General features: G+C 35.6%; 6 protein-coding genes and 1 long non-coding RNA gene across 9 annotated transcripts; 3 read left to right on the top strand and 4 right to left on the bottom strand.

The window, feature by feature from the left end:
- Positions 1-472: 472 nt before the first annotated feature.
- Positions 473-4,152, top strand: LOC106392128. The gene is made up of 9 exons (XM_013832905.3): positions 473-898; positions 1,070-1,858; positions 1,938-2,144; positions 2,225-2,314; positions 2,392-2,499; positions 2,580-2,813; positions 2,901-3,251; positions 3,330-3,641; positions 3,716-4,152. Exons 2-9 carry the CDS (start codon positions 1,082-1,084, stop codon positions 4,001-4,003), a joined length of 2,367 nt encoding a protein of 788 aa, XP_013688359.1. The 5' UTR covers positions 473-898; positions 1,070-1,081; the 3' UTR covers positions 4,004-4,152.
- A 240-nt stretch (positions 4,153-4,392) lies between these two features.
- On the top strand, positions 4,393-8,670 carry LOC125592364. Of its 2 annotated transcripts, XM_048767368.1 has the most exons (7): positions 4,393-4,891; positions 4,983-6,609; positions 6,693-6,963; positions 7,069-7,318; positions 7,421-7,708; positions 7,784-7,889; positions 7,959-8,670. In XM_048767368.1, exons 1-7 carry the CDS (start codon positions 4,863-4,865, stop codon positions 8,568-8,570), a joined length of 3,183 nt encoding a protein of 1,060 aa, XP_048623325.1. In that variant the 5' UTR covers positions 4,393-4,862; the 3' UTR covers positions 8,571-8,670. The 2 variants fall into 2 exon arrangements, with proteins under 2 accessions (XP_048623325.1, XP_048623324.1); XM_048767367.1 differs by having other exon boundaries at positions 6,693-7,318.
- Positions 8,671-9,015: 345 nt separating this feature from the next.
- Positions 9,016-9,504, bottom strand: LOC125592728. The gene has a single exon (XM_048768110.1). It carries the CDS (start codon positions 9,502-9,504, stop codon positions 9,016-9,018), a length of 489 nt encoding a protein of 162 aa, XP_048624067.1.
- Positions 9,505-10,778: 1,274 nt separating this feature from the next.
- Positions 10,779-16,196, top strand: LOC125592363. Of its 2 annotated transcripts, none has more exons than XR_007328258.1 (3): positions 10,779-11,008; positions 11,102-11,601; positions 13,300-16,196. It is a non-coding gene; the product is annotated as an uncharacterized LOC125592363 (long non-coding RNA). The 2 variants fall into 2 exon arrangements; XR_007328259.1 differs by lacking the exon at positions 13,300-16,196 and having other exon boundaries at positions 11,102-11,251; positions 11,537-11,791.
- LOC106421341 (chaperone protein dnaJ 3-like) lies at positions 16,067-18,128 on the bottom strand. The gene is made up of 6 exons (XM_013862181.1): positions 17,852-18,128; positions 17,501-17,672; positions 17,276-17,414; positions 16,899-17,175; positions 16,621-16,819; positions 16,067-16,535 (listed from the first exon to the last, which is right to left on the bottom strand). The coding sequence occupies exons 1-6, from the start codon at positions 18,002-18,004 to the stop codon at positions 16,210-16,212; spliced, it is 1,266 nt and encodes a 421-aa protein (XP_013717635.1). The 5' UTR covers positions 18,005-18,128; the 3' UTR covers positions 16,067-16,209.
- A 5,114-nt stretch (positions 18,129-23,242) lies between these two features.
- Positions 23,243-26,051, bottom strand: LOC106421343 (J domain-containing protein spf31). The gene is made up of 9 exons (XM_013862182.3): positions 25,814-26,051; positions 25,404-25,494; positions 25,224-25,284; positions 25,011-25,088; positions 24,785-24,858; positions 24,169-24,282; positions 23,967-24,074; positions 23,661-23,699; positions 23,243-23,563 (listed from the first exon to the last, which is right to left on the bottom strand). The coding sequence occupies exons 1-9, from the start codon at positions 25,900-25,902 to the stop codon at positions 23,477-23,479; spliced, it is 741 nt and encodes a 246-aa protein (XP_013717636.1). The 5' UTR covers positions 25,903-26,051; the 3' UTR covers positions 23,243-23,476.
- Positions 26,052-34,951: 8,900 nt separating this feature from the next.
- LOC106421370 (protein FAF-like, chloroplastic) lies at positions 34,952-37,063 on the bottom strand. The gene is made up of 2 exons (XM_013862215.3): positions 36,823-37,063; positions 34,952-36,725 (listed from the first exon to the last, which is right to left on the bottom strand). The coding sequence occupies exon 2, from the start codon at positions 36,683-36,685 to the stop codon at positions 35,288-35,290; it is 1,398 nt and encodes a 465-aa protein (XP_013717669.1). The 5' UTR covers positions 36,686-36,725; positions 36,823-37,063; the 3' UTR covers positions 34,952-35,287.
- Between the last annotated feature and the right edge of the window lie 23,885 nt (positions 37,064-60,948).

Genomic DNA, 60,948 nt, shown 5'->3' with positions numbered 1-60,948 from the left:
CGCACTGGCTTTTTTCCCCTTGTGGTGAACTTCTTTCACCTCGTGTTGCACGAGAAGACCGACCCCTCTCCTCCTCCGAGCGACATCTTGTTTGTTCCCATCGAGAGCTGCGGTTTCTTGAAATTCCATCCTCAAATTTGTTATGATTGCGGTATGAAAATGATCTCTTGTTTCCACGTTCCGACATCCTTTCCCATTTTGTTTCTTACTCCTCATACATCTTTCCTTTCTCCTTTCCTTGATATCTACTTGAGTCCTTCTCATTCTCTTGATTGCCCCCGTCCCCATTAATCACCACTACTTTGTAACTCCTTGAGCGATCATCTTTTCTGACCGCAACCCCATCCCTGCTCTCCTTCTTCTTCTCCGGGCTCTTTGGATTCAAAGGGCAGTGCTCCAGATCATCACTGAGATTGAGGCAGAGAGAACAATACCCAAACAGCTTCTCAAACTTTAGAGTCACTCACTACAGGAAATAAGGGTTTTAATAGCAATGTAATATAGCGGAAAAGAAGTTTGTGCTATTGTATGTTTGTGGCTAGAAATATAATAGCGTTTCTTTAAGTAAAAAGCTATTATATCTGGAGCGGCAAAATGAAATTTGCAAGCGCGCATGTTTTTGGGATTTTGATCTTTAGATTATAGCACTGAGAAAGAATAATCGTTATGGTATCCTCGACCGCTTATTTTTTTATTAAAACCCGCGAATGATAAATTTTGTGGGAAATATATCTTTGACCAAAGCAAAGAATATTTAGTACTTTTTCATTAAAACAAAAGAATATCGTCTCTGCATTTTCTCTCCCAAAGTGTTCTTCGTGAGACCCCTTCGGAATCATCGATCTCTGTCTTCTTTGTCTTCATCGATCTCTGTCTTCTTTGTCTTCTTCGATCTCAGGTTTGTCTTCTTTGATCTCTGTCTTCTTTAACTTGCATGCATCATGATAATAATCGATTGCTTATTATCTCAATAGATATGTATCGATCGTCTTCCATTTTTACAATCTACAATCATGAAAATTAATCGATTGCTTATTATCTCAATAGATCTCAAAAATGATTTTTTTAGGAACAAATTAACATGGGGCCGAAGACACGAGGAGGAATGGTTAGAAGAAGCAGACGTTCCCAAGGTCTGGAAGCAGAAACAGAGTTCATTGAGATAACCAGAAAGAGTACGAAAATGCGTAAGTTAAATAAGGGAAAAGAAGTTGCTATTGAAGAAGAAAACATTGAGATAAGGCAAGAAAGTGCTGACGAAGTCCCGACAAAGGTTTCTGAAGATGTTAATGAGGCGGATGGTGATGGTGATGGTGATGATCCACATGTGGAAATTGAAGTTGAGAATGTCATTGCTGAAGAACAGTCTCAGTCTGAGAATGGAGTTACTGAAGAACCTTCTCAGCCGAGAGAAGCTGACATGGAAGCTGAAAATGGAGTTACTCAAGAACCTTCTCAGCCGAGAGAAGCTGACATGGAACCTGAGAATGGATTTACTCAAGAACCTTCTCAGTCGAGAGAAGCTGACATGGAACCTGAGAATGGAGTTACTCAAGAACCTTCTCAGCCGAGAGAAGCTGACATTGAAACTGAGAATGGCATTTCAGGAGCAGAAGCATCGCCATCTGATGGAAAACAAAAGAAGAAAAGAGGACCCACAAAGATGCGTAAAGTGGCCAAGGATCATCAAGAGAAGGTTTCTGTGTCATTCACTGAGCTTGGCGAACATGTAGGTCCTGGATCAGTGACACTTTCATCGTTCCTTGGACCCCTTGTACGCGAACATGTGACTGTACTTCTTGATGATTGGAGGAATCTTGATAAGCAGACAAAGGACACATTATGGGAGGAAATTCAGGTATATATATGCCCTTAAGTCTATTGTATAATGTCTTTGTAAGGATTATAATGTGTGGCATTTGCATACATTACTGCAGGCGAGGTTTGATTTGAAAGAAGAGTGGCAAAAAGATTCAGTCTTCAAACAGATGGGCTGTTTGTGGAGATCTGGAAAGTCAAGGCTTGTATCACAACTGCGAAATGCAAAAAGCTCCACAGAGAGAGCAGCACTGAAACCAAGCAACATTCGATCTGTTCAGGTTTGGAGCGCTTGGGTTAAGAGTAGGACTTCGTCTGTGTTCAAGGTGAAATATACAGAGCATTTGGTTTTTAAGTGTTTACTTCGGAGATTTGATTGATCAAATTTGATTTAATAATATTGTAGGCAAAGAGTGAAAAGTACAGAGCACTAAGGAGAGCTCAGATTCCTCACACCACTAGTCGTAGAGGAATGAATCGTCTAGCTTGTGAAATGGTAAGTAACAGTATGTAATTATATTATATCTGAAGATAGAACAAACTGATAAGTAAAACAATATATCACTCTTGTAGAAAAAAAAGAGTGAAGACCCTAAGAAGATTAGCCGGAGCAAGGTCTGGATAGCAGGACACACTCACTCTGATGGTAGACCTGTTAGACCTGAGTTTGCTGAAACCATTGTAAGGTTTCATTGTCTGATTAATTAAGTTACTCTTTTTGGTATTGAAAAGGACCATAACTTATATTGTGTTTGTCTCAGGAAAAAATAATTTCACTTGATAGTCAAATGGACTCCACATCCAGTGTTAATATAAAAGAAGATGCTGTTAGTCAAGTGTTGGGAGTAGACAAACCTGGACGAGTCAGAGGGTTGGGAAGAGGGATTACTGCTACGAAACTAGCATTCTTGTCAGCTAGAGACTCCAAACTTGCCGACTTGGAAAGCGAGATTAAAGACTTGAAGATTCTGGTCCGTGACTTAGCTGGAAATAAGGTGAATTTTCTTTAGTTTTAACTGGTTATATAATGTAGAATTTCCTTGATTGATATAAAATCAATGATTCATTTTATGTTTTTACAGAAAAACAATGATGATTGTGTTTCTCCATCTGAGGCTAGTTATGTATACAAAGAAGGAACTAGAGTTCAACTACTTGATTGGTGTGAGTCAAAAGATGTTGTTGTCGCTGAAGGAGAATTCTGCTCTGCTGAAGGTACATACAAGATTGGTCGTATTCCGATTGGTCCTAACGCCGCGGCGGTTGTTGTAAAGTCGGTATCAAACCCGAAGGCATCTGTTTGGAGGCCAACTACGGATGTGCGTAATCTTCAGGAAGCAGCGGGATGCAAAATTCCATGGCCAATTGATAAACTGATACTAGATAGTGCATCGAACAACCATCCAGTTTCCTCGGATGTGTTAAGATCAAAGGTCATTCCATTAGCACGTATACTTACGTTTGTATTATAAAATTCAACATGATACTAACCATATGCATTGTCAATATAGAATACTACCGTAGATGATCTTGAAAGGTGCAAGATCTACGATTGGGTTAAGGGCGTCGAGGTAATCGCTGAAGGTTTTATGGGTTCGACTGACCCATATGAGATGGTGAACAATGTTCCTTTGGGTCCGAATGCTGTAGTTATGAGAGTTGCTAAGGTGATTAATGGGAAAGCTTTTCTATGGAGGCCAACAAGTGACATGACAACAATGAGTGATGCTGTTAATGAAAAGATCGCATGGCCGCTCCATAATGTATCAGTAATTAAAGTTCCTGAAGATGAAGGGGAAGCTAGTGTCAGAAGGCCTTCATTGGTAAATTTACAAACTTCTCTCTTTTACAAACTTATTTAGATGTAGTTGGTGTGATGTATTTGTTGTGCTTGTAGAGTCCAAGTGGCAGCACTAGTTCCACCCGTTCAGGTGGTAAAAAGAAGTGCATCTTGTTGGACCACAACAACTCAGGACGGAAAGTCGCAGAAGGCAGAGTAAGTAGTACTGATCCATTGTGTTTAGTCCATCACGTCCCGTTAGGTCCCAATGCAAGTCGGGTCTGGGTTGAAGTGGCCTTGATTGAAGATGCATCTCTATGGAGACCAAACTCTTTTCTGGAAGACATATCAGATGCTGTGGGCAGCACAGTGGCTTGGCCAAATGATAAGATTCTGTATGTTTAAATGTACTCGATCGAGTATTCTCAAAGACATATTTATGGATCGGAGTATGCTTGTTTTGTTTTAAGACATATTTTGCTTGTTTGGTTGTAAGACATATTTTGTTTGGTTGTTAAGACATATTTCTAATAAGATTATGTAGGCTTGGCATATATATAAATTATAAAAATAAGTGGTCCTTTAAAATTTTTAAAAAATAAGTGTTTCAAAATAATTTATACAATTTAAGTGTTCCATTAAAATTTTTACAAATAAATTGTTCATAAAAATTTATACAATTTAGATTTTAGGGTTTATTTAGGGATTCAACCCTATTGTAACAAATTTATACCCTATCATCATATAGGGATTCAAATTTAGGGATTCAACCCTATTGTAACAAATTTATACAATTTAGATGAAACAAATTTAGATTTTAGGGTTTATTTAGGGATTCAACCCTATATAACACATAAGGATTCAACCCTATCATCATCTATTCTCCATATAGAGAAATCATTTTATACTTATTTCAAACATATAATATTTTTGTTAAAAAAAATTAATAATAAAATTTATTAAAATTTAAATTTTGTTTATAACATAATTTCCCATCATTTTCATGCATTTTTCGTAATTTAAAAATAAATTAATATAGAATTGTACATAAACCAATAAGAAGGAATGGTGGGGATAGATGACGTGCCTTCATAGAAGCCGTAGGATCTGATTTTTTAATCTTTCAATCTCCGTCTTTCCATCGGAGATCTGTTCATTCTCCTTCTGCGATTACTCAAATCTAGGTTTAGTTCCTTTTGCTGACGCCTCCTTTTCGAAAATCGAAGGTTTCAGTCGATTTCCCTCGAAGTTATATTGTTCTGATATGGAAAAAGCATGGGTTTGGCTTCCAAGGTAGTAATCTTTTCGACATTTTAATTCATGACGAATTCTTCTTCTGTTCCAAATTTTTTGTTCTGATTCTGTTCCTTATATATATATATAGGGCTAGCCTCGAATATTTCGAAGGAGCAACAGGCTTTGTTACTGCATCAGCGAGGAGGTTAGGAGATCCGACAGAAATATTATGTCCCTGTACTCACTGCAGAAACCTTTCCCATCAAGTTTTAGACAAAGTAACGGAGCATCTTGTGATTAGGGGTATGGATAAGAAGTATATGAGGAGTTCTTGTTGGAGTCTTCATGGTGAGAGAAGGTCTGATATGAATGATAGTGTCCCTCAATCAGAAACAGAGGCTTATGGTTTGCTAAGGACGGCTTATTTTGATAGTGGTGAACCTGATGAACCGCCTTCTGATGACACTGGAGGAGAGCCTGTACATGGTGAACCTGATGAAGACTCGGAGTTTAGGAAGAAGTTGAGAGATGCTGAAACTCCATTGTACTTGACATGTAGCAAGCACACCAAAGTTTCTGCGATCATGGCCCTTTACCGCATCAAAGTAAAGAGTGGAATGTCAGAGGCTTACTTTGATCAGCTACTGTCGGCATTACATGACATGCTACCAGAAGGTAATGTACTACCAAAGTCGACTGATTCGATTAAGAAGTTCTTGAAGATTTTTGGGTTTGGCTACGAAATGATTCATGCGTGCAAGAACGATTGTATTCTCTATAGGAAGCAATATGAGGAGTTGGAAACCTGCCCAAGATGTAGTGCTTCTAGATGGGAAATTGATAAGCACAGTAATGAAGAAAAGAAAGGAATTCCTGCAAAGGTCCTACGGTATTTTCCGATCAAAGACAGATTCAAGAGGATGTTTAGATCAGCAAGGATGGCTGAGGATTTGCGATGGCATGCCAACAATGCCACTGAAGATGGTATAATGCGACATCCTGTTGACTCGTTATCTTGGGCTCAAGTGAATAATAAGTGGCCAGAGTTTGCTAGTGAAGCAAGAAACCTTCGACTCGGCCTGTCAACAGATGGTATGAACCCTTTCTCTATCCAGAACACAAAGTATAGTACTTGGCCAGTGTTGTTAGTCAATTACAACTTGCCACCAACTCTGTGTATGAAGGCTGAGAACGTCATGTTGACTATGTTGATCCCTGGACCGACGGCTCCGAGCAACAACATTGATGTTTATCTAGAGCCACTGGTTGAAGACTTACAAGAATTGTGGAGTGAGGGGATTCAGGTATACGACTCATTCCTGAAAGAGAAGTTCACACTAAAAGCTATGTTGTTGTGGACTATAAGCGACTACCCGGCTCTAGGTAGTTTGGCAGGTTGTAAAGTTAAAGGGAAACAAGCATGCAATGTTTGTGGAAAGGATACACCAAATAGGTGGCTCAAGTTTAGTCGCAAGTATGTGTATTTGGGGAATAGGAAGCGACTAAGCCCTGGACATCACTACAGACGCAGGAAAGGATGGTTTGATAATACAGTGGAGAAGGGGACTGCAAACAGGATTCAAACCGGTGCAGAAATATTTGCAACACTAAAGAACTTCAGGAATGACTTTGGAAGATCTTTAGCAAAGAAAAAAAAAAGGAAGAGAAATGTTGTCTCAGAAGATGAGGTGGCTGAAGACGAAGAAAATGATGAAACGAGTGATCAATGGAGGTGGAAGAAACGATCAATATTCTTCGATTTACCGTACTGGAAGGTATTATAGCTATTGTTAGACTGAGATACGATTGTCACATTTTGTTTATCCATTAACTGATCATTCTGTTTTCAATGTGTTAGGATTTGCCGGTGCGTCACAACATCGACGTCATGCACGTGGAAAAGAACTTGTCTGATGCATTATTATCAACGCTGATGCAGAGTGCTAAGTCAAAAGATGGCCTCAAAGCGAGACAGGACTTAGAAGATATTGGAATCCGGAAAAACTTGCACACACAGGTACGGGGAAAGAGATTCTACTTGCCTCCAGCAACTTATTGGCTCAGTAAGGAAGAGAAAAAGATATTTTGTCAAAGGTTGTCTGCGTTTAGAGGCCCTGACGGCTACTGCGGTAATATTGCAAATGTTGTTTCAATTAACCCTCCTATGATTGGAAGTCTTAAATCCCATGATCATCATGTACTAATCCAAAATCTGTTACCTGCTGCGTTACGAGGGTTGCTTCCAAGAGGACCAAGAGTGGCAGTAACTCGAGTATGTAACTACTTCAACAGATTGTGTCAGCGTGCTATTGACGCGGAGAAGCTGATAACTTTGGAAAATGAGTTTGTGGAGACAATGTGCCAACTCGAGCGGTTCTTTCCTCCATCGCTCTTCGATATCATGTTCCACCTTCCTTTACACCTAGCAAGAGAGGCACGTTTGGGAGGTCCTGTGCACTTTCGTTGGATGTATCCGTTTGAGAGGTTTGTTTTCATTTTGTTCGCGTAATGTAAATTGTTTATATCCTGAACTGTTTTTCCGATCAACTGAGGTTTGTAACTATTGCTATATTGTTTGAGCTGTAGATACATGAAAACACTCAAGGCATATGTAAAGAATTTTGCTAGGCCAGAAGCATGTATGGCTGAGGGGTACTTAGCTGGAGAATGCATAGCCTTTTGTTTAGAGTTCCTAAAGAATTCTGTACCCGTTGAAGAAGTACTTAACCGTAATGAAGATATTCAGTCTGATGGAATGGTTCTTGAAGGTCGACCACTGCAAAAGGGAACAGAGCTTATTCTTTCAGAGAAAGATAGAGACATAGCACATCGATATGTTTTGATGAATATGGCTATTATGGATCCCTATGTTGAGTAAGTTCTACTGTCCCTCTCAAATTCAGATTTTTTTATCAGTCTGATAACTCTCTACTTTGTTATGAGAACCAGGAAGCACTTACAAGAACTGCAAGATAATGATGTTCGATTAGCAACAAATGAAACTTTGTTATGGAAGCATCACACCCAACAATTTGCTGAATGGGTGAAGAATAAGGTTTGTACAACTTCACTATCTGTTCACTTTTCTATTCACATAGCTCACACAGTTTTACATCCTTGTTAGATACCTTCTAACTCAAAGGAGCATTCTACGAAGCTGAGGTGGTTGGCCTTTGGACCAAGGTTTACTGCTCATACCAATAAAGGTTTTGTCATTAACGGGAACCGATTTCACATACAATCCGTTAAGCGAAAGACTCAGAATAGTGGAGTCACTTACGAAGCTTTCAGCATGTGTAGATCTTCTGCAAGAGATACAAGACATACAGCCGATATGGTCACATATTATGGAGTGATAACAGAGATCATTCTTCTCGATTACCACATGTTCAGCGTTCCTTTATTCAAGTGTAATTGGGCGAACAGAGGCTACGGTGTTAAGGAAGAAGATGGTTTCACCCTTGTCAATCTTCATGTCAACCAAACGCCATATTTACAAGATCCATACATTCTACCATCACAAGCAAAACAGGTATTTTACTCTAGAGAAGATGAAGAATCGCCTTGGTATGTTGTTATGAGAGCACCACCGAGAGGATATCATGAACTCGAGACAGAGGAAGACGTTGTCGGAGCACCATTACTCGCACAGGAATTTGATGATACAGAGCAATTGTCTGATGATGAAAGTTTTTGTGTTAGAGATGATTGTGATGGAATTATAGTTGCTGATTGATTTTTTTTGCATGGAAAATTTGTGAGAATTGAATATATTTTTTATTTTCGAATATTTTAATTTTCTTCGAATTTTAATTAGAATTAATTTTTATTTTACATTTTTTGATTCTCTATTATTTTAAAAATCAAAATATTAAATAAAATTTGTTATAAACAAAATGAAACAATTGCATATAAAAAAATGCAATGAAATGTTCAAATATTGCTATTGATAGAAGACGACAATAGTAATTACAAATCGCTATATTTAATTTTAAAAAATGCTATAGTTAAAAAGTTATAATATCATTTTGGCGACGCTATAATACAAATTTACAATTGCATAACAAGAACCGCTATTAATAATAAAATATCAATAGCACAACAAAAATCCGCTATGAAATGTACGAGACCTATTATCGCGGGCGATATTGGAGCGCTTTCTACAACGCTATGGTAGCGTCTTATAGCGCTTTAGCGGTGCCATCAAAACCCTTATTTCCTGTAGTGACTAGAGCCTCATCTTCCTCGTAATATTCTCCACCTTTGAAATCCACCGGTGTCTCAAAACACAACTCCTTGCATCCATCTACAATCACCCGCATTTTACCATAGTCAAGATCTACGTCTGTGGTTTCACCAATAGCATCACCAATACTCTGGAACGTAGGGGTTGACCAGAACTCTGTGGGAACACCCACAATCTTGATCCATAATGGAATCTCCGAAGGGAAATCTCTTGCCATCCTTGGTTGCCATCGAGCCAGTGCTATCATCCAGTAATCAAAATGATACAGTTGCATCTCCAATACCACCACAATGTCCTCCTCCGTGTCAAAGTGAAACTGGAACCTTCCTAGTCCCAGATCCGCTCCCACAACTCTCTCTTCCACCTTCCAGATTTTTGGTAACATCACAAGCAGAACCGTGACGTCTTGTTCCTCCGGGTTCATACATCTCCCGATCAGAGTCTTAGAGTAACTCTTGATCAGATCGGAATTGTCAAAGTGAGGTATTGAGATCTACAGCTGCTTGCGATTTCCTTCTCCATTCTTCCCGTCACCAGCCTTTCCCACAAGCGGAGCCTGAGTCATGATCACCAATACCAATAGCAAAAAAACAAGATACTTAAGCTCGTATGATAACAGAAAAGAAGCTGTGATACAAGAGAGTAAAGCCCGGTTCCTTATATAATGATACTCTAAGCTAAGTACATCGCGCCAAGATCCTAACCCTTTAAGAGAAAATCCTCCATGATTGATTCGAGAAATCTTTAACCAGAAGTCAGAGTATCGATTAAGACTTCCCAAAACGCCAAAGTAAATCGTATCCATAAATCAAATTTTCCTCTTATCACAAACCTATCGAATTGTAATATTTATACTTTCTATAACAGACAGCAGAGATCTCGTTTTGAGGATAACGAAACTCCTACCTCTTAACTCTTGTGTTTGATCCTTTGGATTCCGCATCCATTCTGAGGATCTTGATAATAACCATTTCTGATGGATCCCAATCGTATCTCCGTCCCAAACCAGTTTCCATAGAGTCTCTTTACAAACCGTTACAAAAGTTCTGTTTCGCAGATCTCCGCAGATCCTCCGAGATATTCCGACTCCATTTAATCTCCCTTTAATCTTTAAAATCCGCTGAGCACCCGGATCCCAATCGCGATCAATCATCGAAACCCTAATTTCGCATCTGTAACCAACATGAATATTAGATATATATTGTCATTATGATCGTAGATTTTGGTTTATATATGTTTCATTGGCGATTTTGTGTTATTTGGTGAAGTCATGCAAATAAAACTATGTTTCATTTTCTTTTACTTACTGATCTTCGAAAAAATATATATAATTTTTTTAAAAAACTTAAGTCAATTTATTAGAATCTGAAATTTTTACAATATTTTTTACAACATTAATTTTATATTCTTCAGGTAATAAAAAATAATAATACATTAGTCAAATAATTTGTATTATTGATTATGGGCCAAATTAAGAGTTGTTGAATAATTATAATGCTGATGTTTGAATAATTACAATATTTTTTACAACATTAATTTTATATTCTTCAGGTAATAAAAAATAATAATACATTAGTCAAATAATTTGTATTATTGATTATGGGCCAAATTAAGAGTTGTTGAATAATTATAATGCTGATGTTTTAATATCTTATCTTTTAGGCCCAATTTAATCAGTAAGAGTTACAGTTTCGAGATACACCTTTGTACATCGTTTCCCAGTTTTAAGGCCGATTTGTACATCTTTTCCCAATTTTTTTTTTATAGCTTCAAGAAATAAACTTTATCGATTCCTCTTGATTTTGTCGGTTAAGAACAAATCACAATGCTAAATGTTTATCTGTTTGTGGAAAACGAAATTACCTTGCACAGAGTTTCAATCAAATCAATGGAAGGTTGTATCTTTTCCTTCAATCATAATCGATAAGGTTAGTCTCTTTGGAAACAAATCTGGATCTCGAATATCCCTTCTTATTTGATTGGAGTGTGTTTGTTTTGATAACCTTTATTTTTTCCATCAGATCGGGAATATACATTCAAATCGTACATAGCTTTGTTAGAGTATGTAAATCGGCCGTGAGACAATGTCAATATCACTTTGCAAGAAAGGATAATCGAAAGCAAAATGGAAAAAAAAGGATTTCATTTCCTGCATATCTACGATGAGAAGGGTAATCTTGAAAACTAATTTCTTATGTTTCACTTTAATCTTTTAACATTTTATCTGTTCTGATTGCCAATAATCGTGAAAACCAATTGGTACTGAGTATATGTGATCATAATCGAGATTGTATTGGTAATATATTTCAGAGCGTTTCACATTAAACATAAAGATTGAAGATTCTGGAAACAATTTCATTGTTTAGATGCTTCTTTGGTATACTAACCATGTTAGCAAGAACTATATTGACTATTTTGTTTTGGCTATTAAAACCTATGTTACATGGAAACGGAAGCGGGTACGCGGAAGCGGAAGCGTAAGGAAGCGCGGAAACGAGATTTTTTGAAAAATTAGGAAGCGGTACGTATTGGAAGCGTATATCCATATGAATGTATATATATGTATATATATGTATATATATATATATATATATATATATATATTAAAATATAAGATTTTCTTTAAAAAAATTAGGACTAAAAATTATAAGTTATAAATTTAAATAAATTATTTATTCATTTGTAATAATTTTGTAATGATTTCATATTAAAACTATGAAAATAGACATAAATTAAGTTTAAAAGAAATTATTATATTAATTATTGTTAATGCTTCATAAATAATTGACACAATATATTTGAATATATGATATATGTTTAGTAAAAACCTCAATACATAAAGATAATTTATAGTATTAATTTTAATATTTATATATTTATATCCTCTCTATTCATTACTATTAAAATTTTGATTTTACAGAAATTAATAACTACGATTATATTTTTATTGATATTCAACCTTGTATTTTTTTAAAGAACGGAAGCGTGATTTCAAAACGGAATCATAAGCTTCCAACGTGTTTTAAAAAGAATATTTTGGAAGCGTTCTGGAAGCGAGATTCCGTAAGCTTCCACAAGGTTCCGATTCCGATTCCGGTTCCGAAGCGGGAAGCGGACGTCCGATGAAGCTTCCGTGCAACGTAGATTAAAACACAAACCAGAAAAGTATCTCAATACTGCAAATTGGTCATATGGAATGTAAAAAGTAGATAGAATTTCACATAAGCTTATGTTAAAAACACATCGAATATTGGAAAGCAAAATCAAAATCTGAAAGCACAAATTTTAAAACAAAAATGCGATAAAATGAAAGCCCATATCGTCCTCCTCGTCCCTTCGAATGCTTCTTGCAAGTCATTAGTAAGCATTTGCTGGAATCCTGCAAAGAATGATCAAATATCGATGAATACTGCATATTACTCAGGTTTAAAATTGATGAATATCTTCGAGTCACCTTCTTCGAGGAATGATTCAAATATCGGAACCACATCCTCATTAACTGTTGCATGAATCGTATAACCCTGCAGCACATATAAGTAAAACCATATAAATACCATACTATTTGAGTATCAAACGCATAATAATAATAATTCGTTTTTCAGATCATCATCTTGAAAACAACTTACATTTGAATCAACTAACACCATCTCAATACTCTCGATATTGCCTGCGGAGTATAGTCTCCATAGACGAATGATCTCGACCTTAATTTTCCACGTAGTTTTCGCAGGATTCAACTCGATAATGTTGTCAAAATTCCAGCCATCTTAACGTGGAGTCTACTCTACATTTTTTTTTTTAGGGATGGAGACTAAGACCATCTCCAATGTATTTCTCTATTTTTTCCTCTATAATAGAGGAACTCTATAATAGAGGTGAGTTTCTCTCCAATGTATTCCTCTATTTTTTCCTCTAAAAAGGAATATTCTTGAAAGATTCTTTTTTTTATTTTACATTTTACACCTCTAACTTGTAAATGTTGAAAATTAACCCATTCATTATACTTTTTGAAATTTTTTCATAATATTGCAAAAATATTTAAATTAAACATTTTATTACAAAAATACATTAGACAAAAAAAAAAAAACAAAGTACCATTATCTAACAATCATTATTACTAAATTTTTCCCATAAATGATCAATTAATGCATTACAAAGTGAGAAATGAGCTTCTTTATCTTTGATTTTTCTGAATCGACTTAGAAACTCTTGGAATCAGTTATCTTCATTATCTGGTATTTGGACTTCCGGAGGTGGAGCTTCTCTTCCAATTCCAATCGGTGCATCGAGATCACGCTCATCCTCAATAATCATATTATGTAAAATTATACATGTAGTCATTATATCATGTAGTACTTTTTTTTTCCAAAAACGTACCGGTCCTTTCACAATCGCAAAACGTGATTGTAAAACTCCGAATGCACGTTCTACATCTTTTCTACATGCTTCTTGTTGTGCTGCAAAATATTTTTTCTTTGGACCTACTGGCTCATGAATAGTTTGCACTATGGTTGACCATTTCGGATATATACCATCGGCCAAGTAATAACCCATATTAATATGTTGTATTGATTAATATTTAAATAAAAAGTCTTTGACTTTTAAATAAAATAATAATTTTTTATTTTATTTTAATTATAATTGACTTTTAAATAAATAATATTTTTTTATTTTAATTATAATTATAGTTATAAAAATTAATAATTAGTACGTAACCAAAAAGGTGTGATTTTATATGTAAGAATTGTATTTCTTCATACATAAGTATTTTAGTTACAATCATAAAATATTAGAGGACTATTTTGTAAATAAAAAAGTTTGCATCTATTATAGAGGAATGCTATTTTTTCCCCTAAATATAGAGGAAAAAATAGCAATCTCTATTTTAGGGGAAGAAATAGGGGTGGATTGGAGCTGATTTTACTCTATTATAGCATTTAGAGGCAAATATGGGAAAGAGTTGGAGATGCTCTAAGAGAAGTGTGGGTAAATATATATTTAATATCCTCTTAACATTAGGTTAGAATAGTTTAGGCTTGTAAATTAACAAAGAGCATAGTAATGGTAAATTGGCTTGTGTTAGATTTACGGCCTATCAAAATAAGAAAACTTTAATAGAAAATTAACTCTTTTGTACAAATAAACGCTTACTTATGAAGGCAAATAAATTCGCTAAATATTTTCTACCTCTAGAACGGACAATGGTTCTTTTTTTTGTTTCTCATATTAACATCTCATCCTTAATGTATGTTCCTTTTCTAACTCGAATTAATTTCGATGGAAGCCTTGGTGCAAATGTATTCTTGTATTAAATACAAAATTAACTTTTTTAACACATACATGATCACAACCCCTTCTGTATTTCCTTATCTAACTCATAATAAATTAAGATTCACACGAATTGACGGTTTGATTCATTGTATTAAATAGACAAATTAACTTGACGGTTTGATTCGATTAAAACACGATTAAAATTTCATAAGATTCACACGAACTGTATTCCATGACGGTTTGGTTCAATATAGATGAATACCACAGATAACCAACTGTTATCGAAACTAAAATTAACATTTCATATTGGAGGGACACTAAACTTAGACACCATTTGTTTAAAACTGAATATATTATTCATTGAGATTTGAATACTGAAAGAAGTCAAGCAAACCAAAACAAAACAAAATAAGATGTTTCCTCTGCCAACTTCCACATTATTAAACAAAATAAGATAATGAAAGGACTGTAACATTCTGTTCAGACGACTAACATGTATGATTAAGATCTTCTAAGAATGTGAATTGCAAAACTGAGAGAGCCCTAATACTGTAATTTTGTTTATAAACGGAGATGCAAGAGTAGACCATCAAAGATATTTAGTAATGGAAAGCGACTGTTGCTATGATGTATGTTAGTCGTTCAATACAGATATCGGTGTGTTAGTCATTCAATACAGAATTCTAAATGTCTTATGACCCTCAAAGACCATTTTAATGCGACTGATGCTATGATATTTAGTAATGGAAATATTTAGTAATTGAAATATGCCACCAACGTTATATTTTAAAACTATGGTTTATATAAGGGGCTCTAGAATTCTTTTAAATAAGATTTAGAAGGTATACACAACTGCCACATATGATGATTTTTTTTTTAATTAATACAAACTTAAGGTTCTAATTTTTTTAAAGATTCTCAATTAATATATAGAGGATATTAGATTTGAACGCTAACCTATGAATAGAGCTTGCTAGTGATTTTCTTCAAAATATTATTCTTAAATATGTATAAAAAATGAAACTAATTTTTACAGATGTCCATATTTTTAAATTGATATTTATGTAATTCACCGAATTCAGAGAAGAAGTTAAAAAAACAAAACTCGTATCAGTGAAATATAAACGAGAACGAAAACACAATTTTATAGAGGTACAAAATAAAATCATTTATGGAGAATGAATAGTAAACAAATCGAGAAGCGTAAATCTAATCCTCTTTCGTCATTTTATAATTGATGTTGTCTATCTGGTTTTAGTGATTTGTGTCAGACGCAAAACTTAATTTTTTTTTGTGCATATAATAAATTTTAAAAATAATTAAAATGAGGTATAATAAGTTGACTTTTCAACAAACCAACATTGTCAATAAAAATTGCTTGCAAAATGTTAAACTATTTAATGAACAAACATTGATATAAAAAATTCACTCCGCACGTACACCCCAAGATATCATCTAAATTTAGAACATAATTCAATTAACTTTTGTGAAATGTATAAATATTGAAACAGTCCAAAACCAATGTCTCCTTTCATACCAAGAAACTAAGGTTGCCATTGGTTTACCACGACAAACTCACTAACACTATTCGATTTTGATTGCTCATTCTTTATTCTACCAGACCATTGTTTTCTCAAAATCTTGATTGTGTTCTTTGTGCTAGCGTGTGTTGTGAGCAAGTTTTACGTTTGCGTTTGCTGAGTGGGTTACCAACATTGCGACAAGAAATTGAATTAGGACAAGTTTCTTCCAACATAATCGGGCAAAAAGTCTTTATAGCAAAGACCCAAAAATAATACATAATATTTAAAAAAAAAACGCAAATGATGAATATCACTACAAGTGCGCATGATTGATATCACTGCTGGGCACATTGCACACGCTGAGGACCGCCTGGGCCTTCTTCATCATCATCGTCATCATCATAAGCCTCTCTTTGAGCTTGAGCCTTCCTTCTCATCTCATCCTCAATGTTCACTTCGTGCAGGGTCGTCTCCTCGCACTCGTCTGTTTCCATGTCGCTCAGATCCGCCTTTGGCTTCGGCAAAACCGCTTCAATGGCCTTTGTCTGGTCAGGGCTCAGCGAGTCAGGGAAGTCGACCGTGAAGTGGATGTAAAGCTTGCCCTTCATGAACGGTCTCTGGTGCACAGGCATTCCCTCATCGGTTATCGCCCTGTATGAATCTATCAAAAACCAAACACACAACACGGTAAGAAGGAGAGAAGCAAAAAAACGATGAGAGGGATGATCATGATTGAAGTACGTTACCTGGCTTCACAACCTCCCCGGGACTGGATTTGATGAGAAGCTGCCTTTTGTCCAAATGGGTCAAGACAAACTGGAACCCACAGAGGGCTTCTGTAAGAGAGAGGGTATGCTCCACAAAGAGATCATCTCCCTTTCTCTTGAACTTTGGGTGCTCCTTCTGCTGAATGACGAACACGATATCACCAGTGACTGTATCAGGCTGTTTTCAAATCAACATAGAAAGTCAGCAGAGAATAATGTAATAATCAGAAGTAAGGACAAAGTGAGTAATCACTAACCGCTTCATCTGCTTGTCCACTGAATGTGATCTTCTGGCTATGCTGCATTCCCTTTTCCACAGCTACTTCAAGCACCTTCTTCTCAGATACAACCTTATCCCCTTTGCACTGTGGACACCTGTCACGGTCATTGATGGTCTCTCCTGTACCTTTGCAATCATGACAAGGATGCTGCATCTGCTGAATCATTCCAGGTCCAAGCTGTCTGATCGAAACCTTCATTCCAGATCCTTGACATCCACTACATGTTGATGAAGCTCCAGACTTTGAACCCTTTCTGCCATCATAAAGCAACTAATGTCAGTGAAGAACTCTTTTAAAGCACTTAAACAGAAGCATATCTTAAAAAAGTAGAACTAACTAACTAACTAACTAACCCGTTACACTTGGAGCACAAAGTATTCCTAGAAAGTGAGAGCTTCTTCGTTGTTCCGAGATAAAGGTCTTCTAGTGAAACCTTCAGAGGGTGAACCACATCTTCACCACGCCTCTGCCTCCTTCCACGGCTGCTGCCACCTAATCAAAAACGACAAAATTAAACCTTTATCATATCTATTCAAAGGCAAAATAGATTGTGAAATGAGAGAATCTAAGGGACTAACCTCCAAATGGGCTACCACCACCACCAAAGAAGGACGAGAAGATATCAAACGGATCATGCCCACCGCCTCCACCGCCCATTCCCTCCTTGAGTGCATCCTCTCCATACTGATCGTAGATCTCACGCTTCTCCGGATCACTTAAGACTTCATAAGCCTGAGCTATCTCTTTGAACTGCATACACATGTAACAAGTCAACCAATTGACCTAAAGATCGCAACTTTCAGATCGAATCGGACATCTTACGAAGAATCCAAGCTCTTACACGACATCTACCGGTCGGAGAATCCAAACCAAACTATAAAAGAACTAACTTTATTGAATTACACAGAAGGGGATCGAAGGATTCAGACCTTTTCGGGATCTCCACCTTTGTCGGGATGGTTTTTTATGGCGGCTTTCTTGTAAGCCTTTTTGAGATCTTCGGGTGATGCGGTCTTGGGGACGCCGAGGATCTCGTAGAACTTGGTGTTGTCGCTCTTACTCGAAGGTCCTCTTCTGAACATCTTTTCTCTGTTCTTTAAGAAAACCCTAAAGGAAAGCAGTGGGAGGAGAGGCTTTTAATAGAGTTTTGTTGTGTGGCTGCTGTTGTTCCAAGAAGACTAATTGAGTTTGCTTATTATGTTCAGGTCTTTGTAGGGGCAGTCGAACACACTAGAATTTTTTTATCTTTCTTTTTATTTAAGACTTTGTTTTGTTCTTTTTTATTCATTTCTTCTCGAGTGGGAAAAATGAGAATTTTTTTTAAAGAAAATTACCTAAATAATCAAAGGAAAAATTATAGAAAATAGATGAATTTGAAAATTACATGAAAATTACATGAACAAGTTCATGTACTCTATTAATAAATGCGATAGAAAATATTAAGGTATGATTTATATTTTATTAAATATAAATCCAAATACAATTAATCTTCACTAATTTAAAGAAAACAGATGAATTTGAAAATTACATCAACAAGTTCATGTACTCTATTAATAAATGAGATAGAAAATTTTAAGATAATTTTTATGTTATTAAATATATAGATACAAATACGATTAATTTACACTGGTTTAATATATTAAAAGGGAAAATCGCATAAAAAACCTTCAAAGTGACAATCACTTACACTTTAAACCCTGAGAGTATTTCACAAGCACTTTAATTTAAAGTGGCACTTGTATCAAAAGAAACCTTTAATCTGGCTTATTTGTACATCAAGTCAAAACCGTAACCGACACTGTTTAAAATCGATGACGTGTCGGTTTTCTTTTTTTCTTTTTATAATTTTTATAAAAAATATTTATTAGTAAAATAAATATAAAAAATAAAGAAAATATAAAAATTCATAAATAATTCAAAATAAATCATAAAAATCACACAAAATCATTCACGAGAATTATTTGGAGATAATGAATTTTTCTAATCTGAATTAGAGTAATCATAATCCAGAGACTGACTGCTATTTTGATTTTTTTTATTTGTTTTGTTTTGTGTGTGTGTTGGTTGTATTTGAGAAAGTTCAAGATTGTTAAAAGGAAGAATGAATACTAATGATAGCTTAAGGTTAGCCAGTTTATAGCACTCAATGCACCTATTCCTTAGTCGCTTTTATAAAACCATGTATAATTTTATTTTCTATTTTTGTGAATTTTTATGAATTTTTATGAATTTTTATATATTTTCTGTATTGTATACTTATTATATTAATAAAATGATATAAATATTTGTTGTGAATCTTTTGTTTTTGTAAAATTTTATGAGTTTTTATTATTTGTTTTGAATTTTTATGAATTGTTTTTATATTTTATATTTTATATTTTCTTTATTTTATATTTATTTTATGAATAGATAATTTAAAATATTTTGTGATTTTTTGTGAATTTTATTGACTTTTAGTGATTTATTTTGATTTTTAATGAATTTTTATATTTTCTGCATTTTATATTTATTTTATTAATAAAATAAATTAAATATTTTTTGGTGAATATTTTATTTTTTGTGATTTTTATGATTTGTTTTGAATTATTTATGAATTATTTATATTTTCTTTATTTATATATTTATTTTACCAATAATATATTTTTTAGAAAAATAAAAAAAGAAACTCGACATGTCATCGATTTTGAACAGTGCCGGTTACGGTTTTGACTTTATATACAAATAAGCCAGATTGAAGGTTTTTTTGATACAAGTGTCAATTTAGAAGTTTAAAGTGCTTGTGAAATACTCTTAGGGTTTAAAGTGTAAGTGGATCCATTTCGAAGATTTTTTATGCGATTTTTCCTATTTTAAAATATATGTCGGACATTTATCAACTTTGCATGGTTACTTATGGCATTTATGGAAAATTAGAAACACCCTTTTGTTTTTATTTTTTGAAAAATCACCATTTTGTTTAAGAAGATAAAATATAGAGTTTTTTTTTTGATTAGAAGATAAAATATATAGCTCCAAAATGATTGTAGAAAAAGCTAAGAAATACAATGACAAATCTAGTTTGAAGTCAATATGCGTCGTCGGATGTTGATGGTAATATACCGTATGTCAGGCAACATCGTGCACATTTTGGGAAAAGTCCTAGCTGGGAGTATTCTCAAAGTCAATATTGCTTCTTCTTGGATTGACCGATTCTAAAATAATGGAACACTGGATGATAATCCGCGCATAAGTGCGGAGTGAGTTTTTATACTAATATTTGTTCGGTTTTAATATTTTGTATCATTACAATATTTATCGAAATAAAATGTTGAAAACAAATGTTGGTCTCTTAAATATATCATATACCTAAGAGTTACGAGGTCCGTCGATTTTGGTTCAACTGGTTTGAATTTTTAAATTTTTGGTATTATGCTCTTAAGTTTGGATTTTAATATTTATCAGATTCGATTCAGTTTCTTCCGGATTCGGTCTAGATTGAACTACAACCAATATCCGAAATCGTCCAAAAATATATTTTTTAAACCTCAAAAATCGACAAAAATGTCAAAATATTTAAATTATTCATAAATCTAATTAAAACTATTAAAACTATATAAATTAACTTAAATGTATTTAAAAAATAAATAAAACAAACTATAAAAATATTTAAATAATATAAAATATTTAAATTACTTTGACATATAAAAAACATTAACATATTACACTAATTTTGGATATCTTCGAATCATAGTTCAGTTCAGATTATAATCAAACCCCAACGTACTAAGATCATAAGTTTTGTTCGAAAAAATTATAATAGTTGTATTGGGTTAGGAGAAACAAATATTAGACGAATGATCAAATCTCTCATTCTTTGAACAAACTCAAAAGGAGGTGATTGTAATCTTTTCATGATATTTCATTAAAAGCTTTTTTGAAATAAATATCAAAACTAAATTATTTAAAAAGTGTATTTTTGGGATTGCCAGGATCAAAACCAATACCTTTTGTTAATTTACAATCATGTTTTTAGTAAATAAATCAAAATAATCATTTTATTTATTTTATAAGGTATATCATTAAACGTTAGTGATATTGACATAAATATATATAGTATATTTTAATATATATTTATTATTGACACTTCCTACTCATATGATTTTATTAACATTTGTATATTTGCTGTAATAAAAATTTAAACTGTTAATCATAAAACTTTAATGCGACTGTTTCCAATACGAATTTCAAAATTAAAATATTAAAATCTCAATAAATTTTCACTGCAAATTTTGAAATTAATAAATTTAGATATTTATATAGTATATAATTTAATTTAAATGATATTAATATATATATATACATATATATATATATATATATATATAAAATATGAATATCTTTTAATGAGACTTTATAATCATTTTTATTTTACTTGAATAAAAAAAGTTAAACCACTGATTACAAAATTTTAATGTGGGACTTTTACCCTTTTTAGTAATATAGTCGTTTTAAAATTCTAAATATAACATATAAGAAAAAATCTAAAATTTTTATATTAAATGTTTAATGTGATTGTTTAATTTCTTTTAATAATAAAAAATTAAAAAAGATACAAAAATTGTTATCAAATATGTATAAATTCATAATAATTAATTATCATATATATGTTATTCATATTAAATAATTCCGTAGCTTTTATTTAAGGAAAGAAAGAATATTCCTTTGTGTGTATATAATCAATTTGTAGTTATTTTAATAAAAAATATAATATATAATTTTATGGACCAATTTATTTTTCTAACGATTCTGAAAATAATTCTGGTGATGACACGTGGCTATCAAAACATGTTGTAATGTTCCATGATTAATATATAAGGGATATTATTAATTAATATTAATGAAATTTTTTTAAAATAATACATGAAATATAAAATTAAAATTAATTAAAAATAAAAAGGTCTTGACATTAGTGAATTTTTTTCATATAAAGAAAATAAAATTGTATCCTTAAATAGGGGTGGACATAGATCGAATATCCGGGTATTTGGAGGCATTGGTGTCGATTCGATCTTTAGCCACCTGGATATTCAATGACTCGGATATCCGAATTTTTTTAGAATTTTAAAGAATATCCGATTTGATCCGTAAATAAATTAAAATTTTTAAAATAATTGAAAATTTTAATAATAACATTTTATTACAAAATAAAACATTATTTAACTTTTTAAATTCTAGTGCCTAATATAATAAATTTAGTTCATAAAAATGTTGTAAGACTTATATAAACTATAATATATATATAACGTATATATATAATTCTTTACATAAATATATATATGCATATAACATATCGAATTATATATTCGTTCCTAAAAATATTGGTATTTGTGATTTGCTTGTTTTTTGGATATTGTATTTTAATATTTGATTTGATTCGTAGAGTTACGGATATCCAGATTTTTTGATTCAAATCAAAACGGGTAATCAATCGAATCAAAACGGATAATGGATCAATTAAGCTTTTGATTCGTTATCTCTTTTGATAGAATCAAAAAAATCCAGAGTTTTATTAAAACCATGCATGTGAGTTTTATATTAAAAGATACGCAAAATACAAACACATTTATGAATATAGTGCGAGCCCGTTAGCATATTTATTTTAAAATCATTGTGATGTTGCCACGTGTCTATTTTAATATGAATGCATTTAATGCAATGTTTCTCCTTTAATATATAAGGGATCATGTATTACGTGGAATTATGACATAAGTTTCGATAAAGGCTTTTTTATATTAAAAGATACGCAAAATACATAGTGTGAACATATTTATGAATATAGTGCGAGCCCGTTAGCATATTTATTATCAAATCATTGTGATGTTGCCACGTGTCCATTTTAATGTGAATGCATTTAATACAATATTTCTCCTTTAATATATAAGAGATCATGTATTACTTGGAATTATGACATAAGTTTCTATAAGGCTTTTAACTCAGGAAAGTTCCTTTTTACCAGGCTCAATGAAGAGTCATTTTCATGCTACTCTTAAGTCTTAACACTTGGAGTAAGATAAGTATTAAGCACGTGTTATATGGGTTGAAGAACAAAAATCACTTCCGGAACAGGCAAGACGAAACAATCCTTGGGAGGCTTAACACAAGTAAACCAGTTTTAGTGGTACTTGGAGCGCACCTATGTACATAGCAGATATCTTTTCACACCACAAGGTGTGGGGTCTGTACCATTATGGTTGTGTGAAGGAAATCTATTGAGACAACTCTCTACTTTTCTTGGTCTTTTGTCGTGACCACCCTAATAGTTACAGCACCAAACACACTAATAATATAAAAAGATCAAAGTGTACTATATAAAGTCTAACACAATACATAAGTTAAAAGGTCATAAGCGTTTGAGAAGTGAGATAAATTTATATATCTCTTCCATGTTTCTGATGTATTTGGAAAGACAAAGAAGGTGATGTACAAACTGAAACACAGACATGAGCAGAACAAGTCTGGCTCATACTCGAGAAGACCAATCTATCAATGGCAACAACAGTAAAACGAGACAGGGATCAGCCTTTCTTGACCGGCCTTTGAACGTATGATTTGTTTGGATCCTCAGTCTTCAATTTTGGAGGACGAGTCTCTCCCTTTTTGGCCTGAAGGATGATATGATAACAGAGCTTAGATTGATATTTGACCAAAGGAAAAAATAAATAATTCACGAAAGTAGGAGTTTTTCCTAGCTAAGTTTACCTTCTTTCCTGCTTTCATGAAGTCTCTCCAGCTTGACACCTGCACATGCAAACCCAAACGTTGATAAAGACCACTGACATCAAGGACAAAAAAAAAGCAATTGCGCTAAACCTGACTATATCCTGTCATATATGTTCCATGGTGACATAGAAAATGAGAAATTGCATATTTTATCAACATATATGATGGAACAAGAACGTGCTAACAATACTTCATTGCCTAAAGGTGAGCTAAGTGATTCTACTTCTAACTAATGCATTCATAGGCAGGTTCGGAATCAAGATAATGGGTAACAGAAGCACAAACCCTGTTTTCTCTCGTTCCTTCCCACTGTTCTTCATGCTCACGCTTTTTCTTCCGTATCTCCTTTTGTTCTTCTTCATCCTTCTTCAGTCTTCCCTCTTCTTCTGATATCTAAATGTCAAAGAACAAAAAACGAATGAATGATCGTTTTGACTTCTCACGGATAAAATAATTAGGCAAAGCTAACTAGAAACTCTCTGCATACCCTCATAGCCATTTTTCTCCTACGCCATTCTTGGTCTGTTAATATCTCTCGGACCTTTAACTTAAGCTCCTTCTGAAACTCTTCAGATTGCTCATATAGTTGCTCATGCTTTCCCTGTGTAAATAAAATTGTGTTTCAATACAAGTTCAGAAGAATATGAACTGGAGAAGGAAAAAAAAAGACAAATAGGATTGACAGAAAAAGCACAAATATGAAACCGAAGCTATAAAGGATCTAGAACCAACGAGTTGTGATACATAGCAATCAGACGAAATAAAAGAAGAATAAAAACAGAGAGCGATTATTCATTAATATATCCTTTCATCTAACGCATATACATTTGACAAACATGAGCTACGTATTCTGTATCTTAGAATTCTTATTTCATCCGCAAATAATAGGCACAGCACAAGGTTTTCCGCTTAAGTGTAAGTAGCAAGGAGGTTTACACAACAACAATGTCAAGCCAGTTCATATCAGTAATGCAAACATTGTAAAAGTGTACCACTACGTTCAACTTTACTGTAGATTCAATCACATTGGAAAAATAGAAAAGGTAAAAACACTTCAGCTAAATAGGTTAGATCTAAACCCCAAAAATAAACAAATTCATTACCTCATCAACCAAGGACTTTATTTTAGAGGCGGTATCTTTCTTCAACTGTTTCTTTCTCTTCATCTTAAGCTCTTCTGCACAGTTGAGGGAAAAAAAAAGTTACTAAAAGGTAAGCTGCAGATTCCGGTAAAACTTTCAAATGATCTAACACAATATGTCTCCCGAAATTGGGGAGGGGGGTAACCCATGAAATAGGTAAAATCCAAGATAAGCAATAAAATCTCACGTTTGGCAGCATGGACTTGAGTGAGAATATAATCTCTTTCTTGGTCGTTTAGCAGTAGCTGTTGCGCCTTTGCCAATGCTGTTCAGTAAATCAAAACCCAAATAAACATGATCCCAAAAAAGAAAAGCAACTATTTTGAGGAGCCCCAAGCATCCCATCTTTACCGCAACACTCAGACGATAAATATGCAAAAAAATCTTAAAGACTATTAACCTCCAAAAGCCTCCTGTGCTTGAGGATGCTTGCATTTGTCAGGGTGAACCATCAAAGATATCTGGTAAAATGTACGAATTAGTTACAAAGCTTCCTATTGTGTTGGCGTAGTAACTAAAACCACTAGGAAGGAAAAACAAAAGTCTTTTGCAACTGGAAAGTGACACAACTGACGAATACCTTTCTGTACTGCCGTTTAACATCATCCGTGGAAGAATCGAAAGATAAGTTAAGATGCTCAAACGGGTTCAGCTTGAAGCATGAGAGAATCCTACAAAGTTTCAAACTTTTTTAAGACACGGTCATAAAAAAAAACACATGGCTGCAACACTACGAGCATAACCGCGAAGCTACGTGAATAACTATCACCACATCCTTCTTATAAAATTGAGCAAATTTTCACAAGATCCGGATCGAAATCACTGGAATTACAAATTCCGTAGGTTATGACTTATGAACAACATTGATAAGCTAATTAAGGAGATATATCTCAGAACGTAAACACCCTAACGCACTATGAATTGCATGATAACGCTTATACACGGCTCGGATCAGGAATAGGAGCTAAATTAGGCTTAGGAGAAAGGAACCTGACGACTTCGTTGTCCCTCTCAACCTCACCGACCTCCGCGAGGAACGATTTTAGAATCGCATCGTCGTCTACTTTTAGATCTCCCATCACTGATTGATTCTCTTCCCCCTCTCTCTCTCTCTCTTTCTCCCTTCAAGTACGGAAGAAGATGGCGATTTCTCTGGGCTGTATTCTCAATCCTCCTGGGAAAAAAGGTCGGGTATTCGGGTGGTTTGAACTGCGTGTCTAATTTGCGATCAATCGGGTCGGGTCATTTATTCGGGTTTAGGTAAGGGATAGAGATGATGTTGTGGGCTTTAAAGATTCGCTTTAGCTTAAGATCCTACAAAAGGAAAGGCTTTGGGCTTTCTCGTATAGCCTTCAACGTTGTTTTAAAATTAAACCGGTTATTATTTACATCAAAATTCAATATGCTTGTTGGTTCACAAATTATATCTATTCTATTAAAATAAAATTCACGTGTGATTTTTAAGTTGGACCATCCTTAATTTTTTTCACTAAATGTATTTTAATAAAACTAATAATATATAGAATTTTTGAATTACTTTAATCAAAATATCTTTTGATATATTTTCATTAAAAATATATATATATATATATATATATATTAAAATTTTCAAAAAATCTGTTTAAAAAGATTTTAACAAGATCTTAATTTAAAAAAATTATATGTAAATATTTTCACTAATTTCGTGATTAGTTTTGAAATATTAATATACACTAATATATCCAGTTATTGTTTAAAAATGAAAAATAAATATTCTATCCTATTTTTATCAATTATATAATCACAATCAATCATGTTAAATTAAAATTATTATGTTCATCTAAATATTTTAACAATATATTAATTTTCAATTTTTTTATGTAAATATATTCACTCATTTCGTAGTTAGCAATGAAATATTATTATGCATTAATATATATACAGTTTTTTTTGTCAACAAATTTACAGTTATTGTTTATAAAATTTAAATTAAAAATTCTATCATAATTTTACCTATTTTATAATCATAATCAATCATGTTAAAATAAAATTATTATATTGAACTACATGTGATAAAATTATATTAAATTGATAGATTTATAAATTTTATTTTCATAAATAAAATATTTATTTAAAAATATAATATGATGACAGACTACAATACATGTATAAAAATTAACATATCTTTGATTTTGTATATATAATACTATATTATGTAAAATGAATAAACGTAAAAATATTACTAAAATGAAATCTAGTTTTAAAGGGCGGGTAAAAATTTAACATAAATTAAATATAAAATAATTTTCAAATATGTTTTTCATGCACATATTAATTTTTTTAATAACTAAATGCAAATACAATAAGATAAATATATAATAAGAATCAACAAATACATGTGATGTATTTAGACAACTGATTATTTACAACATATAAACTATAAATTATTATATTTGAAATAGTTATATAAAAATTTAAATAGATGATTAAAATTAAACTGTATACCCCTAATGATCTAAAATAAATATTATATACATATAAAGTTTGAAATAACACTCGCGCGGTTGCACGGATCAAGATCTAGTATCTTAAATGATAAGAATGCTCTAACTAGAGGTTTTGAAACTATGTAAAAAATTTCAATTTCTATGTAAAATTGTCACATTCAAGCTAAAGATCTCTCTAGGTTTGAGTTCTAGAACTGACTTACACTTAGGATGATTACTCTAAAATTCAAAGTTGGTCGGCTCAATATACTTGAGACATGTTTTACCAGAACATTTTAACAAACATCCTCTAAGTGCATTGAACATAAATTTTATCCTCGAAAAACATTTTTTGGAAAATTAAAATATATATCGTGACAATACTTTTGACGCAATGAAAACAGTTTCATTAATATAATCTCTCTTATAACCAACCAAAAATCTTTCTCAATCTCTTTCTACTTAAATGCGCAAGATGTTCTCCATGTGGCCCCTAATTACACTATCCCACCAACCTTAGAACGTTGAAAGTTAACTTCCTCCACTGCTCTCCGATCAAACACATGTCTGTGTGAATTGTAGTAAACAATGCACACAAGTTCAGTCTCAAAAATTCCGCTCCTAGTAATACACACCTCCGACGTTGAGAAGATGATGAGCTCCCCACACAAACTGAATCCTCTCAAGTAAGTTTTCACATCATGGTCAAGATCTACTTCAAATTGCTCTGTCTAGATTGTCAACCCCTCCTCCGACCAGGAAGTGGGAAGTCCATAGAAAAAAAAACTTCCAAACTACCAAACATAGAGGTTTTTGATATGATCAGTTTTAACCATTATATGTAAACTGTAAGTGGACCACATTGCACAGTAGTACTTAGGAATTGAATCCACAAAGACCAAGATTACGCTTCGCGAGATTATAGTTAAGCTAAGACAGAAAGTTTGTTTGTAGTTTCCAATTGCAAGAATGTAGAAACAAAAATCAAATAATGATGTAAACTTTTGAATAAAAAGCGTTGGGTTTAGGAAATCTCAAGAAACACATATTAGATGATATGATTGTTTAATAGGAAATGTATTAAGAAACATTACATAACTCAAATATCTTAATTAGACTAGCATACTTCTGTAGTGCTAAACCATATGTATTAGAATCTTAAAGACTAACTTCCATTGAAATTCAGATTCTAACATGCAATAAGAATAATTAAACACTCCAGGTTCACAAAACTCTTTAACATTAGCTTCCATTGGTTACGAATATTTCACTCACTCTAGGTTCATTCACGCATATAATTAAACACTTTCGGTGCTCTAAACAAACTAAGATAAGAAACTAGGTGATCAATCTAATTTAAGCATTAAGAACAACCTAAATGAAGAAATCGATAGATAATTCCCTATTCTAACAAATCATAATCATCAATACATGAATTCCCTTAACATAACTAATGAACTAGTCAAAATGGAAGCAAAAACATAGAGAGATGATGGAAAATGCATAGTGGAATTATAAAAAAAAAAAATAAGGGTTCAGAAATCTTCTCCAAAGGTTGAGGACAAATTTGTCTCCCCAAAGCTCTAAAACTTCCAAATCTAATGAAAAAGAAAGCATAGTGTGTCTGAAAAATAAACAAGAGATATAGGTTTAACTTACTTTCTAATCGAATTTTATTTTAAATTAAACAAGACTAAAAATAAGGAAAACATTTTTTCTCTCTCGTATTGAATCGACACTGAGTAGTCTTCAGTAAAACGCTAACTTATCTTTAACCTTATGTGCTCAAACTGTTTAACATAACATGGTGAAGTCAGTGTAAATGAATAAACGAGTTCTTAGGCTTGTTTGCCAGCAATATGGAACAACAAATTTGTATTTGAAGTTGGCCAAACTCTCTCTGGCACATCTCCCAATGAAGTCTGCTTGGAAGATTCCCGGCATCGTTTCCGACCTCAACCCTCCGTCGTTCACCTCCAGTGAGCCTCCCCCTCCTCACCCTGACCCGCCTGACCCCCCTGACCCAGCCTCCCCTTTATCCCCAGCTCAGTTCCCTCCCCTCTCCTATGCTACAGTAACTGGATCTAAGTCTCGCTCTTCTCGTAAGAGTGGTCCCCAAATCCCTTCCCTTCCCTTTACTGCTGTTTGCACTCAGCAACAGACAAACTGTACTGCAGGAGTCTTTCCTGCTAGTAAATCACAACACCAAACTGAATCTGGAGACATTGTGTCTTCTGGATCTGAAACCACTACTGTTACTGAAACAGTTGAAGAACCTCAAGTTAATAATCCATCAAAAACCTTCACTACCCTCCAGCCTCAACACTCATCACCTATTCAAACTAACAAGGCATCCTCACAACCCTTACTCCCTAAACCAAAAAATTTGGAACCATTACCCACTCTCCCTCTTCCTAATATGCCTTCAACACACCCTCACTCTCAACCTACCGTTACCCCTCCCTAGCTGGTGGAGAAAATAAGAGCCTCTGAAGACAAATCACTCAAGCGCCTAGCACCCGTTTCTATCACTCCTGCGGGTCGACCAAGAGTGCGTATCCCAGATGAGATTTTCCAAATTGGTGTGGACCTGCACAAGGATTTCATCGTTTGTTACTACAATGGCAAAGCTCCATCATACAATCAAATTCAAAGCGTCTTTAACCATATGTGGGGCAAAGGAAAGAGACTTGAAATCCACAATAACCCTCTTACCCGTACTACTATTGTCAGGATTCCTTGTGACTATCTGAGGCAAAAGATCTTAGATAAGTGTGTCTGGTATGTAGGAGATACTATGCTTCACACTGCTCCTTGGTCAGAAGCACACTCAGCCTCCCCTCTTTCGTTGAAAGCTATTAAAATCTGGGCCCATCTCACTGGAGTCCCCTTAGACCTACGGCATCAAAAAGGATTGAGCTTAGTCGCTGGGCTTATTGGAGAACCAAAAGAAACTGACGAATTCACAAAAAACCTTGTGAGCCTCACTCTGTCCCATGTGAAAGTTGAAGTGGATTTAACAAAACCATTACCATCTATTGTGGAGTTTGAAAGAGATAGTGGTGAAGTTGTTGAGGTGTTAGTTCACTACCCTTGGGTCCCCCCGACTTGTAGTCATTGCAAAGAGTTAGGACATGTTATCAGAAACTGTCTCACCTACACACCCCCTCCCCCCCCTGATACAGCGGCTGCTCAGTCAAAAGCTCAGGGAAAGAAACCTCTTAACTCAGAATCCCAACCCCCTCAAAACCTTCGCAAGCAACCTTTCAAAAAGAAACCTCTACCCAACACTCCCACCCAAAAATATGTTCCTGTCCTAGGAAACAAATTCTCTGCCCTGCTTTCCAACCATCCATCTGATTCTCTTGCCTCCCCTTCTGCTCCTGCTGCAATGCAAGTAGACTTACATGTTCCTTCTGTCTCTGAAATCGGTACTAGCCTTTGCTTGTCTCCTGAAACGGTTCCTCGACCTTCCCTCAAAAGATGTCGTTCCTCCCCTACCCTTTCCCCTACCCTTTCCCCTCCTATTACCTCAAATCCAAACCCTTTTATTCCCTTAGCCTCCTCTTCAGTCCTCACCTTAAAAACCGTGGTTACTAATCTTTCAACCCCACCCCCTGTAAACCCTCCTCCATCCAAACTCCTTACTGATCCTCTCTCTTTACCTCCGCCTCACCCTCTTCCACCCTTCCCCCCTGATCCTCAAACCTCCTCACCCAAACACTTAAACCTTAACCTTTCTTCTTTTTGCTCTAACCGGGAAACCATCTCTCATGGTGGTGACCCTCCTACCAATATCTGATGAGTGTCAAACTTTTTTTTTGGAACGTCCGGGGTTTAAATGATCCGGATAAGCATCGGCCTTTTTCTTCTTGGCTTCTTACCCACAAGCCTCTTTTTGGTGCACTTTTAGAAACTCATATTAAGGAACTATCTTTGCCTCCCATTATGTCCAAAATCTGTAACACTTGGAATTATGTCTCCAACCATTCCTCTGATGAAGATGGAAGGATCGTTCTTATCTGGAAAGATCCGCTCAGACTGCAAGTTGTGAAGCAAAGTAGACAATCCATGACTTGTACGCTCACTCTCCCAAACAAAGAACCAGTTTATTTCACCTCAGTCTACGCGGCTAATACAAGTGAGGAAAGGGTGGATCTCTGGGTTGAGTTGATGCAACTTCACGCTTCTCTAAATCTTGACAGCAAGCAATGGATCATTGGGGGTGATTTTAACCAAATCACTCACCCTGCTGATCACTCTTCCCCAACTGTAAACACTCCTGACAACCTTATGTACCAGTTGCAAGACTGCTTCATTCAATGTGGGGTTTTTGACCTGAGATACAATGGACCCCCGCATACCTGGACCAACTATCAGCCTTCTTACCCGATTGGAAAAAAACTTGACCGTCTCCTTGTAAACTCCCCCACAATCTCCTCCCATCCTCAGGCTTTTGCCTCCTTCCTACCTCAGTTGTTCTCTGATCACTCGCCTTGCCTGCTAGACCTCGCTTTTACCCTACCTAAAGCTGGAACTAAACCCTTCAAATTCCAAAACTACCTCACCAAACATCCCAACTTTCTGGAGGTGGTTTCACGCGCATGGGTTGAGGCCGGAAACATTTGTTCGACTCTGACACAGCTTTGTTGGAAACTGAAAATCATAAAGAGTGACTTAAAAAATTTAAATAGAGAGAACTATTCTAAAATTCAAGAGAGAGTTGCTGACACTTACAGTTTGCTTCAATGTGCGCAGGTACTAGCTCTTCAATCCCCAACACCGCTTCTGTTCCAACAAGAACGTGATCTACATCAAAAGTGGTTGTTCCTAAGACAAATTGAAGAGAGTTACTTCAGGCAGAAATCCCGGATAAACTGGTTAAGTGAAGGTGATTTCAATACTACCTCCTGGTTACTGACCCGATGGAAATGAGTGAACTAGCGGTAGAGCACTTCAAAGAGATTCTAGGTCCGTCAAACTACTTGAGACCTGCTATCTGGTCCCCTCACTCCTGGTTTGCGGATCTCATTCAGTTCAGATGTTCCCTGCAACAATCCCAGCTAATGTTATCAGTACCAAGTGCTGATGCAATACGAGCAATGTTCTTCAAGCTAAACCCAAATAAAGCTCCTGGGCCTGACGGATTAACCTCTGGTTTCTACAAAGCAAGTTGGGAAACTATAGGGCGAGAGTTGGTGGCTGCAACACAACTTTTTTTCCATTCTGGGTTCCTTCCTACCACAACTAATGCCACCATTCTTTCCCTCATACCAAAGTTTCCGGGTGCTACAAAAGTTTCAGATTACAGGCCAATTGCTTGTCTAAACACAGTTTATAAGGTGATTTCAAGGATGTTGGTTGCGAGATTAAAGCCTATCCTGCAAGACCTAATTCTACCTTGCCAAACGGCGTTTGTGAAAGATCGCTTGCTAGTGGAAAATACTGTTTTAGCTGGGGAGTTAGTTCATGGCTATCATAAGAACAAAGGAATTCCGAGAATTACCATCAAAGTAGACATCGCCAAGGCTTTCGACACTCTCTCCTGGGAATTCCTCTTCACTTGTCTTGAAACTCTACACCTGCCTCCTCATTTCATCACCTTGCTCAGGGCTTGTGTCTGCAAAACAAGTTTCATGGTTGGTTACAATGGAACGGTCAACGGTTATTTTAAAGGCAAAAGAGGCCTGAGACAGGGAGACCCTCTTTCTCCCTATCTTTTTGTAATCGCCATGAACTGCCTCTCTTTTATGCTAAACTCTGCAGCTGCTCAGGAAAAAATCAAATACCATGTTAACTGTAAGAAGATGAAGCTGACGCACCTATCATTTGCTGATGATCTCCTCATTTTCATAGACGGCTCGATCGAATCTGTCCAACAGGTGCTGCATGTTCTTAAAGAGTTTGAGCAAAGGTTCGGGCTCGCAATAAGTATGCAGAAATCGAGCTTCTTTGCCTCAGGGCTCCCTGACCAAGTCATTGACACAATCCAAGCTTCTACTGGTATGATCTGCGGAGAGCTCCCGATTCGCTACCTAGGGGTGCCTTTGAATTCCAGAAAGTTAAACCTTGTCAGCTGTGAACCTCTGATCCATCAAATAAAAAAGAGACTTTCCTCATGGTCAGTCAAATCCTTATCTTTCGCTGGAAGACTACTGCTAATAAAAACAGTGATAGCAGGAATTACTACCTTTTGGTGCTCGGCTTTCATTCTTCCCAAAGCTTGCGTGAACCGGATAAACTCTTTATTTAGTGTGTTTCTTTGGAAAGGGGATATCACAAGCCACAACACCGCAAGGGTAGCTTGGGAGACTGTCGTGTTAACTAAGCAGCAAGGTGGTCTTGGTGTAAAGGACCTCCAAACATGGAACAAAGCATGTTGTTTGAAACTTGTGTGGCTTCTGTTTTTCAGGTCTGGCTCGATCTGGGTTGCATGGTTTATAGAGGTAATCCTTAAAGGCTCAATACACAACTATTGGACAACCAAACCGAAGGCTTCCTTCTCCTGGCTCGCAAACAAGTTGCTCAAGCTCAAAGATGTAGTCTTCCCGCTCATCAAGCTTCGACTAGAGAATGGTATGTCGGCACGGTTCTGGTTTGATAATTGGTCGCCTTTTGGAAGCATTGCTACCTATCTCAACTTGACTGGCTCAAGACTTGGTATCCCACTATCTGCAACGGTAGCTTCTCTCTATAGGAACGGTAACTGGTGTCTCCCACCTGCAAGATCAGAGCAACAAACCCAACTTCAGATTCACTTGACGACTGTCAATTTAACTTCAGATAAAGACTACTTCGAATGGGAAATTGATAGTAGGGTCACCACCACCTTCTCAACTGGTGATGTCTATACCTATCTTAGAGGAACAGTGAATGAGGTTGACTGGGCTACTGTGGTTTGGAACTCTTATGGGATCCCTCGTCACAACTTCCACACATGGCTAATGATTTTGGATAGGTGCCCGACGAGAGACCGCTTGCTTCGTTGGGGAATCTCAGTTTCACATCTCTACTTGCTGTGTAACAATGCTTCTGAGAGCCGTGATCACATCTATTTCGACTGTAACTTCTCCTTCGACTTATGGGCAATAAGCGCGAGGAGATGTGGGCTCACTCCAAACCGTTCCTGGTCAGACACCATCACGCAACTGAAAAGCCTCCCAATGGACCGTTCATCGAGACCTCATAGACTTCTTGTCCTCCTAGCTTGGCAATCTACGATTTATTGGGTCTGGAATGAGAGAAACGCACGATTGCACTCTAACACCTATCGCTCCATCGACTCTCTCTTCAAAACTATTGATCTTCAGATTAGAAACAGAACTCAGAGTTTCCGGGTGACTAACCCAAGACTGTCTTCCCAACTACTACAGTCCTGGATCCGACTTGCATGATTTAAATCAGGTCCCAATCTTCCCTCTGAAATCTCCCCCTCACCCCAACTCTTTCTGCGTCTTTTGGAAGAAGAAGACAAACTATCGTTCGGTTTACTCCAACTTTGATTTTGGTAATACGGGCCATATATCAGTTCCAAACTATGAGTTTTTTAGTGGGTTTGTATTTTTAACTTAAGTCCAACGGGCTTGTAAACGTTTTTATTTTTCTTTGCAGTTAATTTGAAAGCCAATTTTCAAAAAAAAAAAAAATATGGAACAACAAGAGGTTTGTACAAAACATAATACTTTTATCATAGATATTTTTTATTTACCCCAACAAGGTCTCTAACCTCGTTAAAAACAATAAAATTACTCTCTACCATCACACCTCACTTTCTTCCTTCTCCTACTCTCCACTCTTTATTTTCTTGTTTTTTCTTTTCACCCACAAACCAAAAAGGTAAGTGGTAAAACATAGGTAGAAAACGCATCAATAACATCAACAATTATTTGGTTAATATGCATATATATTCGAGTATACATACTCGCATATATATACACATAGATAGATATATCATATGCTTATGCGTCTTGTAAAATACCCCTTTCTGGTAGTCTTAAACTTATGAAGTGGCAATGCAGAAAGGCTCAACAGACAAAAGAGATCTCCTTCGTTCCTTGCAACCATTTATCCAACCGTCATGTCCAAGGCCGATTGATTTGTGGACATAGTTTGGTGCTTGAAATTGGGTTTTTGTGTTATGGCCCAAATTTTCAGTGATAGTGGGATTCCAAGAGTAGTCACATGCGTTGAAGCAAGCGGCTCCTACGGTGTCGTCCACGGTGGACGGCGGTTTCATTGACCGAGCGAGATGAGCCACCCTTGGCCTTGGTGGTAGGGAGTGGACTACGTCGGATTTGGTCTCGAACTCATCTGCCGCAGGCCATCTCGAGTTTCTCTTTGGTACTCCAATAGGCTTATGGGCCAACCTATGAACAGTAATAAGCCCACTTTGAGTTTGTGGTAGCTTATACTGAAGCCCATTGGGCTTATAGGCAAACTCGTCTTGTACCTCCTCCTCTTCTTCTTCTTCTTCATCGTCGAACCACTGAAGCTCAGCACTTTCGTCTTCTTCGTCGCTAGCGATGTCAAATTCGTCGCTGATTTCTGCGAAAGCGAGGAGGAGGTGTCCGTCTTGGCGCTTGGCGGAGAAGTTGTTGTGCGACGGCATAGAGACAGCCTCGAGAACCAATCGGCCATTGTCACGGCGAGTTTTCATGTGCAGAGCCGAACCCGATTGGCTCGTGAGAGAACGGATCGGAGGAGGGAACGATCCTCGAGGAAGCTCGATGCATGGTGTGTAATTTGGAACCGTGATTGGTTCTTGTTCAATCTCAACAACCTCAGTCTCTGTTTCTTCTTCCTCTTTGGTCACCGTGACGTTGAGAACTTCGATCTCAGCATCTCCAGTCTCCGACGACGCATGCCAAGAGAAACCTTCGCAGCCCGTCTCGGATCCGAGACTCTCGGTGCAAATCTCGAGGCTTTTCTCGCTCAAGGAGCTGGCGCGTTTCATCAGAGGATGAACGTACGGTGGAGGAACCGTGTCGTTGCTCGATTCCGACACTTTCTTCTTGTCCGATAGAATCGAACTCCATACATCGGATTGACCCAGCTCGGTCTCCTCGTTCTTCTTATTCTTGTCATCTTGAATCTGAGCCCAAATATCGAACCCAGATCTAGACTCTTCGTCTTGCTCCTCGTCGCCGGAGCTCAGCGAGTCAGCACCAAAGGTACGGAGCTTCTCCGAGGAAGAGATCCTCTTCATGGGAGATAACCCATTTTGGGAGACCCAATTCTTGCAGGACAAATCGGCAGAGAAAGTCCGCCTGAGTGAAGGTGCAGATGAAGTGTTCGACGGAATGTTACAGTCAGCGGAACCAAGGATGGTCACTATGCCTTGCTGCTTCTTCAACGAGGAAGAGAAGACAAGGCTCTTGCTTAAGCCACAAGTCATCATCTTTAAAAGATTCAAAACCTTTTACTATTCCCTCGCTTTCCTGAACAAATAATAACGTTAGCAACTAATAATTACAATCAACAAGTCTAGAAATGGAATTATCTTCTACTTGTTGGATTATCATTCGGTTAACATACCTGTAGATTTGAGAAAGATCAAACTGTGTGTGAAAATTCAAGTGTGTGTGTTAGGTGGTGGTGTTATTAAGAGAGGAAGATGATGTTTTGTGGTTTGATGGATTAGAATGAGACATGATGAGAATGGAGTGAAGAGGCGCTTTTATATGGAGTTTCTTCCATTATGGAACCATGTACTATGGGGTCCTCCATCAAATGATTCTTCACTACTGTTTTCTTTTGGTATATTAATGTTTTCAATAAACAAAAAACCTTTTGAGATGTAGTAGGAACATCTTCATTTAAGGAAAATTGAGTTGTATAACGATTTTTTTTTTTTTCATTTAAGGGAAATTGAGTTGTATAATGAAAAAAAAATGATAATTCATTGGCTAACCAATTGCCCTATTTTTTCACTGTTTCTTATGATTTTTATATAATATTGCCATATTACTCTTGATTGCAACCGGTAAAACCTGCAAGTCAATTTTTTTTTTAATAATGTTAGGTTCCAAAAATTCTCCGTGTCTATTACAGAATCACATACCCTCACATAGTTTATTCTCCCTTTCGAAGTGCGTTGCAAAGGGGACATCATCTTCGCTTCTGAAATCTATTGCGAGACGACGGTGTTACAATTGAAGTGGCGAGAAAGAGCAATCCGAACATCTTTTCCTTCTTAGATTTATGGGATCGTTGATGAAATTGTATTGTCTATGTTGATGGTGAAGGGGTGTACTGGATAATAGAGTTTGAAAGACGAGTGGTGTCTGCAACAAAGTTGATCGGAGAAGATGAACTATATATATTCTGTGACTATACTATTTTATTATGTTCCATTCCATTTGATGGTTACTAAAAAGTGTTCTATTTTGTTTAAAAATACAGTTTTAACTTTCTAAAGTTCTCGTTACATATTTTTGAACTTGTAAAATTCGCACTATGATCTATATTGTATAGTTTAACATTACATAATAATATAATATAGTTTAATATTACATAATATTATGTACTTTTTATATTTTGATATTTGGGTTTAGGTTTTATATTTAGGTTAGGGTTTAGTGATTATAGTTTACAGTTTAGTATTCTAGAAGACGAAGGGGTATGGTTGGGGTTAGCATTAACTTCTTCCATGCAATCATAGATATTTCATAACTTCACCAGTAAATACTATGTCATTTATTGTTTTCCATTCTATTTGGGTTTAAGATTTATATTTAGGTTAAGGTTTATATCTGGGTTTAGTGATTAAAGTTGGTTTATATTTGGGTTTAGAGTTTAGTAATTAGGTTTTAGGACTTAGTATTTAGTAGGTGAGGGTATAGTTGAGATCAACATTAACTTATTCCATGCAATCATATATGTTTCATAATTTCACCAATATGTACTATACTATATATTTTGTTCCATTCTATTTGGGTTTATGGTTTATACTTGGGTTTATGATTTATATTTGGGTTTATAGTTTAGTAACTAGGGTTTAGAGTTTAGTAATTAGGGTTTAGTAATTAGGGTTTAGAGTTTCTTATTTATGAGTTGGGGTTGGGATAGTGTTTAGTATTTAACGATTGTGGATGTTGTTGCATCCTCCTATACTATTTTGGCGATATGGAATGGAACACTACATACATATGTATGTGGTCAATAAACGTGTAACGTGGATGTCTCTTTTCTTTCATATGGCATAGTTTTAAGTCACTCCTCACCATATATTATTTGTGATACGTCATGTTTACCGAGTAACTGTAAGTAGAAATGGTATAACCGGCTAATTTTGAGTGTAAATGTTAGACTCTTCATTATGTCAAAATCAATCTTATCTATCTAATTTCATTTCTAAATTTGGTTAGATGGCAAATAAGCCTTTCATTTAATAGTATTTCCATAAAATATTTAAAAAGTATAGTGAATATTTTAAGATTTACTCTAATATTCACCAATAATTTTATATATTCCTTCGTTTTAGTTTAATTCTTGAGTAAAATTTTTGTTTAAAAATAAGTGATGTTTTATAATTTTAAACAAAATTTATTGATTTTATATTTTAATCTATTTTTTTATTAGTTGAAATGTGGTTCGATGTATTAGTAATGATGTTTTTTATTTAGTAAATATAAAAAATTAAGTGTACAAGTCTAAAACGATATTTAATTGAAATAAAAAGAGTAGTATATAATGTGAAATACTGTTAATTAATTAATTAATTAATTAATTAATTATTCGCTGCGGGAAAATGATTATGTATCGCCTACATTTAGAGTATTGACCTTAAACTTAATTTGGAGGTTGTGTATTGTACAAATTTTATGTGGTTATTGTGTTCGTTATCACATTTTTTCTTTGATTAGTATCAGTTATCATTTATGTTTCCATAACTACATCAAACAGATTAGTTCTATGTCATTAAATACTAAAAAGTACTATTATTTGTTAAGTTACAAAAAAAAAAGTATTATTTGTTGACAATCTAAAATTTGCCTATGATGATAATGATGACAAAAAAGATGAGAAGGATTAAGAAATGTGATATATATTTAGTTCTGTAAGTTGTAAGTTGTAAGTTGTAACATGTAACTTGGAAGTTGTAAGTAACGGATATGACACCGGGTGATTGTGGTCGAGTGGTAAGGAGACGGGACTGAGACGCCAACACGTTTCAGGTTCGATCCACCTGCTGCGCGAAACTAAGTCACAATTATCCTGGTCACCTAACACGGATATGGGCCTATGCTTTAGGGCCCATTTGAATACCCGGAGAGATGGTTTATCCGTAGGCTGCACCTCCCTTTGGGGATTAGTCTGGGCCTCTCCATGGGCCTGAGATACCTCCAGGTTAATCAAAAAAAAAAAATGTAACGGATATGAAACTAAACATAAAGAATGTACATAGTTATGTCAAAAGAAGAAAAATGTTGACGTATGGCATCGATGCCTGTTGAACCAATAACGTGGCACATCGTGGAAGTCACAGTTTTCATCTTTCTTTAGAGTTAAAACGATGAGAATGTTCCAAAAATATGCAACGAAAGCTGGATCCCATTATTAACTTTCTACGTACCACTTGGGTTTATTTTTATACTGACCAAACAACGCCGTTTTGAAGCTTTATAGTAAAGCATGCCATATACATAATTTTTGGCAAGAACAACCACTACAAGAAAACATCAAGGATTCTGAGGGAAAAAATCGTCGGAATTTCGTCGGAATATCGTTATTCCGACGCAATTCCGACGAAACACGTCGTCGGAAATAATTCCTCGGAATTTCTTTTTTCCTCTGAAATCCCTCGGAATTTTCCGACGGAATTCCGAGGAAATAAATTTCCGAGGAAATTCCGAAGATCCCTTGTTTGTCGGAAAAGTACTCGGAATATACCGAGGTAGAACTTCGTCGGGATAATTCCTCGGAAGTTCATCGATCGATGCGTTTTTGGACATATATACATCGATCGATAGGAGTATACCGACGGACTTTTTCCTCGGTTTATTCCGAGGAACTGTTCCCTCGGTATATTCCGAGGGATCCGTTCCTCGGAAAATTCCGAGGGAAATGTCCCTCGCTATATTTAAAAAAAAAAAACGGATCGATCGATGCGTTTTTGTTCAAAAACGCATCGATCGATGTAGTGAAAAATATAATTAATTTCCTCGAAATGTAAAAAATATTAATTTTTTTGAAAAAATAAAATTTCTGAAATTTAAATTCGAAAATATGAAATTAAAAGTAAAATTGAAATCATACTAATTAATATTCAAAGTTTCACAAATAAAAATAAAACATTCCGAGATTGGGGAAAAAAAAAACTACGGGTCTGGCACGTCCGGGAACACCTCGTTCGGGTACATCCTCTGCATCATCTCCATCATTTGCTGGTTCAGCCTCCTCTGTGCCTCATAGCCCGCCTGTTGAGCCGCCATCTGGGTCTCCAACAAAGATATTCGATCATCTTTGTCCTTCAACTGAGCCGTAAGTACTTCTGGATCAACAAAGGGCGGTGGTGCAGAAGAAGGAGGAACCGACCGGGTGCGACGACCCAAACCGAACAAACGTCCCTTCTTCTTTGGAACCGACTGAATAGAAAAAAGCCAAATTTAGAAATTTAAACCAAGAAATAAATGAATTGAACTTTAAAAAAAAAGAACTTACGGATTCAACGATTTCGTTGATTCGAAACCGGGACAAGTTGGTCGAAGCCGTCGAAGCGTCATCCTCGGTTTGAAGCTGAGACACTTCGTCTACCACCTGAGTTTGGACCAGGTCGACCACGTCCCTCACAAGACCGTCATCAATCTGGCCGGTCTTCTTGTTGGTATACGCCCTCCTCATTAGGGCGAGATCATCGACCTGTTCGCCATCATTTTCTTCCGCCTTGAAAAAAAACATAAAATTAAAGAAACATTAGAAATTAGAAGAAATGCACAATAAATTTAAATTCTGAAACTCAAATAATTGAAGAAAAAGCGGTTGAACTTACCATGCGATCTCCGAGAGTGGCAATAGATTGAGCACCCAAGTTATGCTTGTAGATGCCCTTCCCTTTACGGTCGCTCCTGCGGTTGGTGGAGTTGGTGGAAGAAGTTTCTTTCGTCTCCTCCTTATCCCAATGCGCACACAACTCCTTCCAGACCGTATCGTTCATCGACTTTGGGACCTTTTAATTAAAAAAAAAAGAAAAAGTTTAATAAATTAAAAAATAGTTTAATAAATTAAAAAATTGTTTAATAAATTAAATCGAACCTTATTGATTTCCCACTTCTTCTTCCACTCGTGGATCTGCTTCCCATAGTTGTCCATTACTTTATGGACGAAGTGGTGATAGATAAAGAGCGTCTCATCGGAATTCCAGTTGAACTCTTGCTGAAAAAAAAACACAATTAGTAGAAAATTTATATTAAAGATTAAAAATATAAGTAAAAAATTAGAATACTTACCGCAAACTGACGAAACCACAGAACCTGCTTGTCGGTTGGGAAGTGAGTGAAAGTCGGATGTCCACTGTCGAGGGCCGAGTACATCATACGGTTGATCCATGCGCTGATCCCGTTCCCGGATCGGTTGAACCTTATTAAAAGAACAAACGGTTAATAATGAATCCAAATTTAAAGAAAAAAAAATGTTTAATTACCATGTTTGACCCCGTCCATGTGGATACGGAGTGAGATACGGAAGATGGTCACGACCGGGCTGTTGAACCAACTCCGCAACCCTCATCACTCCCGGAGGACCCGGAGGAACAGGAGCGGATGCAGCAGCGGGAGCGAGAGGAGCATGAGCGGGTGCAGCAGAGGGAGATGTATGGTTGGAGCTGTGGGGCGAAGGGGAATCCTGAAAATGGCTGGAATCCCGAGACTGGCTTCCCGTACCACCACGACCACGACGCTGTCGAGGCCGGGTCTGATCATCATGAGACCTGTAAATTAAAAAAATATATTTAATAAATACAGAAATATATAAATTAATTTTTTTATTAAAAAAAAATCCCAAATAATTTAATCACAGAAAAAGATTTATATATATTAATTTTTTTTAATAAATATATAAAAATAGTTCTAATAAACAAAAAATAGTTTTAATAAATAAAAATTGTTTAATAATTAAAATGTTTTGTAAAATCCAAAAAATCGAATTTATATAGAAATTTTTTTTTGTAAAATCCAAAAAATCGAATTTATATAGAAAAATCGTTTTGTAAAATACAAAAATCGATTTTATATACAAAAATCGATTTTATAAATACAAAAAATAAAAAAATTATAAAAAAATTCTAAATCAATTCAACAAAACAAATTATTCAACCAAATCACAATTCTAAACCTATTATACAACCAAATCACAATCCTAACCAATCACCCTAACAAAAATCTATCAAAACTACACAAAAACCTAACAAATAGAACCTAAGAGAGTGGGATAGGGTCCTTACATGATTTGTGTAAGAGAAGAGGGAGATCGCCGGAGATATCGTCGGATTTCAGGGGGAAATCGCCGGAGAGAAAGAGAGGAGTCGCGCAGAGGAAAAAGAGAGAAATGGGGAAGAAGAAGGGGCTCGTGGTTATAAAACCTAGGGTCCGACGGACATTATCCGTCGGAATTCCGTCGGAATTCTAATTTCAATTTTCGCGAAATATTTGCCTGGTAAAATGAAAATATTCCGAGGAAATTCCGACAGATAGTAAAATATCCGTCGGAATTTCCTCGGAATATTCCGAGGAAATACCGAGGAACTAGTGTTTGGGGTTTCAAAACATCAATTTTTTTTGCCGTATTTCATTTCTTATACAATTGTAATGCATACCATTGAGGATTCTTTGTATACATGAGCATAAACCATGAAATAACAAATTTCAAAACTAATTGAAAGTATTCCCTTTACCGTTCGTTAAAAGGTATAAGTGGTTCTCTTATGTTGCGAGATTTCGTTCATACAATCGGAAAAGTGTTAATTATACGGTAAGGAACAAATTTTTGACTTCATAATGAACGTAAGACACTTAATAAGGGTTATATAGGTGTTATTCAAACGGCAAAACGTTGTTTTCGGTTTAAAAACCCTATTTCCTCGGAATTTCCTCGGATTATTCCGAGGGATCTCCGACGAAACCCTCTTCTTCCTCGAAATTTCCTCGGAATATTCCGAGGAAATTCCGACGAACTAGTGTTTGGGGTTTCAAAACGTAATTTTTTTTAAAAAAACGCATCGATCGATGCGTTTTTGAACAAAAACAAATCGATCGATTACTAAGATGGCCCGGGCCGTAAGATTGTGATCGATCGATTACTAAGATGGCCTCGGAATTTCCTCGGAAAATCTTGTATGTTTTTTTAAAAATGCATCGATCGATGCGTTATAGAACAAAAACGCATCGATCGATTACTAGGATGGACCGGGCCGTAAGATTGTGATCGATCGATGAGATTAACCCATCGATCTATCGACAATCTGAATTGTTCCTCGGAATTTCATCGGAAAATCTTGTATGTTTTTTTAAAAATGCATCGATCGATGCGTTATAGAACAAAATTTGGGCTGCCATTTCACGTATCAGGCCGTGTCGTTGCCAAAAGGATGATGTAGTTCATCGGGACAACTCTCCATCCAGCTCTGGTTCGGGTTCGAGTGGTACACACAGGGTAAGAAAGAGGTCCAAGAGACCCAACGATGCAGGAACATCTGGAGCAGGAGACGAGGAGTAGGAGCTATCACCGGCTATTTTATTTTCTTTTCTATTCTAACGTTTTATGGTCTTATTTTCTGTTAATTTTGAACTGAGTTTTTTTTTAGGTTTCTTAATTATGAGTTCGTATTTCTTTTACATGGTTTCTTTGTTTTATTTGGTTGTGTTTTGTGTAGCTTTTAATTCGTATTCAGCTTTGCCTTGCTAGATAAACCAAATAACTATTATCCGAGGAAAGATGTTATATCAAGTGTTCCTCGGAATTTCCTCGGTATTTCTTAAAAAAAAAAAAATAATAAGTTCAATGGTAGTCTGTTTCTGAGTCATCATCACCAGATGAATCTGAATCTGGATCTTGGTGAAACTCTCCAATTACTGGTTCATCCTCTACGTGAACGACGACTTCCTCTCCAAAGTCGGTTAAATCGACTACAAGGCCAACTCCAGCTAAATCTTCTGCTGCACTACAGTTGTCGGATGTGCTTGGTTGTAGTGGGTCTTCCAGCTCAGAACTTCCCTGAACTCGGCCTCTCGGGTTGAGTCTTGTAACAGTAACCCATGGATCATCTCTGTTCCTTACCCGGGGGTACTTGATATAACAAACCTGTAACATTTAGAAAAATTATAAATTAATACACATGATGATGAATCATTCTGAATAATTAACATTTAATTACCTGATCGGCCTGGGAAGCAAGAATGAAAGGATCATAATATTGCAGCTTTCGCCTCGAATTTACTGATGTAACACCAAATGCATCTGTTCTCACACCTCGATCTGGGGTGTTGTCGTGCCAATCACAATAGAAAACAGTACAGCGCAATCCAACCATGCCCAAATACTTGATTTCCAAAATCTCATGTATGTGTCCGTAGTATACATCATCTCCTGATGCAGAACAAACGCCAGCATCATAAGTCGTACTCGAACGTCTCCTCTTCTGAGTTGTGAATGCATATCCTCGAGTACAAAATCTCGGATATGACTTCACAACAAAGTTTGGTCCAACGACCATCTCACATATCCAATCGTCAAATGTTTCACCTCTGGCCAAACCAGCAGACACCTATTAATAGCACATATATATATATATTATATCAATAAATGTGAATTAGTATAAATATGTGATAAAATATATTTTAATTTGTTTAAAGCACTCACATAAGTAAACATCCATCCAGTAAATTCTCTCTGCTTCATTTCTTCTAGTTCGTCCTCTGTGGCGTATCTATACTCGAACCGCTTTTCTGCCATGAAAATCCTGTATATGATGACAATAATGTAATTAATTAAGATTTAAATTTCAACTTGTTAAAATAAAAATTTGTAAGCTCATTTATTTACCTCTCATATTGAAGAACGTCTTCGCAGTTGGTGAGCAAATATGTTTGCAAATGACTGCGCTCCTGCTCAGTAAGTCGACGGTCCTTTGGTTTTCCGCTAAGTCGTCCAACGTCTGTGAAAATGTCTGGAACCGTAACATGATATGTTGCCCGTTCGCCTCTATCATCATGCCGAGCAGGTCTTCTGTTTTTGGTCTGAACTTCTGCTGGAAAGTAGTACTCGGCAAAGTTTGAAGTTTCTTCATTGATCATCTGTGCGACTATAGAACCTTCCACCCTACTTAAATTTTTCACCATCTTCTTCAAATGGAACATATACCGCTCATACAGATACATCCATCTATACTGCACAGGACCACCAAGTTCCAATTCTCTTGCCAGGTGAATAACAAGATGCTCCATAACATCAAAAAATGAGGGAGGAAATATCTTCTCAAGGTTGCACTGAATCACGGCTATGTTAGTCTTCAAATTTTCAATACCTTCAAGAGTCACTGATCTCGTGCATAAATCGCGGAAGAAACCACTTATCCCTGCAATTGCTTCATGAACATTTCGTGGTAATATTTCCTTGAAGGCGAACGGAAGGAGGCGCTGCATCATTACATGGCAATCATGGCTTTTCAAGCCAGTAAACTTTCCTTCCTTTCTGTCGATACAGTTACGCAAATTTGATGCGTAACCGTCTGGAAATTCCACATCGTTTGAAATCCAATCAAAGAACGCATCTTTTCCCGCTGCATCAAGTCGGTATATGGGAAAAGGAGCCCTACCATTCTCATCAACATGAAGTTCTGAACGAGCACATATATCGACTAAATCCAGTCTTGACTTCAAATTATCCTTTGTTTTACCTTGAACATTAAGGATCGTGTTCATGAGATTGTCAAAAATGTTCTTCTCAATATGCATGACATCTAAATTATGCCTTAGCAGATGATCCTCCCAGTATGGCAGATCCCAGAAAATACTTTTTTGTGCCAGTTATGTAGTTCTCCAACAGCATCTACCGGAAAACGCTCATGTCCACCGACTTCTGGCGTCCTTTCTGCACCAAAATCTCTTAGTTGTATTTTTCAAATCTTTCCCACAAATTTCCGGAGGTGGACTGTCAAACACCCTCTTGTTCTTCGTAAACAAATTCCTACTCCTACGATATGGATGATCAGGTGGTAGGAATCTCCTGTGACAGTCAAACCAACACGTTTTCCTTCCGTGCTTTAGTTGGAAAGCATCAGTGTTATCTTGACAATATGGACATGATAGCCTTCCATGCGTTGTCCATCCAGACAACATACCATATGCTGGAAAATCACTTATTGTCCACATTAGTACTGCCCGCATTTGAAAGTTTTCTTTACACGAAACATCGTATGTTTCAGCACCTTGAGCCCATAGTTGTTGCAACTCATATATTAGTGGCTGAAGAAACACATCAAGTGATCTCTTAGGATGCTCTGGTCCGGGAACGAGAATCGAGAGAAACAAAAACTCTCGTCGCAAGCACAAGTTTGGGGGGAGGTTGTATGGTGTAAGAATGACGGGCCATAGAGAATACTGTCTTCCACTCTTGCCAAACGGACTGAAACCATCAGTACATAATCCAAGGTAGACATTTCTTCTCTCATACGCAAAGTCGGGATACTTTGATTGGAAATGCTTCCACGCTTTTGCATCTGAAGGATGTCTGATCTCACCATCTGTTGAGTGCTCCGCATGCCATCTCATTGGTTGCGCTGTGCGTTCAGACAGATACAACCTCTGCAACCTTTCCGTCAAAGGTAAATACCACATCCTTTTATATGGCACTGGAACTCTTCCAATTGTATCTTTATAACGAGGCTTTCCACAAAATTTGCATGTAACCCGCTGTTCATCCACCCTCCAATAAATCATGCAGTTGTCGCTGCATACATCTATTACCTGATACGATAAACCAAGACCAGCTACGAGTTTCTGAACCTCGTAGTATGAACCAGGAGCTACATTATCCTCGGGTAGAATACCTTTTACAAAATCAGCAATCGCATCCACACAGTCTTCAGCCAAATTATAATCTGTTTTAATGCCCATCAATCTTGTAGCAGATGATAAAGCTGAATGACCATCTCTGCAACCTTCGTACAATGGTTGCTTTCCAGCATCCAACATATCATAAAATCTCCTAGCTTCTGCATTGGGTAAATCTTCCCCTCTAAAATGATCATTTACCATCTGCTCAGTACCTACACCATAATCTACATCCGTTCTAATTGGTTCTTCTAATCTAACCGCCGGCTGAGGTTCACTAGTACTACCATGTTCATAATCAGTTTCCCCATGATGATACCAAATTTTGTAACTTCGTGTAAACCCACTCAAATATAGATGAGTCCAAACATCCCACTCTTTAATAACCTTTCTATTTTTACAATTAGAGCAAGGACATCTTAACATACCTGTTTTTGCTTCCGGTTGTCGGTGAACTAACCCCATGAATTCAGTTATACCTCGCTGGTATTCTTCCGTAAGCAATCTCGTGTTCGGATCCAAATGAGGTCAATCGATCCAAGAACGAAAATAATTTGAAGAAGACATATTTTTTATGAATCAAATTCGTGTGTAAATAGAGTAAGAGGGAGGATGAAGATATGAAGTGAATGAAGAGGAAGAGGAGTGCTTGTATTTATAGTTTAAATCCTGCCGACATACCGAGGAAATTCCGACGGAATTCCGACGGACAAAACTAGTTCGTCGGAATTTCCTCGGAATTTTGTAAAATCCCCCAACGGCTCTCCAACGGCTATAATATTTCCTCGGAATTCATCGGTTTTTTCCGAGGAACAGAGTTTTCCTCGGAATTTCCTCGGAATATTCCGATGGACTGTAGTTTCCTCGGAATTCCGTCGGTATATTCCGAGGAAATTCCGAGGCAACCCAATTTTGTGTTTCCTCGGAATTTCCTCGGAAATTCCTCGGTATATTCCGAGGATTTCATTTTCCGTCGGAATGTCCGTCAGAATATCGCTGTTTTCTTGTAGTGAACCTGGTTGAGGGTTTCTAGCCTAGGGATTCTAAAAATACATTGATATGCATGTATATAAATGTAATTTTAGATACCATAAGTTAGAAACTATCAATGGAGTTCCTCTAATATATATGTAAATATTTATTTTAATATTGCCAAATAGGCAAACCAATCAGAAGACATGGTAGTTGTAGTATGTATCGTTGGCGTCTGCGGTTTAGTCTAAGCATTATTATGCATTTGGTCAAGCCCCGTTAGATAAACCAAAAGTCCCAAACTAATAATTAGAACGAATCCACAGTTTAGTTGTTTTTTTTTTTTTTTTTTTTGATTAACCGGGAGGGACTTCCACCCCCAGGGGCCAACCCCTCGGCGCGAGGCGGACCATTTGGTACTATGGGGAATTAGATACCCCAATTGCCTAGCCAGCGCATCGAACCCGCGTGTTCCGTATTGGGGTTTTTTATTTCCCCTCAAGACCATCTGGGCCAGCTACGCTGGTTTCTACAGTTTAGTTGTTTTCAGACGAGAATTTTTCTTGACATAAATTCGTAACTACCAAACCCATATTATGATGCATACATATTCTAAACCAACTAACTGAAAATTTAGCATATTTTTTTTAAAAAAAATTCTCTAGATAGCCATTTTTAAGTTTTTGTCACAAAATAGCGTTCAATGAAGAAAATGACCAAAATAAGTTTTATTAAATAGCAAAATACATTTTTATCCTAGGCTTAACTAATCTAGATTTAAGGTTTAGAGTTAAGGGGTGGAGTTTTGGGAATAGAGTATCAAATTAAAAAAAATAAAAAATAATATTAAAATTTTCAAAATAAAAAGAAGCTATTTTGCTCATTTTCTTTTTTAAAGACTATTTTTGTGATAAAAACTTAAAAATAACTATTTGAGAATTGTCATTTTTTAAAACACCATAAACACATGCAGAGTATTAATTAAATATATATTATTTATCTCGTTATTCGGTGTTTTTCATATAGATAACTTTTATAAAAGAAATAAATACATGGTAAATTTGAAAATAACACAACAAATTCTTATTTTGAGATTTTTTTTGTTTTTGTCAAATTATAATTAATAACCCTATACAAAACATTGCAAAACAGTCTGAACACAACGTACTTATATTGGCACGTGATTTATATGTGATTGAAAAGTGGCTCCAAAATATATGTAACCAAACACAAATAATTCATATAATTAATTAATATATATAGGTTCATTCATTTGTTTTAAATTAGGTTTATCATCAGTGCATTTGGAAATTTGAAAGTAATCAAAGTCTAAAAATTTTAAACACCTTTGAATACTTTGTTGAAGATTCTTATAAAAATGTTTAAACGACACGAGCATCAAAGTTTATTATAATAAATATCATTTGGTTCTTTTTAGTATACGTACAAACTTTCCTAAAATAATATGGGTGTAAATCTACTCAACCGGACTTTTACCAATTTTGTTCGATACAAAAAGAAAAATACGTCGTTTGAATGTTATTTGGGGCAAAAAAAACAAGTGAACACAAGTTGGTGGGTAGGAGTAAGATACGGTCCGAGAGATAGAGACGTGTGTGCATGGGGGGCACGAAGACTAACTTTTTGTTCTCAAGTGTACGTGGTTGCATGTCTACGTGCGTATATATAGGTATATATCAGTATATTTGATGTTGATGATAGTGATGATGAGATCATTAGGTCCTATCCACAAAACGCACTACAAGAAAACAGGGGGATTCTGATGGCCGAAATCGTCAGAAATTCGTCAGAATAGACCGATTCCGACGAATTTCTGACGAACCTGTTCGTCGGTATCGTTTTGTCGGAAAAAAAAAATTCGTCGAAATTTCGTCAGAACTTCCGACGACTTTCTGACGAATACCGAGAAACGTCATTCTGACGAACTTCCGACGATATTACGATGCGGACACACGATACCAGAGTTCATCGGAAAAACTATTTACCGACGGAGAACGTTCCTCGGACAATTCCGACGTAGTGGATTCCTCGGTGTATTCCGACGGACATTGGTCGTCGGAATATACCGACGGACATTGGTCGTCGGAATATACCGACGGATATTTGTTCGTCGGTATATTCCGACGGAAATTGGTTCGTCGGTAAATTCGGACGGACATTGGTCCGTCGGTATATTCCGACGCCCAGAGTTCGTCGGAATATACCAATTTTAAAAATGAATTAATTTTGCATTTTTATATATTTTTTTATATTAAAAATTAATTAATAAATTAAAAAAATCAGAAATTTAAAACTAATAATATTATATAATTTAAATTCATACAAACCGAAATAGAAAAAAAACATTCAGAAAGTTTAAAATTCATACAAACCAAAATAGAATAAAAAAACATTCAGAAAGTTTTAAAAAGCCGAAAAAACTAAGATGAACTCGAAGACATCAAACGATCTAGCTTCTGCATTATCTCGGTGTTGAACTTCTTTTGGGATGCCAACTCAGCAAGGATAGTGGCATTCTCCGAACGGATAGTGGCATTCTCAGAAAGGATAGTGGTGTTCTGCTCCTCCAATGCCCCAATCCGTTCATCTTTGTCATGTAGCTCATCGAGAATCATGGGATCAGCATACGGAGCTTGCGAAGAAGATGCCGGATACGAAGAAGCACGGCGGGCCAACCCAACTAAACGGCCTCCTTTCCTTTTAGGAACCGCCTACAAAAATATTTAAAGTTAGTAAATAGGGACAAGTTAGTAATCGACATTATAAAAAAAAATATATTAATAAAAAAAATTACCTTTTCAACCATCTCATTTATTTGCAATAGAGACAAGTTGGTTGAAGCTCCCGTAGAATCGCCGTCATCAGAGAGAGGCTGAGATTGAGATACTATTTCAGCTTCCACCAAATCAACGACACCTTTGATCACGGGGTCCTGAATTTGACCCGTCGTCTTGTTAGTGTGAGCCACCTTAATGAGTTGGAGACGATCAACGGGATTACCGTCATTTGCTTCGATCTAAAAAAACCGCCATTATTAGCCAAGGAATATATAAAATACTTATTTAAAAAATATAAAGATAAATAATAATAAAAAACTTACAAGTTCATCCTCCTTAGTAGACATAGAGCAAGTGCCGAGGTTGTGCACATGCATACCTTTCTCGCCACGATCGCTCTTCCGGTTCTTGGAGTTCCTAGAAGACGTCTCTGCAGTGTCTTCCTTCTCCCAATGAGCTATCAACTGCTCCCACACCGTCCCGTTGATGAACCATGGCCTCTTGTTCTTCTGCCAAACTGTCTTCCACGTGTTTATCTGCTTCGTATAAGAGTCCATGGCCTTTTCGTTGAATTTCTTACGGACTGTTTCCGTAAGATCGGAGTGCCAGTTGAACTCTTGCTACAAAACAAACAAAATTTAATAAGTAAATATATTTAAAAAAATGTAAAAACTTTAAAAAAATGAAGAGTTACTATACCGCAAACTGACGAAACCACAACTCTCGTTCGTCGGAAGGGATCACACTCCACTTTGGATATCCAAAACGGAGCATGGAGTACATCATCTGGTTGATGCTCCGGCTAATGCCATTTTTCGACTTGGTAAACCTTTTAAAAAATACAAGTTAGCAAGTTAATTAAAGGAAAAAAACATAATGGTACAAATAAAAAAAATACTAACCAAGTGCTATGGGCTCGTCGTGGGTTGGGTTGGAGAACCGGGAGATGCTCTCGACCTGGTTGTTGAACCAATAGATGATATGGCATGACCCTCGGATCCTGTTGAGCAGCAGCGCGAGGGGCAGCGGGAGCTGGAGCGGGAATATATGCGGGAACCGAGTCATGAGACGATCCCGATGCACGGGAACTGCTCACTGAACTACGTCGAAGACGGGCTGCGGGGCAGGGTTCATCCTCGGCCCTAAAAAAAAAATTAAAACATCAAAAATATTTTCATCTCATTTCTATTTTTAATGTTTTCATTTATATATTTACAAAAGGTTTTATAAACGTTTAAAAAAAAACTATTAAACCTTTTATCATATATGTTTACACAATTATAAAATATTTTATAAATGAAGAAAAATGTTGTTAAATATTTATAAATTTTTTTAAAGAACGTTTTATTATACATAGTTTAGTGGAAACTTATAAAAAATTATAAAAAATTTTAAAATTTTTATTATACATGATTTATATATATATATATATATATGTATACAAAATTATAAAAAATTTATAAATATAGAAAAATGTTGTTAAATATTTTTTAAAAATTTTAAAAACGTTTTATTATATATATTTCATTACTGGAAACTTGAAAAACATTTTTAAAAATAAAAAAATGTTCCCAAAAAAACTAAAACAACAATCCAAACAACAATCCTAACTTATATATCCTAAACTATCAATCAAACAACCTAAAATCCGAGATCTAACTTCCAAAACCCAAAACAATTGAGATTAAAGAAGGTTTGGGATGATTCTTACATGATTTAGGGTTTGGGGAAAAGATACGAGGGTGAGAAGAGGATTCGCCAGTGAAGGGAGGTGGATAATGGCCGGAATCGCCGGTGTAGAGGGAGGAATCACCGTGAGAGAGAGGATTTTTGAGAGAGAGAGGCAGAAATAACAAAGAAGGAAGAAGAAGGGTTATTATATCTGAAGATTCCGACGGACACGGGTTCGTCGGTATTTCGTCAGTATAATTAAAATATACCAAATGCCGATTCCCGAAAAATTTCAAGCGGTTTGGTTCTCCCAGGCAAATTGAATTTCCGACGGAATGTGTCCGTCAGTATATTCCGACGGACTGTGTCCGTCAGTATATTCCGACGGAATTCCGACGACTTAGTGTTTAGGGTGTTGATTTCAAGTTTCTAAATGTAAAATCCAAATCTTTGATAATATATATAGTATTTGCATAAAGATTTAACGATAAAAATGTTTTATAACACGATTTTACACAACAACATTTTTTGTAGTATAAGCTTATATGAATATGAATGTATAAGTATATGAATGTTAAGATGAGATGTTGTGAAAACAATGATATGCATACATAAATATTTTAATGAGTTGTTATATTTGAACGGTTGCGATCTAATACTATACTAAACACTTATTATGTGTTATTTTCATAGTTTTGACATCTAAATTTATAGATTTTTATGATTGAAATTTTTTAGAAACACATGTCGTCGGTAATTCGTCGGAATATACCGACGACATTCCGACGAACTTGTCTAGTTCGTCGGAATGTCGTCGGTATATTCCGACGAATTACCGACGACCTTTCCAAATTTCTATGAAACCCAGTGTCGTCGCTATGTCGTCGGTATATTGCGAGGGATTTCCGACAGACCAGTAATAAAAAAAAAAACTAATCAGAATCTTCTGAATCTTCATTAAACTCCCCAACCTAGGCTTCTGGCTCCGAATGTACAACAGCATCATGTCCAAACACAGTCAAATTCTCAACGAGTTGAACATTTTCCAAATCTTCAACTGCCTGGGCGTTGCTGGTAGACTCTGGTTGCAATGGTTCATCATCATCAGAAGTTCCATCCACTCGTCCTCTTGGGTTGATTTGCGTCACAGTAACCCATGGATCGTCTCTGTACATCAACCCGAGGGTAACTGATGTAGCACACCTATACATATCAATTATACAAAGTATTAGTAAAATATATAACATTAATTAATTATATTGGTAAAAAATTATGAATAGATTGACATACCTGATCAGCTTGTGAACCAAGAATGAAGGGATCATAATATTGAAGTTTCCTCCGCGAATGAACTGATGTAACACCAAACGCATCAATCTTCATTCTTCTATCTGGGGTGGTGTCATACCATTCACAATAGAATACTACACAACGTAATCCAACCATTTCAGGAAATTGGATTTCCAATATTTCTTTTATGTTGCCGTAGTAGACATCGTCACCGGAAGAAGATGAAACACCAGCTTCATATGTTGTCTTAGAATGACCTTTCCTTGTGAATGCATATCCTTGCGTACAAAATTTAGGATATGATTTGACCACAGAGTTTGGTTCCTGCACAAATTCGCGTATCCAATCATCGAACACAAGATCTCTGGCCAAACCATCATTCACCTATAAATTAAAAACATATATGATTGAAAAGTTAATTAGTTTATATTAAATTTAAACTAATCATTTGCATAGGGTAATATGATATATGACTCACATAACTACGAAGCCACGCAGCAAATCCGTTATCTCTAAGTTGTCGAAGCTCATCTTCTGTTGCATGCCTGTGAGTCATACGCAACTCCGCCATATATACACTATATACAAAAATATTATAAATATGAAATAATTTTATTGAATATTAATCTAACAATAAATGAATAAATATTTTTACCTCTCATATTGTAGAACATCTTCACAGTTGGTGAGCAAATATGTTTGAAAATGAGCGTGCTCAGTGTCCGTAAGTCTCCGCTTCGTGAATTTTCCACTAAGTCGTCCTATTTCCTTGAACATGCTTGGGACAGTAACATGATATGTTGCTCTCTCCCCTCTATCATCATGCCGAGCAGGTATTCGGTGTTTTGTATGCACTTCTGGTGGAAAATAATTTTCAGCAAAGATTGCAGTTTCTTCATTGATCACCTGTGCCACTATAGATCCTTCCACTCTGCTTTGCTTTTTGACCATCTTCTTCATATGATGCATATAACGCTCAAAAATATACATCCATCTGTACTGCACAGGACCACCAAGTTCCAATTCTCTTGCGAGATGAATAGCAAGATGTTCCATTACATCAAAGAATGATGGAGGAAATATCTTCTCAAGGTTGCACATGCTGACTGGTGCGTTTATCTTCAAATTATTAATACCCTCTTCAGTCACTACTCTGCTGCATAAGTCGCGAAAGAAAACACTAATCCCTACATAGATAAAAGACATATATAATTTTCGTAAGTATTAAGTTTTTATAAGCATAATTGTTAAATATAAAAATAAATTAAAAATAAGATACCTGCAATTGCTTCATGAATATTACGTGGCAATAATGCTGAAAAAGCAAACAGAAGGAGGCGCTGCATAATTACATGACAATCATGACTCTTCAAGCCTGTAAACTTTCCTTCGCTTCTATCAACGCAGTTCCCCAAATTTGATGCATATCCGTCAGGAAATTTTACTTTATCTGTAATCCAATCAAAGAACTCTTCTTTTCTAGCACCATCCAGCCGATAAATGGGAAAAGGGGCCGTACCGTTCTCATCAACGTGAAGTTCAAAACGATCACATATATCGACTAAATCCAACCTTGACTTCAAATTATCCTTCGTTTTACCTTGGATGTTAAGGACTGTGTTCATCAGATTGTCGAAGAAGTTCTTCTCAATATGCATGACATCTAAATTATGCCGCAATAGATGACTCTCCCAATATGGCAGATCCCAGAAAATACTCTTTTTGTGCCATTTATGTAGCTCTCCAACCGCACTGACTCGAATGTTTTCATGTGCACCTACATCTGGCGTCCTTTCTGCATCAAAATACCTAAACTGCTTCAAAAAATCTTTCCCACTAACTTCCTCAGGTGGACCATCAAACACCTGCTTGTTCTTCGTAAACGAAGTCTTACTCCTGCGGTATGGATGATCAGGTGGTAGAAATCGTCTGTGACAGTCAAACCAACACGTTTTCCTTCCGTTCTTTAGTTGGAAAGCATCTGTGTCATCTTGACAATATGGACATGATAGCCTCCCATGTGTTGTCCATCCAGATAACATACCATATGCTGGAAAGTCACTTATTGTCCACATAAGTACTGCCCGCATCTGAAAGTTTTCTTTGCACGAAACATCGTATGTCTCAAAACCATGCGCCCATAGTTGTTGCAACTCATATATCAGTGGTTGAAGAAACACATCTAGTGATCTTTTAGGATGATCTGGTCCGGGGACGAGAATTGAGAGAAACAAAAACTCTCGTCGCATGCACAAGCTCGGCCGTAAGTTGTACGGTGTCACAATAACTGGCCATAGAGAATACTGTCTTCCATGCTTTCCAAATGGGCTGAAACCATCAGTAGATAATCCAAGATAAACATTTCTTCTCTCTTCCGCAAATTCTGGATATGTTGACTGGAAATGTTTCCAAGCCTTCGCATCTGAAGGATGTCTAATCTCACCATTTGTGGAATGCTCTGCATGCCATCTCATTGCTTTTGTTGTGCGCTCACACTGATACAACCTCTTCAATCTTTCCGTCAAAGGCAAATACCACATTCTTTTGAATGGGATCGAAACTCTTCCCCTCGTCTCCTGACAACGAGGTTTCCCACAAAATTTGCATACATTCCGTGTCTCATCCGCTCTCCAGTAGATCATGCAGTTGTCAATACATACATCTATCACTTCATACGGTAGTTGAAGACCGGCAACAAGTTTCTGAACCTCGTAGTATGAACCCGGTGCAAGGTTATCCTCAGGTAGAATACCTTTGACAAAATCAGTAATCGCATCCATACATTCTTCAGCCAAATTATAGTCTGTCTTAATACCCATTAATCTAGTTGCAGATGATAAGACTGAATGACCATCTCTACAATTTTGATACAAAGGTTGTTTTCCTGCATCCAACATGTCAAAAAATCTCCTAGATTCGGGATTTGGTTCTTCCCCTCTATAATGATCATGTACCATCTGCTCAGTACCTACACCATAATCTATATCCGTTCTAGATTTTTCTAACCTAATATCAGGCTGAAGTTCACTAACAGGTTGAGGTTCGCTAGTACTACCATATTCATAACCAGTTTCCCCATGAAGGTACCAAACTTTATAATTACGTGAAAACCCTTTCATATACAAATGAGTCCAAACATCAAATTCTTTTATAACCTTATTATTATTGCAAGTAGAGCAGAGACATCTTAACATACCACTTTTTGCATCCGGTTGCTGTTGAACAAGCCTCATGAATTCTCCAATCCCTTGAACGTATTCTTCCGTAAGCAAATTGGTGTTCGGATCCAAATGAGGTTTATCCATCCACGAACGATAATAAACTTCTGAAGACATGATTTTCACGGAATTGTTATGACTAAAGAGAATGAAGAGAGAATGAAGTGTGAATGAGTTGAATGAGGAGGGGTTGTATTTATAGGAAATTGCTTACGGCCCTCCGACGACTTTCCGACGAAATTCCGATGGATGTAAAGCAGTCCGTCGGAATTCCGTCGGTATTGTCCAATCTCAAACGGCTATATAACGGTCATATATATTTGTCGGCAACGGTCACATGGTTCGTCGGAAATTCGTCGAAAAATTCCGACGGAATTCCGACGACTGTACTGTTAATCGGAATGTCGTCGGAATATACCGACGAACTTTCGACGACTACAACAGCTACATTTTTTATCGGAATGTCGTCGAAAAGTCGTCGAAAAATTCCGACGACCCTTGTTTCGTCGGAATTCCGTCGGAAATGGCCGACAGAATTCCGACGACTTCAAATTTTTGGATTTCGTCGGAAATTGGTCGATAATCCGTCACAAACGTCTGACGAAATTGATGTCCGTCGGAACCTCCGTCGGAATTCGGCGTGTTTTCTTGTAGTGACGATAAAATGTTCGTAGAAGTATCAAAATTATATCAAGTGCGTACCCCTACGTACATACATTGTATATTGTTCTATTGCATTGATCGTGAGAGTTTCTTAGTGGTGTGTGATCGTATCATATCTCAAGAATATTGGCCCGCAACGTCTAATCCATATATCATATGTACGAGTAACAAACTAATGATTTGTTAAATAATTACCCACACTCTCGTTTAATCTGGTTTTTTTTGCATGAAGTGTATCTATATATATAAACAAATCAAATATTTTAACCACCTGCACTTGACTTTATTTTATTATTCTGCTCATTGTAGATAATGTTTGGTCATATCCAGGGCGGATCTGAGAATAAGGAGGCCTTAAACATTTCTTAAGAATATTTATAAATTTTTTTTTGATGATTTGAGAGTCTTAACCCATATAAAAATTGTCCAAAATTTTTGGGGTTTAAGGCCAATGTTTCAATGGATTTGGCTCAGATCCGGCCCTGGTCATATCCTAGAGACTTCTTTCCACATTCTATACTCTTACACAAAACTGAAATAAATCAAAAAGACTTTGCAGTCACTAATTTGTGTGAATTACCTATTAAAGAATAATGATAGTGGCATCTATACGGTGAAGTCAGGATATTGGTTGACTACTCATTTGCCAAATCGGGAGATTATTCAACCCACTTATGGAAATGCTACCATTAAGAAGAAGCTATGGAAAACATAAATGCCTTCGAAGATTCATCATTTTCTGTGGAAAACTATTTCGAGAAGCCTACCTACGGGGTCTAATTTGAAACGACGACATGTAACAACCCATAATCAATGTTGCCGATGTTGTAACAGTGAAGAAACAGAGAAACATACTTTGTTTGATTGTCCATATGCTCAACAGATATGGAGAGCCTCTGGAATCTCAAATAAGGTATTGACAGACACGAGTGCTACTTTGGAAGAGAAGATCGGGCTACATACAGAGGAGCAGGACAGGTGTTAGGAAGATGTTGATACTGCGTTGGAGAGTGAGTTGTAAAGAATCCTTATGGTGATGCAACAATGCTGGTTTAAACGATATACAAAGTTAATCATTGAGGGAGATTGCAAGAAGGCAATGGATCTACTTAACAGAATATCTCTATACTTCTTTGGTTATAATTGGATTCGTGAAATAGCTTGGTAGAAAGAGAAGTTTGAAGCTATTGAGTTCGTCTGGATAAGAAGAGAAGCACACAGAGCTGCTGATACCTTAGCGAAGATGAACATTCCTTTTAATAATTCTTATTGGTTTTATAATTATGTACCAAGGTCAATCTCATCAGACCTTCACCTTGATTATGTATCATCTATTTAATCAATAAAGCAGACATTATATAAGAAAAAGAATAATATCGCACTTAAAAAAGATTTAAGTGGAATATAAAAGATGAAAAATGAAAAATATATGGATCAGTCAATTCTTTATTATTTAATTTTGAGTAGATCAATCCGTATTTTTAATTGTTACTTAGATCTTTTTTGACTTTAGATATATGACATTATTTTAAATATTGTTTTGATATCATGAGAAAAACACATTTTATATATGTTTCAACCTAAATCAACATTATTTCTGACACAATGAGAAGCTAATAAAGAATAAATTTACCACTTTATAATTTATATGTATATATATATATATAAAGGGTAAGAAGAAAAAAATAGTATATCATTCAGTATACCTTCCTATACATTTAGAACGTTTTCTAATGTTCTGAAATTATTTTTAAAATATTAGTTTTGGAAAAAAACCATCAAATTACTATTTATAAAATTACCAAAAAGAGAAAACACAAAGGCTAAGACATCCAAAAGAACAAACATTTCCAATTAGGTTAAAGGAAGATAGCGAGAGACACTCATTGTGGGCAAAACATCGCTTAAGGTGGAAGCAAAGGAATCGCCTTTCTTCTTTTAAAAGACCAAATACAAATTGGACAGACTAACCAATTTACCGGAAAATAAAGTTATTCAATTTATAATTTATCATGAGAACATCGGTAAATTTTGAATGTTTAAAGGCCATCGCTTATGATTAATATTTGATTTAGTGTATGCATTAATTCATTCATGGTCAGTTCGAAAATGTACAACCTACTAACATAAGAATTAACAGCTGATATCCCTTATATATTAATTGAAAAACATTACAACATTATTTTGTAACCACGTGTCACCATGAAAATGAAATTCAGAATTCTTAGAGAAATAAGTTGGTCCATCTTAATTTATATTATATTTTTTTATTAAACTAACTATTAAATTGATAAATAGTATACAAAAGAATATTCTTGCACTTTCCTTAAATAAAATCTACGTATAACGTATATATGACAATCAATGATTATAAATAATAAATATTTGATAATGATTTTTGTATCTTAGCTCAATCTTATTTAATTTTATATTATTAAAATATATTAAACAACTACATTAATCATATAATAAAAAAATTAAAATTTTTTTATATGTTATATTTTGAATTTTTAAAACGACTATAAATTACTAAAAATATTAAATGTTTCACACTAAATTTTGTGATCAATGGTTTATTTTTTTTTGGTAATAACAAGATACAAATGATCATAAATTGTATAAATATGAAGTCTCATTTACTAGACATTTATATTATATATTAATATAGTTTAAAATTAAACTATATAACATAGAAAAATACTTAAATATGATAATTTTTAAATTTGTGTTGAAAAAGTATTAAAACTTTAATATTTTAATTTAAAATTTGCATTAAAAAAATCGTACATTAGAAATTTTGTGTTTATCATATGAGTATGAATTCTCAATAATAAATATTTATATTAAAATATAGTATATAGTATATATCTATGTCCATGTCATTGAAATTTAGTTATATACCATATAAAATAAATAAAATGATTATTTTGATTTACTTACTAAAAAAATATCGTAAAAAAAACAAGATGTATTGTTTTGATTTATATCTTTACTCTAATTTAA

Source organism: Brassica napus, chromosome C9 (assembly GCF_020379485.1).
Source record: "Brassica napus cultivar Da-Ae chromosome C9, Da-Ae, whole genome shotgun sequence".
NCBI lineage: Eukaryota > Viridiplantae > Streptophyta > Magnoliopsida > Brassicales > Brassicaceae > Brassica > Brassica napus.
This window is presented reverse-complemented; position numbering and strand designations above follow the sequence as displayed.

Excerpts from the sequence above, each read along its gene's own strand:
- LOC125592364 (XM_048767367.1), top strand. The coding sequence starts at position 4,863 with ATGGAAAAAGCATGGGTTTGGCTTCCAAG. Across the intron at positions 4,892-4,982 it reads GCATGGGTTTGGCTTCCAAG|GGCTAGCCTCGAATATTTCG; the intron begins GTAGTAATCTTT and ends ATATATATATAG. Across the intron at positions 6,610-6,692 it reads TCGATTTACCGTACTGGAAG|GATTTGCCGGTGCGTCACAA; the intron begins GTATTATAGCTA and ends TCAATGTGTTAG.
- LOC106421343 (XM_013862182.3), bottom strand. The coding sequence starts at position 25,902 with ATGGGAGATCTAAAAGTAGACGACGATGCGATTCTAAAATCGTTCCTC. Across the intron at positions 25,089-25,223 it reads AGCACAGGAGGCTTTTGGAG|CATTGGCAAAGGCGCAACAG; the intron begins GTTAATAGTCTT and ends TTTACTGAACAG. Across the intron at positions 24,075-24,168 it reads GGAGAAAAATGGCTATGAGG|ATATCAGAAGAAGAGGGAAG; the intron begins GTATGCAGAGAG and ends TTTGACATTTAG.
- LOC125592728 (XM_048768110.1), bottom strand. The coding sequence starts at position 9,504 with ATGAACCCGGAGGAACAAGACGTCACGGTTCTGCTTGTGATGTTACCA.
- LOC106421370 (XM_013862215.3), bottom strand. The coding sequence starts at position 36,685 with ATGATGACTTGTGGCTTAAGCAAGAGCCTTGTCTTCTCTTCCTCGTTG.
- LOC106421341 (XM_013862181.1), bottom strand. The coding sequence starts at position 18,004 with ATGTTCAGAAGAGGACCTTCGAGTAAGAGCGACAACACCAAGTTCTAC. Across the intron at positions 17,176-17,275 it reads TTGTGCTCCAAGTGTAACGG|AAAGGGTTCAAAGTCTGGAG; the intron begins GTTAGTTAGTTA and ends TTATGATGGCAG. Across the intron at positions 16,536-16,620 it reads CGGGGAGGTTGTGAAGCCAG|ATTCATACAGGGCGATAACC; the intron begins GTAACGTACTTC and ends GGTTTTTGATAG.
- LOC106392128 (XM_013832905.3), top strand. The coding sequence starts at position 1,082 with ATGGGGCCGAAGACACGAGGAGGAATGGTTAGAAGAAGCAGACGTTCC. Across the intron at positions 2,814-2,900 it reads GTGACTTAGCTGGAAATAAG|AAAAACAATGATGATTGTGT; the intron begins GTGAATTTTCTT and ends ATGTTTTTACAG. Across the intron at positions 3,252-3,329 it reads CGGATGTGTTAAGATCAAAG|AATACTACCGTAGATGATCT; the intron begins GTCATTCCATTA and ends TTGTCAATATAG.